Source organism: Glandiceps talaboti, chromosome 20 (genome assembly GCF_964340395.1).
Source record: "Glandiceps talaboti chromosome 20, keGlaTala1.1, whole genome shotgun sequence".
NCBI classification, from domain to species: Eukaryota; Metazoa; Hemichordata; class Enteropneusta; family Spengelidae; genus Glandiceps; species Glandiceps talaboti.
In genome coordinates, this window is record NC_135568.1 from 12,900,957 (window position 1) to 12,973,045 (window position 72,089).

At 36.2% G+C, this 72,089-nt stretch overlaps 1 protein-coding gene across 2 annotated transcripts; it reads right to left on the bottom strand.

Moving 5' to 3' along the window:
- Positions 1–19,534: 19,534 nt before the first annotated feature.
- Positions 19,535–49,581, bottom strand: LOC144450848 (DNA topoisomerase 2-alpha-like). 2 transcript variants are annotated; one of them, XM_078141589.1, is made up of 31 exons: positions 49,224–49,581; positions 47,449–47,643; positions 46,898–47,000; positions 46,469–46,532; positions 45,372–45,517; positions 44,748–44,845; positions 42,486–42,698; positions 41,407–41,580; positions 40,534–40,635; positions 39,625–39,762; positions 38,734–39,030; positions 37,643–37,879; positions 36,657–36,759; positions 36,202–36,404; positions 35,670–35,784; positions 35,139–35,260; positions 34,481–34,629; positions 33,386–33,617; positions 32,491–32,690; positions 31,618–31,753; positions 30,738–30,933; positions 29,759–30,003; positions 29,002–29,085; positions 27,664–27,855; positions 27,379–27,511; positions 26,048–26,239; positions 24,806–25,075; positions 22,097–22,294; positions 21,240–21,350; positions 20,460–20,599; positions 19,535–19,839 (listed from the first exon to the last, which is right to left on the bottom strand). In XM_078141589.1, exons 1-31 carry the CDS (start codon positions 49,293–49,295, stop codon positions 19,555–19,557), a joined length of 5,145 nt encoding a protein of 1,714 aa, XP_077997715.1. In that variant the 5' UTR covers positions 49,296–49,581; the 3' UTR covers positions 19,535–19,554. The 2 variants fall into 2 exon arrangements, with proteins under 2 accessions (XP_077997715.1, XP_077997716.1); XM_078141590.1 differs by lacking the exon at positions 49,224–49,581 and adding an exon at positions 48,896–48,981.
- Between the last annotated feature and the right edge of the window lie 22,508 nt (positions 49,582–72,089).

The window sequence follows — 72,089 nt, forward strand, 5'->3', positions numbered from 1 at the left end:
AGAGACATGTTAATTTCTTATGTCCATTTCGATCATTCTTATTATTTATAAATATTTATATTTTTAAATATGGAGCCAAAAATAAAATTGGATTAGGAATGCATACAAAAGAGATGGGACATTCTACTATATTTTGCTATCTGCTATCTGATGTTTGAAGTTTCGTAAGGGAAGGAGGTGAATTGGAGATGTTTCTAAGATATGTCACAGACAATTAGAGTAAATGAATCAAGGTAAACTTATTTTAAGAAAGAGGAGAACGAGCTGATGAATTATTGCATGCTTGTGTATCTGGAAAAAAAACTTATTACGGGGTGAAAAGAATGAATCATCAAGTTCATGTGTAGGGTAAGGGGCTAGAATGTCATTTTTAGGCAAAAAGTTTGATATCACGTCGCAGTTCTTATCATTTATTCATATTATGTAAATTCTCTATTGTTCTCAACTTCCTATCATTAATCTTATTGGACAAAAGTTAATAGTATGTAAATTGTAGATTGATATAAACAAACGATTTTGCTTCGTTCTCCCCCTCACACTGCTTAGTCCCGAGACTCGCCAGTCTTGGTGTTACAAATCGTTATTGTCCTAATAGCTCTTGGTGTGGTGGGGGTGGGGGTGGGGGTGAGGATGGGGTGGGGTGGGGAGAGGGGGGGGGGGCTTCTTGAGATAGTAACTCTAAGACAAGTCTTCGGGCCATGTACTGATCCAATGTTGGAAGTTATGTAGTCAGGACTAGTAGTGATATCAGGCAGTTTGATGGTTTATGATTTTAACATATGCATCATGTGCAAATGACATTGTTTACATCTCTGCTAATGTTGGCAACCTGGTGTAATTATATCTCGTTTATGTTCGAAATTTGTTTGAAGTTTCCCCGCATTGTACATCTGTTGGCCGACAATTGTGTTCTATGTGTCCGGTGTCTGTACGTGTATTAACATGTTTCCTATCGCAGTCTGTTTGTCAGTTTACGACAGCTGTCCATCTTTTGTTATTATTGAAGAGATCAAAGGAAAATTACTGACCACATCGCCGATGCAACAGATGCATTTTGCTATTGTTCACTTTTTTTTTCATTCAAGTTGTTTAATTTGATGTCACTCTGTTACTGTTGCAAGGTGTTTTATCAAAAGGGCCACTTGTGTATGTAGGATAGCCGACGATAATACCAAAATAGAAAGTCACGAGACAAAAAAGACGATTACCCTTAAATCTAGAGTCCACAATTTAGAAGAAAAAAAATGATTTTTATAATTATGTATCACGGGATTCAGTGACTTCCTCTCGATGTTGGTGTAGAGAGTTTGAGATGGTAACACCAAGACATGTCTCTGGGTATAGTCTAGTTCCAATCTGGTAGAGTATTGCGTATTAAAAACTTCATTACTTTGCGTAATACTGTACCAGCTTGGAACTAGACTAGTCTCTGGGTCACGTGATTACTAGTTGTAAATGAAATGAAGATAACTTTCCATGTCTGTCTGTCTGTCTGTCTGTCTGTCTGTCTGTCTGTCTGTCTGTCTGTCTGTCTGTCTGTTTGTTTGTTTGGGGTATACGAAATGAACATTACTTTTTAGTTTATGAAATACTAGATATTACTTTTTTATGCATTTATTGTTTTTGTTTACGAAATAATCCGTTCTTTTCATGGTTTTCTTTACGAAATAAACATTACTTTCTGTCTTTTGATTTACAAATAAAAAAATCAACACCAGAACATGTAGAATGCATCAATTTGCTTGTAATAACGTAGACCTACCGATACTGTTTTCGATTTTATAAAAGTGCGAAAAAGTAAGAAATTAAAAACAATCACTGCAATTCACATTTTTGTTGAAGAAAATACTAGCAACGGTTTATCTTTAGCAGTTTGACGGTCTTGAGACGGAGTTTACAAAAAAGAAGAAGCTGTGTTGACAACTTATATTATATCGTCTGGATTGAATAAATTCATTTGTTACAATCACTAAGTAAATAGTTTCAGTAAAGGTCAACATTTCTGACCTTGGGTCTAACATTTCTGTATATGCGTCTTAGACAAACGTGACTGTCGGAACTAAGAATCAACAAACAAATATTACATATGCGGAACAACGAAAAATATGCGCTAACATGACTATTAAAATTTCTGTGTTCTTTACTATCATTCAAAACATATATAAGTTGTTTACTTACATCAAACAGTATCTGATAAGTGTACCGTGGTGTACTTGAGCTATTGCGTAATAGTAATACTTCACAACGCGGATGGGCCCCCCCCCCAACTCGATGATAAACCAGTCACCTGTTGCGTACTGCATTCTACCTAGGCACGTCGCGTTGGACAGACCGATACAATCAGGGACGTGCAACTATGACAGAGACTCTATCACCCGTGGTATCGAATCATCTTTTGAGATTCGATGCAATGGATAGCACTAGACTGGGGTCACTGAGGTCTAGTCTTAAAAAGCGTCATAGATTTGAACGCCAACGACAAAGCTCTGAGTTGTGTGAGGCTCCTCTACCCAAATCACCCACTGTTAACTTGAAATTTGTGATATTTACAGACGAGTACTAGCGAGTCCATGTCGGAATAGAGTCCCGATTTACTCAGTCTGCAAGTAGGACTACCACTAAATGTACTGATAATTAATACTATTATTTATTTCATCTGAAGCATCTTAGCAAATAATATTTCGCCCTTTCCAAATTTTGGTTATTGAGAAATTGGTCGTCTGTTGTCTGAATGGCGGGCAACGTGGTCTCTATCATTAAAGGGAGGTTTTAAATCGTAACGATACCGTATAGGAACTCGAATAGGTCGTCTGTGGCTTAAATTAGCCCAGAATACAGGCCAGTCGTGTGTGGGATCGATTTTTGGCTCTCGTCGATAGCGGAGCGGGGAGAGCCAAAAGTCCGCAAACGCGTACGACTGGTATACCGGCTATCTTTGGCTTAGTTTGGGACGACCTCTATATGGAAAAGACTATTGCAATAGAGTAAGGTCCCCAGAACACAGAATCCTACGCCAATTCTCTGTGCTAGGTCTATCTCTGGCTATATTTCATATTTTTCTTTTATTATACTTTAACGAGTTTGTTACGTAATCATCACACTGGTACTTGTTGGATGGCGGTACTTGTAATGCGATAAATAAGGCAAACATAGCTATGGAATTTATGACCGAAATATGTATGCATTATTTTACAATGTGTGATAATTCCAATTCGTTTGGGTAAAAATATTTTCAAAATACAACAAACAATTATAATAAGTACATATTACCGCGCTATTGTAATATTCACAAGAGTTGGTATTTCAGTGAATACGAGAGATAATGCAGTAACACAAGAGCGCCAGAAACAGGCTAGCCCCCCCCCCCAAAACAAAACAAAACAAAACAACAACAACAAACAAACAAACAAACAAACAAACAAACAAACAAACAAACAAACCACGAATATGTAATTTTCGAAAACATTTAAACAATGTATATAACCTATTTACAGAGATTTGGCTATCAAGCTAAACGATGTCCTGTTCAACCTGATTACTAGTAGTTGAAACGCTAGTCTTTGCCAGTGACCACGACACTATATATATATATATATATATATATATATATATATATATATATATATATATATATATATATATATATATATATATATATATATATATATATATATATATGAAAGAAGACGAGTATGATATTACATTATGGATTTACGCTACGAACCGTTTCACCATAAAGATCTACAGGTGTAACAGGTGATTGGGTCATTCACTGCTGCTTTTATGTCTCTCATATATGTATATATATATATACACACACACACGTATATACTTCCACCTAAACCATGGTATATGGACTCGAGGAGGATGTGAGAAGGAGTCTGAAGGACTCTTCCTTCCTACGGTAAGAATTATTATGAAAACGAAGCCATTTCGAGCCAAATATGACCAAACACCTGAAAATTCACACCCCATCGAAGGACCACACGTTGTGTCGTCATTTACATTTTGTGCCCCCATCGCATCCTAGGTCTGTACTTCAGGTTTATGTCATGTCTAACTTCCGGTAAAAACGGAAATGAAACCCTCTTTAATATTAATCAACAGAAAATACGAGGAAGGAAGCCAAACTGTGAGATGAGATAAAATGTACAGTCATCTTTTGACTTTTGCTTTGTTTGTTTGTTTGTTTGTTGTAGTAAGAGGAAAATACGACTGGAAAAATGATCGGACAACAACACCTTTCAAAACTAATGTGCACGTGTCTACTGGGCTACCTCGCAGATACAAGCATATACTAATGTTGTAGTACTGCGTAGACATAATTTATGAAGGTAGGGTCAGTTATTTACATAAAAGGACAATTTATCAGTTTCTCTTAGTCCAAGTGACACGCAATATTCGTATTAGCAACCATGGTGAAAGTACAAAACGAAAAAGTGACAGCTTTGAACAAAATCGATCGCTTTTTTTTCATCAAAATTTGTAATTCACGATTCAAACGATCTGAGGCACATGATGTAGAAGACAGTAAAACCTAAATGAAATGAAATGAAAGGAATTAAGATCAATAGTAAAGGCAAAGCAAAACTAAATATTTTTAATCAGCTCGATCTTTTTGCGTCTCAACACGAAAACTGACCAAAATCGTCTGCCTGACTTTGTCGTTCCTAAAGAAGATAAAACGAATCATGTTTAATTTCTTTAAAATATATTTTATTGCAGTTGGCCTTGCCATAATGCTTCAATATTAATTGTCGACATTAATACCTGATTTGACTATGATGTAATCTAGTCTAGAGACTTGGCTATCAGGCATGAAAATGTCGTCAGCCAGAAGATATTGTCAAGACAGTTTGTCGAGACGGCAAGTCTCCAGGTAAGGTGTAATCGTAGTTTTAGATATACACAGATGTGGTCTCGACTTGCGAGTTTTTTTCGACAAATGCCGGGATGTCATTTATAATATATTATGCAAAATGGACAACATGTGCAACTCTCAACAATACAGTTATACAATTGCGTATATTTCATTTCTTTCCCGTCTGTTTTCAGTTGATTGTCATTCATCTGGTCGTCGCACAGATGGACTGTGAATTGTCGAACGCGTCTATGCGACACATCTCTACGTTGATGTATTATATATATAGTTGTGACTGAGGCACGTGAAACCGACACGCGACACGTGCATGGAGCTTAGTTCTTTAACGAAAGTGGATAAAATCACCGGAATAATTCAAATACAGACTTATGGAAATTTACCTTTTTTTGACAACTTTTGAAGATGACATCCATTTGTTTGTTATGTCGACTACATATGAAACTAAATTCTGATATCAGAAACTCGAAATAACACATTTTGAAGTTCAAGTTTACAGCAGAACTGTCTGATCCGTAGGATTACCAATTATTATGATTTATTGCAATATTATGCACGACTGCAGAGACTCAGACAAAACAAACAGTTCAATAACCTCACGACAGAATGTTCCCAGAGGGGTAGCAAACGCAAGGAAGATCAGTCGCAAGCAGTTCTTGTGTATTGTTGTCATTTGCATGAATTTCTCGTTTAGGTCTCTTCCTTGCTTTTAACAGGCACTTGGTGAGTATTTATCGCCGTGCACACATACATCGTTCTCACAGCACAGACTCCATAAAATATACTCAAGGCTAATGACAATACTAAAAACGATCAAGGGGCTAACTCGGACATTCACATCGACCGTTAACGTTCAACTTGAAAATGGGAAAGCTGTGTCACGTGATCAAAATTTTTGCGCTGTGCTTTTTAAACGACAAATCGACAAGTTTTTGATATTATGGACTTTATGTACGCATAGAACCGATTTCATTAATTTACTATATTTGTGACGGTACGACCGTAATTGGACCACATCGTATAAAATTTGAGTTCTCGCGATATAAAACTTGATCTGGATAGTGTAACCATTGGTTACCAGTCATTTTAATAACACACGACAGTTCGATCAAAGCTGTTTTTTGAGAGCAGAATGTGTAGCGCGATTTTCCCTCCTTTTTAGAAATTAAGTCCGGACAATTGCTATATATACCGATTAAACAAATAGAACGATAGTATTAAACATCTAAAAATAAAATCGATCAAATTGAAAATAGAATCAAACTTACAAACAAAGAACACGTAACCCGGCCTTAGCCTACACGTAGACTCGAAGGACTAACGCTATCACTCCATTTGCTATCCTGACATTTTTATTTTAAATTTTGCTGTCCTTCCTGAAATTCAAAAAAATCAAAATGTCAGTTTAATAGGATAGCAAAAAAGTGTTGTGGCAGTAGTCGTTCAAGTCTACAGGTAGTCTAACGTAATCTCTTCGTTTTCGTGAAAATCATGAACGATATATTAACCCATGGGATTTCACGGCGGCCATTTTGAATCTAAACCTGACGGAATAATTTTTTTGAAATGAAAAAAAAAATATAATGGAAACAAAAATACTATTAACGAAGTTTTGTTTTCATAACTTTTCCTTTTTTTAATATAAAAAATACCTGATTCAAAAATTAATACAATATTTAGCAAAAAATATGAGAAGATTTGTGTGCACCTTGTCGTCAAAAACCGTCGTATTGTGTTTCACACCCCGAACATGACTTTAATATATCATATATCCTAACATATACATACTAATACAATCAAAGTAATTTTGATCGAATTCTGGTGAAGTACTTTAAATATGGCAAGTGTTTTCGAATTGTTCCCTTCATATTTTCTAAACGAACAACATTGTGAATACCCCCACGGCAACTTACTAAAAGACAACGTACAAAACGCCTAAATACAAAAGGGCTACCCATAAAATGTGAGAGTCCTTCATGTTGAAGGACCTTCGTAGTCACTTTTGTGAATATCTAGGTTATGAGGGCAACATCTTGAATAGTTTTAGAAAATATCGGTCAAATTAAAACTAGAGAATGCAATAACTTGTAGAGACTGTGAAGGTTGCTCGTCCATTAACCGAGAAACTTTGACAGTGCCAGTGATGTTTGGTCCAAATATTCTGGGCCAAACAGCGTACCTTGACAGGCTAGATCTAGCGATAGCAAATGTTCTTTGTTACTCGTTAACACCGTAGGAGAACAATACTGAATTGAAGTAGAGAGAGAGAGAGAGAGAGAGAGAGAGAGAGAGAGAGAGAGAGAGAGAGAGAGAGAGAGAGAGAGAGAGAGAGAGAGAGAGAGAGAGAGAGAGAGAGAGAGAGAGAGAGAGAGAGAGAGAGAGAGAGAGAGAGACAGAGACAGAGAGACAGAGAGAGACAGACAGACAAAGAGAGAGACAGAGAGAGACAGAGAGACAGAGAGACATAGAGAGAGAGAGACAGAGAGAGAGACAGAGAGACAGAGAGAGACAGAGACAGAGACAGAGAGAGAGACAGAGAGACAGAGACAGAGAGAGAGACAGACGGACAGAAAGAGACAGCGAGAGAGACAGAGAGACAGACAAAGACACACACATACATACATACATACATACATACATACATACACACATACACACATACATACATACATACATACATACATACATACATACATACATACATACATACATACATACATACATACATACATACATACAAACATACATACATACATACATACATACATACATACATACATACATACATACATACATACATACACACACACACACACAGGGGTAGTGAATGGATGAGAAAGACCGATGGAGAATCATAGAGACAGTATAGGGAGAACGACAGAGAGTCGAATATAGTGGTAAAGGCGAGTGGGCGGACTCGGAGAGAGGGGTAGAAGAAGGGAGAGGGGTAGGGAAGGAGTGGGGATAGGTCATGAGTCATATTGTATAGTTTGGTCCCTGTGCACTTCGTGTTCTCAACACACTCATTCACATTTCATCTGAGATGCCGACATATTAACCGATCAACTTTATAGTAACTTATATTGTGAAAGAACTGTCAATTCATCCTGTGGCGTCAGTATTATTTTTATAGTTTTTTTTTCTCTTCGCGAAATAACACCATTCTAATTGTTGAAATGTATAAAGTTCGTCAAAATTGAGCGAATCGTTGTAAATGATAATTGTACGTCGTCTGCGCTGCGCTTTGATGAATAACAATTTTAGTTTACTAGATAAAGGAACGTTCTTTGTGAAATCTTGTCCGAGTTGGTCCGACCTTTTAACGACTCCGAGGCCTCTTTTATATATCATACTATCAAATTTTATATACAACTATTATTTAGTTGTTCTCAGTTGCATGCTAGATGTTTACAACCTTCTCTGTGTTGAGGCCGGGGTTGGGTCACATTTTTGCCGTCTGTGTGACCAATGTACGTAGAGGCGCGGCGTTACCAACTCTCGGCGCGATAATCATTACAAGATACTCCGAGGTAGGCCTACTACAGCTGTCATGCGGAAAGTAGTCTGGGTGCCAACGTGGTTTCTTACGAGTGGAGGTGTAAATTGTAACGATGCCGTATAGGAACTAGACTAATTGGAAAGAGACATTATATTTTTCAAATTGTTCATTTGGGATGGTTGAGCAGTCAAGTAAAAAGAACCTTCCCTCAAGCATACAGTTTGGCCTAAAATAGCAGACTCTGATGAGGTCGTCACTGTTTTGGGGAATTTTTTTTTTGAGGATTTTTTTTCTGTTTTTGTTTCAGGGTCAGTCGGGGCATGTGCAATTCTTAAAATTATCGTCTGCTTACAATATATATATGGGGCAATTTTTGGTTTAGAGACACAGTTCCTGGTCGGTCGAAGTATAACTCTCTAGATAACACGCAAATGAAACATCTGTTTTTATATGTCGCAAAACTTGGTGTCAGCTGCTTTAGATTAGAAGCGGTTTCTCAAAATTTTGCCGAATGTTTGCGTCAAGTCGTATCAAATTATCACCAATAAGAGCATTTCCGAAGAAATTCCGCCAAAACGGCAATTATATTATAGTGTCAATAGCCTACTACACATCGTTTGATAATATGATGTCTTATCGATCGGTTATTTCATCGCGTCGATATTCTGAACACGTACTACAGCCTTACACAAAACAAACGAACCTCTTCCATGCCAGACGGTACAAGTAATATGCCAATATACTAAACCAGACACGAATTTAAAGAAAATTACAGCGAAATTGATCATTTAAAAATAAAACTTCTTTCATGAATGCATTAAGAAACATTTCTTTTCTGACAATAGTCTAAAATTAAAGTTTTTCACCAAAATTTTGCAGGATACGGTAAATTTAAATAATATTTTTGGCGGGAACTTGAGGATGGCTGTCGTGAATACAGATTTCTGCAAAACTTTACACACGAATGAATTAAGAAAAGTTACAACTCTATTAATAGTCTAAAAAGAAACCCTTTTGGACCAAAATTTGAAAGAAAACGATAAATTGTTTACATAAATTTGGCGGGAAGGGTGGCTGAAATGAAAAAGGGGTGAACAACTTTTTCTGCAGACGTCGACGTATCGCTATCGGGCAATCTCCGTAGGTCACCTGGAAAGATATAAACTCACAGCAGGGCATAAAATGATAGATTGAGCTAGAACTGAGCGATATCCAAGGGCGTGTTGTGGAAGTGAAAGACATACAGGGCGGAGAAGTGCCCGACAAAACCGCAGACAAAACCACAATATATGACACAAATACGGTGACTTTGTGCACGGTAATAAAATGTTTTCATGTTAAGACATCAAAGGGAATCTGAGAAAGCCGCATTTGAAAGAACATCACTTTCAAAAATATAAATTGCATCTGTGCTTAATGATATGAATCGAACGTGTCGTGTTTATCGAATAGAGTAAGAGTCAATCCAATATGTACGAATAAAATGGCCGTTGTAGGCTACGACTACGGAACATTTTGAATTTTCTCAATGTCGATCACAGCTTATGACAGTGTGAGTGTGTATGTATGTATGTATGTATGTATGTATGTATGTATGTATGTATGTATGTATGTATGTATGTATGTATGTATGTATGTATGTATGTATGTATGTATGTATGTATGTGTGTATGTATGTATGTGTGTATGTGTGTATGTGTGTATGTGTGTATGTGTGTATGTATGTGTGTGTGTATGTATGTGTGTGTGTATGTATGTATGTATGTATGTATGTATGTATGTATGTATGTATGTATGTATGTATGTATGTATGTATGTGTGTATGTATGTGTTTGTGTATGTATTTGCGTGTGTATGTGTATATGCATGTGTGTATGTATGTATGTATGTATGTATGTATGTATGTATGTATGTATGTATGTATGTATGTATGTATGTATGTATGTATGTATGTATGTATGTATGTATGTATGTATGTATGTATGTATGTACGTACGTACGTACGTACGTGTGTATGTGTACGTGTGGGGGGGGGGGCAAATTTCCCTTACAGCCTTGAAAACAATTATTATTATAGGTAAAACTGTTGTTAAGAATTGTACTAGGATGATAACAAAACGACTTTTAATTGAAAGTGACGTAAGCGTTTATAAGAGTTTTCACTTATGTGAAAATACTCACAAAATACTGCCATAAAACTATTCTAGTATTAATAATGTTTATGTCAATGCGTGCCTTCTATGACATACATTACAATTTATGTTCTGGTATTGTTAGAACTATTGGTTGCACTGTACATCTTTTGATAGTATAACCTATTACGTCATCGTTTATGTTATAGGAACTAGACTTACTCAGCTTGTGCCCCTTTAAGTCTAGGTGCGGACACAATTTCGCATTGGTTTTGCCATCAAATGTATTTCAAATATTTTTGTTCAATTTAGACATTATTTTTTACGTGTAATCACGAGCCTCATATGTACGTGTCGGTATGTTTTTTTTATTAGCAATCTTCTAAAACAGACAACACATTCGAATGAACTATTAAGATATACAAACGATGGCACCTTCCAACGATTAAAGTGTCATCTATCGGTATCTGTCTGTCTGTCTGTCTGTCTGTCTGTCTGTCTGTCTGTCTGTCTGTCTGTCTGTCTGTCTGTCTGTCTGTCTGCCTGCCTGCCTGCCTGCCTGCCTGCCTGCCTGCCTGCCTGCCTGCCTGTCTGTCTGTCTGTCTGTCTGTCTGTCTGTCTGTCTGCCTGTCTGTCGATTAGCTATATACCAACCATTATACCAGTACAGTCCATGTGTCAATCAATCTCATCCATGATGTAGACGGTGTATACTCCTCAAAAGTTCATCCCTAACTTGTCTGGGTCGAGCATGCGCGTGATCAATTCTTCGAATTCCCTAAATTTGATATAGTAGATCAGAAAATAATACAATACACGACAAAGAAGCTTATATACAACAAGAACCAACAATAATACCGTTTAATAGTATTACGTCATAGTAAAAAACGAAAGAAATGGACGGAAGAGAGAAGGAAGGGAAGACAGGAGAGATTCGTGATTCTAGTTTGCTATTTTCTAGTCTAGTGCTATCTTTCTTCTTCATCGAATCTCCATCCTTGCATACTAGAGCTGTTATTTCTTCCGCGACACTGCGAAGCGACGCCACCTTGGACGGTGCCGTAAAAGAGGGTGTGGTTTACGACGATGCGAATCTCAAGACCCAGATCTCTGTAGTACTAGTAGGTAATTATTCGATACCACGTTGGTATCCAGACTAGGGGTTTTGTAACACTTACAAGACACAAAATTTCAAACTGCAGTGATATTACAGATTAACAATACTCTTTTTGGAGAATTTGGGTGTCTTTTCTGTCACCACGTGTAACCAGATGTAACCAGGTGTAACTAGATGTAACCAGGTGTAACAAATTCAGGTAGTTAATAAACCAAACCGATATCCATATCATTCAATATTACAAAAATTCAAGTGTGGTAGACAGTTTCATACTTACCACACAAGACAAATTAATTGATTCGATCAAGAAACAATAATCGTTCTCAAGGTGCAACATCTACTTATTACAAGCGATTACGGGATCTTACATGGGCGTGTGAGAAATGGCGAGAACTTGCAAGGACGCCAAGCAGTCAGTGAGCAATGCGGTCCATTTGATCGAACTGTGGACAAAGTTAACGATGTGATATCTCACAGGAAGAAGAATGTAAATGGTGGGAATTAGTACGAATACTTGAAGAGAGTCGGAAAACGTTTTGCTCGGAATGATTCTTCTTCTAGGAGCATACCTTTGTGCGGAATTCGTGTGTGGCTTCAGCGACAAATATTATGTTTGTAGCAATTGCAAAATGGTAGACAAGTTGGTAATGAAATTTTAGCTGAAAATATCAGATCAGCTGCTATCGGCTGTTTTTTTTTTTACCTCAAGGTGTTACAAATACGAGAAGAACGCGCTTTCGAGTTGACAAGGCCAAAATCTCTCTATGAATCGGTACCATTGGTATACGTAGTAGCATATACAGATTACTTGTTATAGTTTGTGTAACTACTGATTCCTTTATCAATGACTTTTAACCCAGACTGTATCTCATAGCGTCAGATAATAATAATTAACAGCTTTAATGTTTCGATTCCTGCAAAGGTGTTTTCTTAAGTGACTCTTCTCTTAGTAATAGTCTAGTTCCGGACCGTATTCCGTACTACGTTATCTTCATAATAGTATGAAGCTAATGTAGTACGGAATACGGTCCGTCCGTCTGTCTGTCTGTCTGTCTGTCTGTCTGTCTGTCTGTCTGTCTGTCTGTCTGTCTGTCTGTCTGTCTGTCTGTCTGTCTGTCTGTCCGTCCGTCCGTCCGTCCGTCCGTCCATCCGTCCGTGCGTGCGAGAGTTTATCCATGCGCGCGCGCGCGTGTGTATATCAATAAAAGTATATACATAACGACATACACTTATTCCATTTTTATAAGAATAATATATTTTATGGCCATTGCATATACCTATATGGACAATGAGCATTCTATTTCTTTATATCTGTACTCGTTGTCATCGCATAAATATCGTACGACACCGATGTCGCAGTATTACATTGTACAACATTCGAGAAACTGACCCACTTTCACTTTTCTCTGGTATGAGTCGCCTGTTCATGTTCTCCACTGATATATAAGTTAGGTGCATATAAACGACTCCCTTGGTAGGATGGTGAGTTTTTATTACCTCTATTGTCTAGTGCTGGAACCGTGTCAATTTCAACACATTTAAGGTATTTCCTGGTAACGTAAAGGGGCAAGGATAGGACAACATGCATTGATACTAGGGTCCGATTTTACCCAGCTGAAATTTAAACCAACAATTGAGAAAACCACGACCTAAAATATCTCGGTGCTGTTCAGTCAGTATTTCCATTGTCTGTATCGTCGGTACCGGTGTTGGTGACCACATAAACTTGGTTTTGATGACTATGAGTAGTGCAGTGAAATAATACTGGTTTAATTTGATCGGGGCATGACGTTATTTTACGACTTTTCCCGAGTAACACTTTACATGAAGATACGCAGTCCTTTATTTGAAAACATATATAGGTTTCCATGGCCCAACGCTCACCTGAAGACTTCGCTACTGTCTGGCTCAGATAAATACCTTGTGGTCGACAGAAAAAGACTGTCAAGCCAGATAGCAAAGTCTCTGGACTCGGGCTAAACCAAAATATGCATGATGTGCCTACGACACATACAATAGTTTTGGAATCTTGTTACGATTACTTCAAAAACGCAACGTTATTATTGTGAATAATATCGACCCTTTTGTGCTTTATTGCCAAAATGAACCAGAACAGCCATTGATACTTTTTTCAATATATTATTTAAAAAAATCGGTTTATTTCCGAAATCATAATTCGATCGAACTTTGATAACATCTCAGAAATGCTGGAATGAGGGAGTATTCTTTAATTGATGATCTGTGTCGATACGTTCTGAGCGCGAGGGCACAGAAAGAAGAACGAAAGAACGAAAGAAAGAAAGAAAGAAAGAAAGGAAGGAAGGAAGGAAGGAAACAAATCACGCAAACCCCTTCGTAGACACTGATCAAATTTTGCCAATTTTAAATTTAAATCTAAATATTGTATTGGTGAAAAATACATAAGCCCGTACTAGTCCATTGCACATCCTCGTTTTCAGAATAAATCTCCATCGGGAAAATTCACAATTTACTGGGGTCATAACAAAGTGTACATAACTCTTATGAGCGTTGTAGTCATGATTTCGTATTTATTCCTTCCAGAATAAATTCGGGATAAATTTTCGCAATGACAATTTATTTTCATTTGCACATGCGCACTATATAATTTTTGTGTTAACGTCATACTATTAAACTTGACCAGAAAATGGCATTACGGGTAATGTTACGCGGTTGTCAAGGCAACCATGACCATGTAGACTTCGGAATTCTTTCGATATTAGTACACCAATAACATCACGGAGCAACGCAGCCTCGTTCCAAACGCTATTATCATATCAGCCTGAGCAACGCAGCCTCGTTCCAAACGTTATTATCATGTCAGCCTGAGCGATGAGGGTCGTTCCACACGTTGCTTTGCAAATTTGAAAGTGATGAGGGCTTACACGACTTGGAAATATTACAGCACAAAATATAATCATAAGAGAAATGATTTTTGAAAGTTGTCGAAGATGTGAACACTTGTATTTTCCCCCGTGTATTTCACCAACCATATATTAAAATGTCCTTGGTGGACCGACACATTCTTTTATTTTTATACACCAAACTGTTACCTCATAAAAACCTGCTATAAAAGTTGACCCATCGTTAAACCTACCGTCTATCGGTACCGCATTGTTTGGTGATCCTCAGAAAGGGTTTTCACACATGGACGTGAAATTCAAGAAAGCGGATTTACCCTCTGTGTTTGTGCGACGGATACCTTCCGACAAACGCAGATTGGTTGAATAGTGTCCGAGGAGATTATTGTTTCGAGAATAATGCATAATTTGCATATTGCGTTAATTTTGGATAATACTAAAAGTTCCTATTTTTTTCGAGGCCATGGGGCACTCGTAAGCGAAAGTGACTCGGTCCTTATATATAACGTTCAGTTTGACGTACACCCGCGATCGCGACGAGCGTTTCTAAATGTCGATCAAATCACGCATTGCCTGTGCACCGATTATTATGTTTGTTTTGTTTTCTTGGTTTAAGACGCGGGTAGAGCAACTTTAAGAGTCCATTTCGCAAACTTTATTAGCCGCCCTTTCCGTCGTAGCAAGATATATGAATGGAGCTTTTTGTTATGTATGTATAAATAGTCAGATCATTCCGTTTTCATGACTTTCTCGAAGCTTTGACCTTGACCTTTCCGTCGGTTTGACCTTGCGAATAATGACACGATTGGGACATGGCCCAACCAATAAGTAATCAGGCCTTTTAAGAAACCGCCTTTTGTTTTACGCCGCTTTTCTAACAATACCGTTATTACGACCCCAATGGGAAATTCTCAACCGCCAATATTTCACAACATTTTGTTTTATGTGCTATGCATTTGAAAGAAATGTGCGTTTATTGTGTTCTGAGAGGTCAATTTCAATCCTGCATTTGGAATATACAAAAATCTACTCTCAGGTAATAAAAGTGAGCTTCTTCCGATAGTAAAACACGTGACCTTATAAATGACGTCATGGAACTCGCGGCAGATGGAAAGGTCATCCAGAGTTCAATGAAGTGCGTTTGTCTATATACAGTATCGGTGAACTTTTATGTAAATATGATTTCACAAGACAATAGTCGACAACTGAAATATTTTGTTTGCAATATAAAAAAACATTAAAATTAGTAATTTGATATTTGTAATAAATTTTACAACTTTAGGAAGGAATTTTAGATATTTTGAAAGTGTATGCGTGTCATTTTTTCGCAAGGAAATTTTGCCTTTTTTTTATTGTTCAAAAAAGCGCAAGTAATTACTAGTAATAGTAGAGTGATCGTGATAAGCATACAAAATGTAACTACCGCGGCCTGCTTGCTTGCAGATGGAGTCATTACGAGTCCTGATTATTAGAGAGACGTGACAATACCGTAAAAAACACAGTCCCTGTAGTAACATTTAAAACAGACGTTCCGAGAAAAGTATTTTTTCTTTATTATTAATGTATATAAGGACAGCACTTATAACAATATCAGTAGTATTAATAGAAATGTATCGTTTTTTAAAAATTATACAATACCATCTTCCTCTTGCCAAATTTTTGAAAACACTTGTAAAGATATTAATGTGTTAGTGTTAGAGAAAAAAAATTGTTTTGTTGTTGTTTACCATACAGTATTCACTGACGATACAGTTGTGTAATGAAGTTATTATCATTATTACTTATATCATAACACATCGACTCAAAGTTCAGATTTCAATAACTCTATCAATATCAGTGCTATCAATATGTTACAATTATAAATTAGTCAGCTGAATTCTTGTCCCTATCGACCCAAAGATATCAAAGATAACATACACGTGTCACATTTTAGTAATGATTTAACGGTCAAATCGACTGCGATGGCCTTTAGTTCCGGGCTTCAGTAGTATAAACATGTCAAGTGCTAATAGCGATGACTATATCATGCCTCTTTTTACGAAAACAGATGTATACATCAGTAATTCAAGCAATTTTCTGGGTACGAAAGGTGCTGAAAGAAACGGAGAACAAGCTCACTAGCTGCGATATACCATGTTGACCAAGTAGCTAAAACTGAAGAACGATGGCTTGTATAGGGCGCCCTCATCGGTCATATGGACGAGGTGGGAGGATGACATCATCCATGCTTATACAAGCAAAGGGTACACCTAGTCAGTTTCAATGTATCAGTGCTAGAGTATAAATCAAGTTACTTTATTTGGGTGACAATTTTTTTGTTTCTCATTGCATTTCCATAGCATATGTCAGTCGGGTGATTTAAAAAATAAAAGAGCATCTTCTTTTAAGCGAATTCCCGGTAACAAGCCCTTTCTCAGCTTCCCCTACTTGAATAACTTCTGTCATGGAAGAAATACTGTTCATGAACAAGTGTTGCCACCGTCATGACTGCAGATGATGTCGACACTTGCTTATTCTTGCCAGAGATGGCGCTGTTCCACAAATTATTAAGGGTGGCTAAATATTTTTTTAAAAACTTTTTATGTCGGAGCCGGTTGGGTAATGACAATGTGAAACAGAAAACCATAGAGTCATTATTATTTTCAACATGCAAAAGCGGTGAAAGCCAAGACAAAACGAATAATTTTGTTGAAACTCTGTTTATTTGAATATTCTGGTCAAAGTGAATTGATAGAGGTCTTTCACACTAATAATAATAGCAATACATGTACAAGTATTGTACTAGTGTTATTCTATAAAATATTCAAATGTCAATGTAGTAGAGACAACTTGTAATGTGGAAGAATTAGGAATGCTTGAGATGACAGCTATAGAGTGTGGTGCAAAGGTAGGTGTATGTGAATGTCTGAGAGTGTGACAGAAAAGATGTGAAAAACACTGGTATGGCAAAGCAAACATGTGAAATGAGAGAGAGAGAGAGAGAGAGAGAGAGAGAGAGAGAGAGAGAGAGAGAGAGAGAGAGAGAGAGAGAGAGAGAGATTAACAGCACTGATGGCATAGCAAAGGCGAGAGTTAGAGTGAGTACCATACATGTAGAGAGAAAGAGAGAGAATGAATGAATGAATTTAAGCATGCATAATATATCTATCCATACACACTTTCTATTCGTACAATCTAGTCTATCACTCTATCATCATGACTTGTTATTCAATAATACAGATTATTTCAACATCAAAATGACGTCAAGGTCAAGTCCATGGCTAATGTACTCATTTCTCTAAATCAAATCAAAACTAAACTATTTCTAACCCACAACGTGGCAAGACTATCTTCTACTCTTCAAATACCGCTCTATCCAAAATGGTAGAAAAAAAATTTCAAATAATAAAAGTACAACTTGTATAACACGTAAGTAGAGCGACCAAATTTTTTCTTTCAAAATCATTTTTACAAGCAGTATTATGTACGTGTCATTGGCAGTGTAACAAAATTACTTCGTGTTTCACAACGCTCTCCAGCTTAACGATAGAAAACAAAGTTGATGAAAAAAAAACTGTCAAAAACTAGAATCATGAATGATCGAGAAAAAATATTTCAAAGTTTCTAGATTACTTGACAAGTTTGCAAAATAGAAATAAAAAAACCAAAAAAGCGAGGAGACAATAAATATACACTTAAGAATTTTCCGGGAAAAGTCACTTGATAGCCATAATTGAACTCATATTGGGAAGTGGTTGGTGGCTTTGAAATCAACATGAGCGTTTTAAAGAAACGATCTGTTTCCAGCAAGAAATGATGCATTCCACAGTACAATATTCTGTTCATATCTATTCAATAAGAACATTTTTCATTTTGAAAAATTTGAGAAGTTTTTGGAGACACTAACTTGTTGTTGTAACATTAATGTTCATAGTTAAAGTTATACAATAATGAAGCCACCAGATAAACATTTTACAGGAGTAAATCTCTAATCTACTAACGAGACAAGACTTACAAGGGCGCTACAACCATGTCCCCCTTATTATCAACTGATGGCTTTGCAATAAAACCTGTTCTGATTGTATCAGCCACATTATGTTCATGAAAATATCAACTCGAGTTTCATTTTTACGTAAAAAGGGTATACCAATAGAAAGTGCTCTTTATGGGAATGACTAGTCATTTAATATATATATTGCTTAGACATTTCAACACTAGATGGCGCTATTTGAAAGGAATGTCTAGTTCAACACTAGAGGGAGCTGTTCAGGTGGAAAATGTCCTTGCTCCATTAGCTGAGCTCTTTTGTGTATAAATTATAATACTCTTTTTTTCCATAAATTCATTTAAAGTGTAGTTTCAGTCAGCAAAATACCCAACAATTTACTAGTCGTTTCTACATTTTGAAGATTTTTTTTTAGTATAGAACTTCAAAGACAGAACAATACTCAATCATTAAATTCTCACATTGGTTAAAATGAAGTAAGCGTTCAATGTAAAAATCTTCAAAATTTGCTTTGCTCTGACACATCAAGTAAACAATACGTAGTTTAAAAAGCCTTAGTATCAGTTTGTGACTTTTTACAACGAATCCATCGGTGCACAAGAGAGAATGGGTTGATGTTAAGACACCAACGTTCACAATCAAGGTCAAACATGTACTCTTTTAAGGAATAGAAACTTTGAGGAAATGAAACAACTCGGGGGCAGAATTGATCAAAACTGAGAAACTGAAGACGACAAGTAACATTGAGCCTAGTGATGTTAGAATACAGGTTTTGTACACCAAGATTGTTACATAATTCAACTAATGTTATCATGTACGTACACAGCTGGACGCAGTGTACTTCTGGTGTGCATGGTACTTTACACAGAGATCCATGAACCGTTGGCCTCTCCTCCAAATGTACAATTATTCCTGTAATGTGAACCTGACATGAGCTTAAAAATATGACATTAGTTGATGAGGTAATAACCTCAATTGGGTTTAACCTCTCCCTCCCCACACCCAAAACCTCCCCACCTCCCACACCCCAATACCTCCCCACCTCCACACCCAATACTCGAGATTAAAAGTCACTATCAGAACTATCTCCAAAGTTATATTTGACAGGGGCTCTAGAACGACCAGCACGTTCCCTTGGTATTGCACCAAAGCTGTCATCAATTTTGAAACTATTATCAGAAGCATCTTCAGAATCACTCCACTTATTCTTGGATTTGGTCTTGGGTTTAGGTTTGGCTTTAGTCTTGCTGGGTTTAGGTTTGGATGTGAAGCCATCAGAATCATCTTCTGAATCACTCCATTTAGTCTTGGCTTTGGGTTTCGGCTTTGGGTTTGCCTTGGGTTTAGCCTGAAATACAAAATTACAAAAGAGCTGAGATTTCGAGTGAATGTGTTAAGGTAGGTGTTTGGTGACTAAAACTAAAATTAAAGTTCTTCAATTCTCTCAAAACTTTGCCATATGAAAGCTTGTTCCTGGACCATTTGAAGTAATAAAAGAAATTTGGGGGTTCGCCATCTTGTTTTCAAAGAAATCGCCAATTTAATTTTCACACAGAGTTAACACAGTATTTGGCGGCCATATTGGATTCTAAAATGACTAACTTTTGATATCATTTTGACTTCTATTTCAAAAGTTTGTATGGTAACCCCTGATTTTATTTCTTGATTTGAACTGAGAATAGGTTGGAGTTTTCATTGAACAAAGAAACAGCAAAAGTTAAGATTTAAATTCTGAGGTGCATTTTAAGTTATGGTGTACAACACGAGTTTGTTGAATAAATGAAATAAAATAAAATAAATATAAAAAATTGAGACCATATACATCTATCTATTCAAGAAGTATTTTTGTAACTTGTAATTGTCGTTTTGTTCATGCATCTGATGATCTGTCACCTTTTTTCTCTCCATGACGTACAGCAGTGATCTCTATTTGAAAAGCAAAATGAACAAAACAAAATATTACGATACCTTTGCTGGTTTCTTGGTTTCTTTTATTGGAAGGTAATCATCGGTATCGGAATCAAATGATGGCTGCCTCCTTTCAGGAATAGCTTCTAGATCCGAGTCTGAGTCAGAAAATCTTGGTATGGCTGCTGCTGCTTTTGGAGCTGCTTGTATGAAAAATACAAACGGGGTAAGACAAACAACAAACTTTGTTCTGTAGGAGCCAAGATGTCTATTTTATGAGTCTGCTAGTAATTGTGTGCCTACTAACACAGCAATTTTGACATTTAGGGGATATCGCACTGAATAGTAGGGTGATTACACAACAAAATTATACCTTGCAGTGTGCTATCTATAAAAGACTGCAAGGATGACTCCTACTTTGCATACTGAAAAAATGGTAATTTGCATACGATCAGCCTATTCGATGCATTTCGTCAACATTGAAACATACTGACATCTTTTATTTCAATACATACACACACATGGACATTGGAATCAACAGTTTCTTCTTCATGTGGAAGCATTATTATAAAATTGTCATTCAAAGATTACTATAAGTCAAAGGTGGGAGAAGACTTTTAAAAGCACGGTAGAAACCTGCCAGGCATGGTGGTCAAGATGGCAAGGACCACTATTTGCACAATGCCTTTCTATATTAAAGGAGAATACTGCCTTCATCCAAAGTTTTTTTCAATACAACACATGGAATCATGCATATAGAATATAGCTACTTGATGGCAGTTATTTGGATGAAGTGTGTCTGTCTAAAGGACAGCCAATTAATTAGGTGATAGAACTTACCTTTCTTTTTAGGTTTAACAGTATCAGAATCGGAGTCATCCTTCTTACGTTTAGCTGTCGTCTTTGTTTTAGATATCGCTACCACTATACTTGGTTGGCTACTTTTACTACCTGTAGACAACAGTAGTAAAGAGAGAGAGAGAGAGACAATAGAGAGTGTGAGCAATAGATGTACAATGAGTAACACTGAAGTAAAGCACTTTCTCTGTGATACACTGTCTATAGCATTCATATTACAATGAGTAACACTGAAGTAAAGTACTTTCTCTGTGATACACTTGTTTATAGCATTCATATTACAACTAGTAACACTGAAGTAAAGCACTTTCTCTATGTGATACACTTGTTTACAGCATTCATATTACAACTAGTAACACTGAAGTAAAGCACTTTCTTTATGTGCTACACTTGTTTATAGCATTCATATTACAATGAGTAACACTGAAGTAAAGCACTTTCTCTGTGATACACTTGTTTATAGCATTCATATTACAACTAGTAACACTGAAGTAAAGCACTTTCTCTGTGATACACTTGTTTATAGCATTCATTTTTACAACCAGTAACACTGAAGTAAAGCACTTTATGTGATGCACTTGTTTATAGCATTCATTTTACAATTAGTAACACTGAAGTAAAGCACTTTCTCTATGTGCTACACATGTTTATAGCATTCATATTATAACTAGTAACACTGAAGTAAAGCACTTTCTCTATGTGATACACTTGTTTATAGCATTCATTTTACAACCAGTAACACTGAAGTAAAGCACTTTATGTGCTACACTTGTTTATAGAGACATCAGGTCAGATCAAAAGCATGTATTAAATTTATCAGGGTACAAAAACTAACAAACCTTTCTTGCTTGCACCACCACCAACTGCTGTTGGTTTCTTCCCAAGCGTCTTTTTCTTTGGTTCTTTCTTAGTTTCTTTGGTCTTGGGTTTTGGTTTAGCTTTCACTGGAGAATAGCTATCATCACTGTCCATGGTAGCTTTAGATTTAGCTTTGACAGGAGAATAGCTGTCATCACTATCCGAAGTAATTGCATTCACTGTTGATAAACAAGTATGTAGATACATTAACTAAAGGTGTATTTCATTGACTAGGTTTGTAACTTGAGATCTGTGATGTGACTGTAACTATTGATGGCGCTATTACTAGTAAAGGTGTATTTCATTGACTAGGTTTGTAACTTGAGGTCTGTGATGTGACTGTAACTATTGATGGCGCTATTACTAGTAAAGGTGTATTTCATTGACTAGGTTTGTAACTTGAGGTCTGTGATGCGACTGTAACTATAGATGGCGCTATTACTAGTAAAGGTGTATTTCATTGACTAGGTTTGTAACTTGAGATCTGTGATGCGACCTATTGATAGCGCTATTACTAGTAAAGGTGTATTTCATTTACTGGGTTTGTAACTTGAGATCTGTGATGTGACTGTAACTATTGATGGCGCTATTACTAGTAAAGGTGTATTTCATTGACTAGATTTGTAACTTGAGATCTGTGATGTGACCTATAGATGGCGCTATTACTAGTAAAGGTGTATTTCATTGACTAGGTTTGTAACTTGAGGTCTGTGATGCGACCTATAGATGGCGCTATTACTAGTAAAGGTGTATTTCATTGACTAGGTTTGTAACTTGAGATCTGTGATGCGACCTATTGATAGCGCTATTACTAGTAAAGGTGTATTTCATTGACTAGGTTTGTAACTTGAGGTCTGTGATGTGACTGTAACTATAGATAGCGCTATTACTAGTAAAGGTGTATTTCATTGACTAGGTTTGTAACTTGAGGTCTGTGATGCGACCTATAGATGGCGCTATTACTAGTAAAGGTGTATTTCATTGACTAGGTTTGTAACTTGAGGTCTGTGATGCGACTAACTATTGATGGCGCTATTACTAGTAAAGGTGTATTTCATTGACTAGATTTGTAACTTGAGGTCTGTGATGTGACCTATTGATAGCGCTATTACTAGTAAAGGTGTATTTCATTGACTAGGTTTGTAACTTGAGATCTGTGATGTGACCTATTGATAGCGCTATTACTAGTAAAGGTGTATTTCATTGACTAGGTTTGTAACTTGAGATCTGTGATGTGACCTATTGATAGCGCTATTACTAGTAAAGGTGTATTTCATTGACTAGATTTGTAACTTGAGGTCTGTGATGCGACCTATAGATGGCGCTATTACTAGTAAAGGTGTATTTCATTGACTAGGTTTGTAACTTGAGGTCTGTGATGCGACTGTAAGTATTGATAGCGCTATTACTAGTAAAGGTGTATTTCATTGACTAGGTTTGTAACTTGAGGTCTGTGATGCGACCTATAGATGGCACTATTACTAGTAAAGGTGTATTTCATTGACTAGGTTTGTAACTTGAGGTCTGTGATGTGACTGTAACTATTGATAGCGCTATTACTAGTAAAGGTGTATTTCATTTACTGGGTTTGTAACTTGAGATCTGTGATGTGACTGTAACTATTGATAGCGCTATTACTAGTAAAGGTGTATTTCATTGACTAGGTTTGTAACTTGAGGTCTGTGATGTGACTGTAACTATTGATAGCGCTATTACTAGTAAAGGTGTATTTCATTGACTAGGTTTGTAACTTGAGATCTGTGATGTGACCTATTGATGGCGCTATTACTAGTAAAGGTGTATTTCATTGACGATTTGTAACTTGAGGTCTGTGATGTGACCTATAGATGGCGCTATTACTAGTAAAGGTGTATTTCATTTACTGGGTTTGTAACTTGAGATCTGTGATGTGACTGTAACTATTGATAGCGCTATTACTAGTAAAGGTGTATTTCATTGACTAGGTTTGTAACTTGAGGTCTGTGATGTGACCTATTGATAGCGCTATTACTAGTAAAGGTGTATTTCATTGACTAGGTTTGTAACTTGAGGTCTGTGATGTGACCTATTGATAGCGCTATTACTAGTAAAGGTGTATTTCATTGACTAGGTTTGTAACTTGAGATCTGTGATGTGACCTATTGATGGCACTATTACTAGTAAAGGTGTATTTCATTGACTAGGTTTGTAACTTGAGATCTGTGATGTGACCTATTGATGGCGCTATTACTAGTAAAGGTGTATTTCATTGACTAGGTTTGTAACTTGAGATCTGTGATGCGACTGTAAGTATTGATGGCGCTATTACTAGTAAAGGTGTATTTCATTGACTAGGTTTGTAACTTGAGGTCTGTGATGTGACCTATAGATGGCACTATTACTAGTAAAGGTGTATTTCATTGACTAGGTTTGTAACTTGAGGTCTGTGATGTGACCTATTGATAGCGCTATTACTAGTAAAGGTGTATTTCATTGACTAGATTTGTAACTTGAGGTCTGTGATGTGACCTATAGATGGCACTATTACTAGTAAAGGTGTATTTCATTGACTAGGTTTGTAACTTGAGGTCTGTGATGTGACCTATAGATGGCACTATTACTAGTAAAGGTGTATTTCATTGACTAGGTTTGTAACTTGAGGTCTGTGATGCGACCTATAGATGGCGCTATTACTAGTAAAGGTGTATTACCTTGACTTGGTTTTGTACTTGAGGTTTGTGATGGAATTGGTACAACATCAGAGTCCGAATCGCTGTCTATTGCTCTACGTGCTGGAGCACTGGTTTTGTTTGACGGCTTCACACCAAAATCACTGTCGTCGTCATTGTCATCATCATCAAAGTCTTTCTTGGATGGAACATTAAATGAATCATCCTCATCATCCTCAATGATATCATTGTCTCTACTTCTCTTAACTTCCTCATTTTCTTCATCACTGTAGGTATATTTCACCTGGTTTGCTACAAAAACACCACAAAAAGAATATCTTAAGTTTGTTTCCAAGAGAAATAAAATACTGCAAATGGCAATGTGCCTATTGAAATCCAATATCTGACATAATGATGTTGGTTGTTGGTTTTTATATAGTGCTTTCCCACTCTATGCTCAAAGTGCTTTACAATTATTACCCCTGGCATGGATCTATAGTGGCACAACGGCCCATTTATACTTCCTCAACTCCCTGGGGAGCATACAAACCATTGCAGCCTTTATAAGCACATAGCATTAAAGCATTCACACTGCAACCTCTATCCTACAAGGTCCCCAATTGGGTGGACTAAGGCAAAGTTGTGGTTCAAATCTTGCCCAAGGACTTTAGCCACTCAGAAACAAATGGCAGCGACAGGGCTCGAACCTGCCACCTGCAGATTCCAAGCCGGCCACTCTAACCATTCGCCCATTATGACTCCACAAACATGCACATACAGCGAGAGAAACACTGCAAACATGAAAACACCCCTACAGGATAATATTTTCCAAACATTTTGTGTCAAAAAAGAAGCCATTTAGCGAATTTTATAAAACTGAATCTATTAGGCCTAATAAAAAAAATTGTGTGGTTCCGATTTCGCTCAATTTTAGAATAGGTGGGGTAGGTAGATTTTTTATTATTTTTTTTTCATATGTGAGTTTCTAGTTCAGGTAGTTAGTTATCTTTTCCTTATGGTCTCTGTGTTATTGGTTTCTTCGCATCAGATGTACTGCCATTACAGTTTGGAAGAACAGTTTTATATTGTCTTTTTAAGTCGATGTCAGTTTCCACATCCACTTCACAATTTTTGCAATTTTAGTTTAAAAATTCCCAAATTCGTAAAAAAAAGTTAGGGCAGGCAATGAAAAACTAGATGGGGATGGGTAACCGGAATCAAACAATTTTAGGCCTCACAAAAATTGTACAAATTTTTCATTACAGATAGACTGGCATTGCTTACCAGTTTTCCTGCGTGGAATCCGTTCTCGAGGCGCAACTTCAAAGTCCATATCTGACCCAGGATCGGAATCGACATCCATGGCATCTGATTCTGAATCTGATGACCATGGATTCCTTTTAGGTTTACCCTTAGCAGGCTTCTTGGCAGCAGGCTTGAAGTTCAAGGTGCCTTGTTTCTTGGATTTTGCTTTACCTACATAAGATGAACATACACATAAGAGTCAAGATTACAGCAGAGTGTGTGACAGATGATGGCATTGTCTTTGCTAGAGTGTGGTTGTCAAACGACAGACACTGGCTTTGTGAAGCTGGAGACAAGGTAAATTTGACTACAAATGAATTTTAAGATAATAAAAGTTTAAATGAAAGCCCAGTCAGACTTATTTCTACCTTTAGTACACTTGTATGTGATTACTTTAATTACTGGACTTTTCCTTTAATCACTACATCAACATACCATATATGTAATAATTTGTTTGTTTTCTTGCGTTAGCTAAGTTGTTTTGCAATCAACAGATTACTAAAACATTACAAGACCTTGAACTTCAAGCCCGGACCAAAATAATCCAGACGTTTACAGTATCATAATATTTTGCAAATTTTATTCCTTTCATTGTGTCATCACCATCACCAAAACCTTATCATACGGAATTTCTTTCAAGAAACCATTCAAAAAATATACATGCATAATTTCTGCACGTAATAATTTGTAAATGTTGAAAGAATTTTGTAAATGATATCAAATGAATACATACATTTGTAAATTACATACATTTGTAAATCCGGAAAACTATCGCACAACACAGTCGCAAAGTAATTTTTTTGTTCAGAATTCACACTGTAAAACCCAAACGTTGACTGTGGGGAAGACTACATCTTTGTTAATTGAAATTGGCAAGCATACCGCATTTAAAACTTCAAAAAACAAGTTTATTAATTATGGAGGTCTCATGAATTTCCTGATAATCCTGTAATACCTTTTGTATGGTAAATTGAAAATCTGGGGAGTTGTAAATGTTGAGGTGGCTGTCCTCTGTTGTACGCAACTTGCTGTGGTTGAAAAACTAACTTTGCCAACAATACAAGGGACTGCTAACGTCACCGTAGTTGTGTGTAAAACTCGGTATGCTGGCATCACAGAGGCTAGAAAACCACATGAGTTTGAAACATATCTTGACTTATGACATTGTCCTACAATGTAAGACTGTCCACTGGAGTTGTTAATATGTTTAGGCACCAAATACTGCCCTCTGTGTTCACTGATTGTTGACAGATAGGGGTAACTTGTACTAAATGATCTCCTAGGGGGTATCATTATTGTTGAGTGCATACCGGTGAAATCAGTTTTGATTCCTTTCTTGCTAAGTCTCTCTGCCAGACTTAGTGGTTCATTGCTATCATCATCTTTACTACCAAACAGATCTGATACAACATCATCGCCATCAACCTCCATCTTCACATCTTTCTGCATGTCAAAAAAGGAAGAAAAAAGTCAAATTCATTCTTTACTCTTGTAGATGCCATATAAACATAATAAAATTTTGAGCTTGCCATAGGTATGAGTCAATATGAAGAGCGCCCCCACACATCTTTGTGAGTGAATTACTTTGTTTTTACCTTTCCTGCTCTTCCTCGTTTTCCTCCTTCTTTCTTTTTCAATGCAATATCAACTTTAGGAACAACTCTCCTTCCCATTGGTGATGGCTTGGTTTCTTCATGTACCACCTTTTTACGCCCTTTTTTGCTTTTATTTTTTTCGAGGGCAGCAATACCCATGACTTCATCAAGCCTTTCCTGGGTTTCAACTTCCTATACGGGATAAGAACATACTTTGTCTCAATGTGCTTGTCATTGCAGTGTGTCTCTAACTGTTCTACAAATATCATTACAACATACACAAGCCAAGTTGTTGTCTTTGAACAACAAATATGGATTATATACCCCTGTCATTCTATGTAATGACAACCCGTGTCTACATCATTGGTTCTGTGGTGCTCCAATAGGGAACTTGCAATCCAGACTGAGTATGCTCAGATGCAAAGGACTACGGGATTATCTGTGGTTATCGTAATATGTAATCTGGAGCTACCGATAAAATTAACCTCCCACAATTGTCAGGGTAACTACGAATTGATCATTGTTGCAAACAATGTAACAGTATTGTTTACAATACCAACTCATTAGTATTTATTATCACATTTCCCATGATGCAACATTCAACATGGCGGGTTTGCAAGTTCCCTATCGTGAATTAAATTGTCGAAAAATTGTTTTTCCTGATTTTTCCATATATTATGCTTGACTAGGCATAATTATATTATTCCCAAATATTTTTCTTCATTCAGCCAGAAAGTACTTGTTACCTAAAGGTTCATCTTCACTTGTCTAGCCATGGTATCCTGTCACAAGGGGGTGATATAAATCCTCAGTCACAGGCCAGTCATGAGCAATAAAATAACACGTGATGTGGGACTGTTTGACAAGACTCAGTGTAAATTGAGAGACTCTCAGAGTAGCTTATAGGCTGATTCGGGTGGGTCAAATACACTGAGAATGTTCACTAGGTTTTTACTGTTTTATTGGGCGGAACTAACTATACATGTGACAACACCCACTTAGAAATATTACAGTATTTTCACAGAATTATACATAGATTACAGACTCATGGTTTACCCACTTGTGCACAACATGACGCAACATCTCATATCATCACACCCAGATATTTCAAATGAATGTGAATGAAGTGGCAGCTGACCGTTCTGATCGAGGTTACCACATTTCGGTAATTCCAAAAAAATACACCCACCCTCCAAAACCCCCCACAAAATAACAGATTGTTATTAAGTTTCAAACTACACATAACTAACATAAATCTGAGGAAATATGACTGCATCTTGTCCTAGTTTAGAAGTATATTTTTGCATCCTGATGCTAATATCGTTGCTGTTCACTTACCTCAAGCTTAGCAGCAAATGCATCAAGATCATCTCTCCATAAATCATTGGGTGTTTTCATACGAAGCTCTTCAAGTTCTATACCCTGTTATCACGAAGTCACAGTGAATGAAAGTGTAACTGAGCAAATTGATTGATACAGTTGAATTGACATGGTACCATAAAAAATGCAAGTTATAGTGAATTTACGAATGTATTTGACTAATTGGTATGGGAACAGATGCTGACTGTTTCTTAAAAAGCCTATTCAATTCAAAGTATTTCATCTGTAACAGTAAAGAATGTTGCATGACTTGACAAAAATCTTACTTTAGTACAATTTCCATCACACCAGATGATACAATGTAGCAATGTTACTAAGATTTCTGTTGTGCCAGACGATAAAATGTAGCAAAGTTAGTAAGAGTTCTAGCATGCCAGACAATACAATGTAGCAAACTTAGTAAGATTTTTGTCATGCGAGATTATACAATGTAGCAATGTTAGTAAGATTGCTGTTGTGCCAGATGATAAAATGTAGCAAAGTTAGTAAAATTTCTGTCATGCCAGACAACAAAATGTAGCAAAGTTAGAAAGATTTGTCAAGCCAGATGATACAATGTAGCAAAGCTAGTCAGATTTCTGTCATGCCAGACAACAAACTGTAGCAAAGTTAGTAAGATTTCTGTTGAGCCAGACGATAAAATGTAGCAAGGTCAGAAATATTTCTGTCCAGTCACTGGATGATCTGCTGATATTATTAATGATTCAAACTATACCTTGGCATCCCTATGCTTAATGAGTTCATCTTTCTTTTCTCTGGACAGACTCATCAGTGGCATGTTGAGAAGGTAACCAAAGTCAGGTCCAGCACCAGAAGCTACGGAGTACAGACTGGACGTCTCATCGTCTTCATCAATGTCATCTCTGCCTTCTTGTTGAGACTCTTTCCATGCCTTGACAGGGTCTGAGTCATATCCACGTTGTACCAACACGGATATCACATCCTTCTTCTTCTTGTTCTCTGGTGAAACGTAAAATAGTCATTTTATGGAGGTCTGAGTTTTAATGTTACCATAGAAACCATTCAAAACTTGGCATGTGTAGAGTATATAAATAAAGGAAACACTAACATTATGATGTATTTAGATGTTTTTCCCCAATACTTTTCTTTGTTCAGCCAAGATAAATACAAGTGACCTAAGGGGTCTTTGTCTCTACGAGTCGACAGACAAGTAATTTTGAATGTTTTGACCCATATCTTGAACACAGCGGAACCAGTGACGTAGACATGCGTTGTAATGACAGAATGACCTGGGTATATATTCCATATTTTTGTTCTAAATGGCTCCTGCATGGTATATTGATGGTTATTTTAAAGAAACCCATATATTATGTTTATGGTTTTTTTTAGGGGGGGGGGGGGGTGCTTACATGTAAGTTTAACTGCATATCAAAGGGCTATGTTAATTTACTATCAAGTCAATGTGTATTTTTTCAGCAGAAGCTGCTTTCCTCGATGTCTGAACAATATGAAAAATATCCCTGATTTACACTTCTACAGAATACAAGGGACAAAGCTCTAAAGAAACAGTACTATGAGGTGATACCCCCAGTTTGAACGAGGGTGCTGTATTCTCAATTTCCTGTTTGCAGTCTTCAATGGCCTCTTGTGTCTATCTTTGTGTTAAATAGATCGTGCCACATTAATGAAAGACCAAAGCAACTACATTTCTCCTGTAATAAATAACAGCTTACCTATGACAATAGTGCCTTCAATCTTTTCTAGGATGAATCTAGCCTGGTTATCGAGTTTGTTAGATTCTGCAGCCAGTATGCCTTCTAAGTATTCCTTACGAATCCTGTACCTTTCCAATCTTACATCAAAGAATTCACGGAGGATATCTAGCACACTGTCGTATTTACGTATACAACCATTGGCATCAAATAACACCTGTTATATATTAAAAATACAGAAAATACATGAATTCACAGAGGATATCTAGCACACTGTCATATTTACGTACAGCCATTGACATCAAATAACACCTGTTATATAAAGATAACACAGATAAGGAGCCATCAATACTAAAACTGACACATACAAATGTAGCTAACACAATTCCTTCGCTATGGCCAACTGAAATTAGATGTTACTCCTTCCTACTACCGAAACAAAGGAATTGGTTTTGTCATGTATCAAGTTTTATAATCAAGTCATAAAGTTAAAATGTATTTTTTCATAACCTATGGAATGTTTTGCCATGTGTCAGTTTTTACAATGAACATTGAACTAAAGCACTTTCTCTATGTGCTACACTTGTACATTATGTATAGCATTCATATCAAGTGTAAAACTATACTGTTTCATTTGCTAACATAACGAGTAACATTGAAATAAAGCACTTTCTCTATGTGCTACACTTGTATAGCATTCATATCAAGTGTAAAAGTATACTGTTTCAAGATTGGTTTAATTATAAGCTTAGCGTGTGGCTTTTCTAATGTGGTGACTTAGCTAATGAAACAGTATACTTGTACACTTGATATTGATGCTATAAATGATTGTGGTACATGCAAAAATGCTTTACTTTGGTGTTATAGGTTGTAATTTGAAGAATTGTGTGGTTTTACTTACACTATTAGTCTGTGAAATTGTAGTTTGTAATTTGAACACTTTATGCAGTCCTTGTTCCTCAGCTTTGAACAGTTTATCTTCACTCATCTTGATCACAAATCTGACCGTTGAATCTGTATGGTACTCTTTATAATCTCTGTTTTATTGAAGAAAACAAAAAAAGTTACTATAAATCTACCAGAGCATTGTGGTTAGTAATATTTATAACACATTGTATTCATATAACCTTCAGTGACTGGCTTAGATCATATCATGTAATATTGACCCATAGTATAAACCTCAATTTACATATAGGGACACTAGTTGCATTCTACTTTCCCTAGGGATATATTCATTTAGCACAGCATTTTATTTGGGATTTTACCCCCTAGGCGGATCTTAAAATAACCATATGATTTCTTAGTTGATATTATGACTTCACATAAATGTGTTGTTTGCAGGTGCACATGAGAAGGTGTTTATCTCCATGAAGTAAAATGCTATTACTGATACCAACAATTCCTAGGTTGTAGTGCATCTCAAATTTGCACAGGGTAGGACTTTACAAAATCTCAATTCCAGATGTCCTATGTTGTACAATGAGTAACACACTACAGTAAAACACTTTATCTATGTGCTACATGTTTATAGCATTCATATCAAGTGTAAAAAGTAGTTTTGATTGGTTTATTTACAGGCCTTGTAATATAGTATATCATCTTTCTAATGTGTCAATTAGCAAAAGAAACTATACTTTTAATGCTATAAAAGATTGTGGTACATACAGAAACTGCTTTACTTTGGTGTTATGGGTTGTACTTGATATCGATGCTATAAATAATTGTGGTACATACATATACTGTTTTACTTTGGTGTTATGGGTTGTAAACTTACGTGATCATTGGTTGGACCTTCTCTGAACCATGTAGCATTGGTTCAAGGACAGACTCTTTATACGTCTGTGTCCAGGAACGGATTGGTAATTCATTGATTTCTATGGTGTTATTATCAATGATGGCCACCTCACCATTACAAACATATCGGTTCTCTTCTAATTCTTCTATTGATCCTTTATAACTCTTATAAGACGGAAGCTGGAATGACAAATTATTTATTAATAGCTTAGAAGTTCTTGTATTGTGGACATTCTTAGACTAACAATAACAGACGCACACAACAATACGCACAGCAGTCTCCTTTACCCAATCACATTCAAAAGTGATAAAGCATTGCAATTCTTTTACAGTACCACAGAAACAGGCTTCTGCTGACAAAAAATCACACATAAACTTGATGATTTTAATGCCTCCAATTGTTTACTTTTCAACTGATAATCAGCATGGTAACTTTTCAACTTCTACATCCCCAATGTGAACGGCACCTTCACCATTTTTGTTTTGCATTTGAAGTTGTCTTTGTATGTGTACAAAGCATCGTGTCTAATGACTGAAACACCAAGGCATCTTCATTTTTCCTGTAAGCTTTGCTATTTTTTTTACAGTGCAGTTAGAGACAGGCTATTGCTGAAAATATTGCACACGGACTTGATGATTTTTATGGGTTCAATTGTTTCCTTTGCAACTAATAAAGCAACATGATTATCTGTGTCTACATTTCAACTGTCTGCCACACCTCTATAACTACTCATTTTTGCAGTTAAAGTTATCTGATTGTGTGTAACAAATGCCATGCCCATAAATGAAATGCCAAGCTCACTTCAAATTCCTGGTAAAATAAAATTTCAAAATCAAATTTTCACATGTATATTTGATAGGATTTACATACTAACCATTGGTAAGGGTTCTTCCCCTTCAATCATTCTTCTGACATTGGCCAAAACTTCTCTGACGTCATAATTAGCAATTTTTGTACTCCATCCAGTACCAATACCGTCAGCTCCATTGATCAGCACCATAGGAATTATAGGGCAGTACCATTCTGGTTCTATTTGTTGGTTGTCATCGTACAGGTAGGTGAGTCTAGGGTCGTCATGTTGGGGGAATAACAACCTGGCCAGTGGACTGTAGGAGAAGCAGAACACACAGGTTATAAAAGGTCAAAAGGGTACAATTCATGGTCATCATATTGACAACAGTAAACCACCTGTGGAGTTTTATTTCTATAAAGTTATTACTCTGGTAATTGAGCCTTCAGTTTACTAAGATAGACACAAACTAAAACTATTGTCGAAAAATGTTGATACCATAGTGATAAGCTATTGAATGGACATTGGTTTAATTATAATCTCAGTAGGGAGACCTCATAGAGTTTTATTGACGGATTTCCAAGAACATGCTGTGTACCATTTTGGGACTTCCAAATGCTTACACTATTTTGATCACAGGGTGATTACAGGGGAACTGCTATCACCCACTTGCGTAATCTACCACATCAAGAACAATACATTTAGTTTGGGCCTATCTTAGTAAACTCAAAGGATCGATTGCTAGATTCATATTAGAAGGACATTATGAAGTTTTCTGTGATGTCTGGTAAAGCAACACACCACCTCTGGGGATTTCATGCTGTAAACCTGAATATTTTTGCTACAGACTTATTTCACTAAAACATAAATGCAAAAATTTAGTAGTGACTTAAGTGCCTTCTTGTACATGAACACAATGTACCAGTCAGATAATTAGACAGACGCAAGCAACAACTGTACCCGTTCTGACCCTTGTTCCTGCATAGCTTACTTTTTTCTGCTGGAACTTTCAGGTCCACTTGGATGTGTGCTATATCCCAATTTCAATATTATGCAAATTATCTTGACCACTGAGATCTCTGGATTCCACTATCAACACTTGACAATATAATTTTGAATATTGAATTGACACCCTGCTTATATACACCATATTGTATTATACACTATACATTAACTTACCTAAGCATAGTAAAGATATATCTGGGGCTGGCAGCATCTTTACCTCCATGAAGTCTGGTACCAAACTGACCAATGGGTTGCAACAGATTCAAGTTATTGCTTCCGATAAAATTCTGTGCTAAGTTAATGATTGTACCCATTAAAGATTGCTGTAAAGAAAACAAAAATGAATTATCAATATATTATTATTAAACATAGAAATTCAAAACTAAGAGCTATTTACTTTCAAATAAAATGCTCCAAATGCATGATTGATGACTTCCATGAGACAATCTGTGGTCCTTGCAAAGACTTCCACTGAACACAGAATGAGAGACAAGTTTCAACTCGGTATTTTGCAGTAATTGCGCATAATGTATGTGATGTAAAATTATGGAATGACTATCCAGACCCCAAGTTTATGTAAATGTCTTTATTTCCCAAAGTGGTATTCCTTTTTAATTGTAACTGAAGGACCAATGTATTTCCCAAGGTATAAATTCACACACACGTATAGCACAGGAGACTGTTTGCGAGTGCCTTTGATGCAATGATGGTATGAGGAACGTACTGTACTGTAACTGAACCAGCTAACTGTGCAATGAATGACTTACCTCACCATGATGGTATGCTAAACGTTCTACCACTGAACCAGCTAACTGTGCAATGAATGACTTACCTCACCGTGATGGTATGCTGAACGTTCTGCCACTGAACCAGCTAACTGTGCAACTTTCACTTCTCGTTTATCATTTCTCTTGAAGCATGTAAATAAAACTTTGCGCTGACCAGGCTTTAGACCTTCAATAAGAATGGCAAACACATCAAATTAAAAAGTGCATTCACAGCAAAAAAAATGTTATATGAGATGTAAAACATACTGTGACGCTTAATCAAAACTCTGGTTTCGCATTATAAAGTTGATGAGGGCTGTGAGGGAGGCTAAGAGCCTCCCCTTGGTTTTGGTGTTCTCGGGAGGTTCACTTCAGTTCCTGACCAAAAGAAGGTTCAGGATAAAGAAATATATGCAAGTTTGACAAGACCCCCCCCCCCCCCCCCCGATGTTCTGAAACCTGAGCCCAACAACAACGCTGAATACACATATCTGCTCTTAAAGTCAAACATTTAAAAAAAAAAAAGATTCCCAAAACACTGGCTAGATATATTTAAAAAGTAAAGAACCGACAGCATAATAACATAACTGACTTACCGTCTACCATAGAAGGGATAGATCTTTCATTGTCAGCATTGGAGAAGAGAACCAACTCTTTGTTGACAAAGTCATTGTAACTGATGTACCTGGTGTCCTTGTTATACAGGTATAACTGTAAACAAATAAAATTTACATCAACATTCCTCACTGCTATGACACAATTAATCTCATTTTAGTTACTCATGGGTGAAAAAATTCATCTGTCATGCATTTAAATTATGGAAGTTATATATACAGCATATATCACAGCTGTGTCTACAGTATGTGTAAAAGTGTACAGTGTGCACATTATGTTTGAAACAATTGCTAACTTTTGCCATGAAACACTGCAAAATGAAGATTTTCCATAGGAGGCAATAGCACTGAAGTATCACTGCCCTTACTATTTGTACAAAAGGTGCTTGCAAACAGCACCCCAAGTGTCCAAATTATACAATCTTTTGTCTTTTCAATACCTGGAATATGGTAGTTGCAATAGTTCCTGTGAGTTTCAAATTGTTTAGTTTGCTATTCATAAAATCAAACTTACATCTGAGAGGCCATCTTCTCTCCTCCTCTTACGTTCATGTAACCAATCTGTCAGCCATTCTTTACGTTCTTCTACTTTCTTTTTGCTGAAGGCAAGGGTAATCGCAGCATCATCACTGGGTCCAGCATACTTAAATGGTATTCTGTGACGTGTCATGTCACAGAAATATTCCTTGGCCTCTTTGTTGGTGCTCGTTCCCAAACCTACCAGGAGGGAAAAACAGAGAGAAAAAGAAAACAGAGAAACGTGGTTATTGATATGATTTATCAAGAAAACTATGATGTTCTGCTGGTATATTTGCAATAGGAGTGACCTAAGGGGGCTTTGTCACTACGAGTCGTTCGACAAGTAGTGACAAAAACCTTAGGTAGAACGACAAGGTATAAAATACACATTTTTTGTTCAACTTGGCTCGGGCATGGTATATTAAAGTCGTAATAAAAATTGAAAAACACCTTTGTAGTACTTGATCTTCCATGTTTGATAGTTGGTTGTTTTCTTCCATTCTTCAAATTCTGGTAAACTGTAGAAAGAGTGGGATACACCACCCTTGCTGACCTGTTAATAGAATGCATTTCATCACAATACAACTCGTAACACTGAAGTAAACCACTTTCTCTATGTGCTACATTCTCGTTTAAGCATTCATATCAAGTGTAAAAGTATACGGTTTCATTTGCTAATACTGTAATAAACCTACATGTAATACATTAGTTTAGTATTTAGTAATTGATGCATGCAGACCACCTATTTTAGTTTTTGGTGGTCTATAGCAAAATGTTGGTAGTCCATATGTTAATCACTATTAATGTTAGATTCATTTTATCGATGGTTTTTTCCATAAACTTTTCCTGCATGTGTATATATTTTCTATCACAATCTCAAAAATTTCTGAACTAACATTTCCTGCAGCAATTGTTTTTCTTCTGTAAATTACAGTGTAATATAAAATCAGAATCAACAATTCTTCATAGTGCTTCAACCTACCTATTTTGTCATGTTTTAGAAACACTTAACTCGTCCAAATGGACCACTGAAAACATTGAAAATTAAATCAGTGGTCCAAAATTGAAATGTAGTGGTCACTGCACCAAAGACAACTGCTAAATTCAAACCCTGAGACATGATTTGATAAACTTTTGACTGAGAGCTGTCAGTTTTGTTCACTATGATAGAGGGCGCTGTTTATTTGATCACATAAACTGACATCATTTCGGAGAACACCTTCATACATCTTAGAAAACAAATACATGTATCTTCCTTTGTTCCTGTTATGTAATTCGTATCAATGTTAGTTGTCCAGGAGTTTCTAGAGTACCAAAAAGATATACTGACACAAAATAAGCCATTTTTGAGTGTAACTTCTTCCTATCTTGTCCAGGGGTGTCTAGAATACCACAAGAACTCATAATAAACCATTTTGAGTGTAATTTCTTCCTACCTTGACAATTGGAGTGATGAACTCTTCCATGAACCTCTGTTTAAGTAAACTTGGCCAGTTATGGTGGATAAAGTTAATGAGTAATCCTTTGATATGAGATCCGTCCTGATCTTGATCTGTCATTATCATTAGTTTGCCGTATCTCAGTGATTTCAGAGCATCGTCCGAGTCGTAAGATTTCTTGTACTGCAGACCCATTATCTTGATTACATTATTAATCTCAGCATTCTCCATAATCTGTCGAGAAGAGCACAGACAATAAATTGACTCTGTACACCATTTTTGTTTGTGGTGATAAAGACTAGTTCAATGCTTTTGTTGTGGGCTCAAAAAAATTGTGTGGTTCCAATTCCGCTCAATTTTAGAATAGGTGGGGTAGAGAGAATTTTTTTTTTCATTTTTAAGTGTCTAGTTCAGGTAGTTATGTTTTCCATTGTTTCCATATGGTCTCTGTGTTATTGGTTTCTTCCCACCAGATGTACAGCCATTACAGATTGGAAGAAGTTTTATATTGCATGCTTAAATAGATAATTTTCAAAATTTTAGGTTTTTTTTTGAATACGTAAAAAAAGGTTTAGGGTGATGAAAAACTAGGTGGGGGTAAGGCAACTAGAACAAAACAATTTTTTTGCAGGCCTTATAAGATATGGAAATCAAATCAATGCAAGGTTTCTCACATTTCCCCCCCTGTTACAATGGTTTCCAATCCTTTTGGTTTGGTGATATGTCCCTTGCATGAAAGACCACACCACCAATTATATTGAAAGATATAGAGCCCAACAACGTAGCTGAAGAAACATTTCTGTTCTTGAAGTCAAACATTTTTTAAAAATAGTTCCCAATTTCCTCAAACATTTGTCAATATCTGAAGTACCCACTCTGGCACTAAGACATTATTAGGTTCTTTTATCACCATACATGATAATCAAAAATATTATACAAATTTTGTAAATATACAACTGTGCATTTGAATGATGCCGTGATCAATTGCGTGCCTCATTTACATCCCGGTTTGCGATATTTCCAGTATTCCACAGTACAAAAGTATGGTGTACACGCACCGATGTATATTATAGTTTACAGTAGCTTACCTGTTTGTGTGTTGCTTCCCTTACATTCAGCATTTTACCACGTAATGGGAACACACCATACCTGTCTCTTCCAACCACAGACAGGCCGCTGACAGCCAACGTCTTGGCTGAGTCTCCCTCAGTCAGAATCAAAGTGCATTCACGTGATCCCTTAGTTCCAGCATCATTGGCATCATCTAGTTTAGGAATCCCCCTAAGTTTAGAGTGTTTAGTACTGTGGCATTTCTTGTTGAGGAGAGTCTGTGCTTTGATCTTCATCCAGTTTGTGATGCTCTCAACTATTCCGCAACTTAGTGTCTGAAGGAAAGTTAATTTTTAGTATTCCCCCTTTTTTTCACGATGCAAAAAATGGTGTGATACTGTGGTTATTACCTGTATTATGATGTACAATGTATCTTTGCATAAAAGACCTATAGTGTGGTCATTACATGATGGCAGAGTTTGGCTGGAAGTAGTGTGAACCAGAATGGTTCAGTACAAATACTTTGAAAATCATCCTTTCCAAATATTTCTGGATAAAAGTTGACAATATGCCTGGTTAACTCAAATAGTTACTGCTTCTTCCATTTTCAACTAGTTAAGTTTTAGGAAACAGTGAAGTTTGTTTACATCCATTCTATTGACTGCCTCTTAAGTTATACTACCATGTGTTTGACATATATGATGAAAAATTTAACTCCATTTCACTGAATCTGGAGAGCCATCTTGAAACTGATTCAAAAATGACAAAAAAAGTGGGTAACCAGAATATAGGCTAATGAAATTAATTTTGGTATCTCAATGTCATCAATTAAATTTCCAAAAGGGACACAATTTCTTCCTGGCATCTAACCAGAGATTCTACAAGTAGTCTTTGGTTCTTCCTCTGTAAGAAAACTACTGCGTACTCACCTGTTTGACAAACTTGTCACTGAGTTTACAAGTAGATCCAAACTTCTTGACTTGTAAAGTCATATTCTCTTTGGTTTGTGAATCAAAAGATGGATTCTCTATCAAACAGTTGACAAAAATCCATAAATGACTCTTAATCTGAAAACAAACGAAGCAATGACAAAAATCTTACTCTATTTCTTTATTTTAGGAAAACCCTTCTACAAATCTATGCAACCTCTCTATCCAATAAGGTCCACAATGACACAGCTGGGTTGACTGGGGGTGGTCGTGGTTCAAATCTTGCTCAAGGACTAGCCATTCGGAAATAAATGGTAGCACTGAGGCTCGAACCTAAAACCTGCAGACTCCAAGCCAGCCATTCTAACCATCATGACTCTACAATATCACAAAACAAAACTACATGGCTGTTCCCACAGGAAGTTTTCTACATGATAGCCGACTGAATTATGTAATGATGACATGTTTTACCTGTTAATTGATAGTTTATCTTACACCTGGAATGATCTGACATTGACTATCACTGAATTGTAACATGATTTACCTGTAAATATACCATGGCATGCACATGCCAAGTTGAACAAGAAAGATGGAATATACACTCTGGTTGTTCCACATGGACTATGTCATGACAATGTGTGTCTACATCACTAGTTCTGCTCTGTTCAAAATATGAGTCAAAACGTTCAAATTGCCATTACTGTCCCCGATTTGCCTTTGATACTTACTGTCGCTAGTATAATTATATTTTTTACTCCAATATTTTTCTTCATTCAGCTGTGAACTAAGGTTTGTCACTGTGAGTCCAGTAACTCGTAGCGACAAAGGCCCCTTAGGTTACTCGCATTTCCCTTGGCTGAATGAAGAAAATTATTAGGGAATAACATCTAAATACATAGTTTATCTTACCTGGAATGGTCTGATATTAACTCCTCCTTTGTTCTTCTTCTTGACAGTTTCCATCAACTTGTCTACAATTTGGTCAACAACGTAATCTACATGTCTTCCACCCTGCAGCAAACAGTAAAATAATGTACATTACAACAAGTAACACTGATGTTAAGCACTTTCTGTATGTGCCACATTCATTTATAGCATTCATATCAAGTGTAAAAGTATACTGTTTCAATTGGTTTATTTACAAGCCTAGCATGTGGCCTTTCTAATGTGGTCAATATAGCAAATGAAACAGTATACTTTTACACTTGATATGGATTGCTATAAACGATTGTGGTACTTTCAGAAAACGCTTTACTTTGGTGTTATGGGTTGTAATTCATAAAGAATTTTATTTTTTGTTTTCCTGATTATTTGGCTACAATACTAAGAATTTGAAAGGGATGCTATGATGGGATGCCATGACACTAGCATGACACTGACATACTGGGTGCTGGCAGTAATGATACTTGAATAGTGTACATCTAGCTGTTATTGTTATTGCATATTGCAATATTGTGTGTGTGTGTGTGTACTAAATTGATATAGATAGTTGTCAATACCTTTGTGGTTGCTATGCTGAGTCACTGTGTGTGTGTGTGTGTGTGTGTGTGTGTGTGTGTGTGTGTGTACTAAATTGATATAGATAGTTGTCAATACCTTTGTGGTTGCTATGCTGAGTCACTGTGTGTGTGTGTGTACTAAATTGATATAGATAGTTGTCAATACCTTTGTGGTCGCTATGCTGTGTGTGTGTGTGTGTGTGTGTGTGTGTGTGTGTGTGTGTGTGTGTGTGTGTGTGTGTGCGTGCGTGCGTACTAAATTGATATAGATAGTTGCCAATACCTTTGTGGTTGCTATGCTGTTAACAAAGCTGACTTGTTGAAATCCCTGTTCACTGAGAGTGAGACATACATGCCATCTGTCACTAACCACTTCTTGGATGACCTTGAGGTTGGTACCCTGTTCGTCTGTCTTGTCTTTGACATACAAATCAACGTAGTCTCTGAATCCATTCACCTGAAGACAACAGGATTGTTACCGTCAACTAAATTTTCACTAATATCTCATGCATATAATTGTACTATCTCTTGAATTAGTTCATTCGTAGGGATGATTGCAGTGTCGCACAAGCTCAACAAACGAACATCATTCCTTTAGGTCAAACCCCTTCCCCCTAAACGAACGTTCACAAGTGCGACACCAAACGTTTATATATGATGTAAACTATGATGAAAACTGTAGCGGTCACACCACTACAATCAATGCAATGTAAAAACATGATTGTAAACACATTAAAATACTACCAGAAACCCAGCACCATATCTTACATTAGAAGTATATTTATCAACATCTCATTAGTAAATGCAAAAGCTGTTATCAATCGCCATGATGCCAGACCCCCTTCCCTTAAACAAACAAAGTTTGCTTATTGAGCTTTTGTGACATTGTGCAATCGTCCCTTAGAAAGTTCAAAAACCATTAACAATATATCAACACACAAGCAACAGTTCTGGGTTTTAGTTAGTTTTTTGTTTACAAATCTCTTGATTTCGTTAGTTTTTGGAAAGTCACATTAACAATATGTCAACACGCATAGAATACTAAATTATCGTTTCTTTTTGGGGGGATTTCGTTTGTATTTGTTTATAAAGTGTACAAGCGAACAATATTTAAAATTTATAGGTCTGTCAGTGCATTGCTAGGCAAATAGAACAGGGGAAGAAAACTCAAATATCCCTCTAAGAATATTTTTAAAAAGCTGTTACAAAAAAATAATTATGGATGTCATGATACCCACATCCTCACTGTTCAGTGTTACCAGACTGAGAACAACAACAACAACAACAACAACAACAACAACAACAACAACAACAAATAGCATAAAAAAATAGCATGATATCAACATGAAAAAAATAACTTACATGTAATCTCTTGCCATTGAGATACACCTTGACTCCCTTTGAAGCTCCCGCTATATCGTAAGCACGCCTGGTTAGCAATGCTACCGTATCCCGGTCTAATGTTTCCATTTTGAACTTTGCAAGATCAGGTTGGAAAGTAATCTCAGTGAAATCCTTTCCTGAGAAGTCCTTGATGTTGGGGTCTCCCTTCTTTGCCATGTTATCCTTCCAGACCTGACAATGACAGAAAATAACCGATGCCTTAAAAACTTTGGGAAGTCGATTGTGAAGGAAAGAAGTTAACAGCGAATGTACATATTTTGGTGCACAACATTTTGGTCAAATGATACTGTTTTTATACACAGACCCTAATATATATTTTCAGTACATTGATCAACAAATTCAACTCTGACAGAATTTGATTTTAACTATCAATGCTGATTCAATTTTTGGTACCTGAAATAGATTATTACTGCCTAGGCACATCATAAAAATAATGAACACTCAGTTTCTTGGTTGACACTATAACTTCCGCTTCACACACATTACTATAAGTGCGCTTGAAATAAGTCAACCTTCTTGTTCTATTTTGACCCTCTAGCACAAGGTCAAAGCTATTGCAGGTAGAGAATTGACCGGTATTTAGTGATCACTGTACTCAACTTTGATGTCAATATGTTCATGTATGTATGTATGTATGTATGTATGTATGTATGTATGTCAGGGTTCGTACACTTAAAGCAAAACAAAATTCCAGGACTTTCCAGGGGTTTTTCGTCAGTTTTCCAGGGGTATTCATTTTGATTTTGGCAATTTTCCAGGGGTGTTGACACTAAAGTATATTTTTTGAATGACCTCTGATGTGGATGAGAAAAATCAACAACAGTTCCCATATGTCACAAAACATTTTAAAGACAATCGACACTATGCAAGATATTGGTTTCAAAACCACGTTTACACACTAAGATTAACGGAGAAACCTCTGTCCTACCCCCTAAGTAACCGTTTCGTCAAGCTGGTGCATTGATCGTGTAAGACTGAGTCGCAGCATTCGTCCGTTATATCCAGAAAAATAAATCAAAAACTAAAGTTTGTCCTCGTTATTGTATGGTTTGATGTTACTAGATTTTTAAGTCACCTAAAATAATTTTTTTCTTTAAAATTCGTCATTTACGTAACGAAATTTCGAGCTATGAATAACTGAATACATTCATCGCTTGCGTCTTGATGTTTATGTACGGATGCCACGAGTTGCGGAACATCGCGATTTCTCAACTCAACTTGACCATTGACGAATGTTACTGTACCGACAACATAAAACAATAGTTTATTCTTTTAGAACATGTAACACAAATACCCATTTATCGACGACATAAAAGTCACAACCGTACTTCCATAACCCGGAAATTCAACTGCACTTCCCTAGGCCTTAGCCCTAGTATTGCCATGCCTGAGCTTGTAGAAATAGTACGTCGACTCGTGCGCCGAACTTGTAACAATTTCTAATCGAGGTTGATGATGCTTTGATACTTGCTACAGTGTTACAATAATCTTGTTAACAGACCTACTGTACATGTTACCCCCGGCCGGGACTGTTACAATATCATGTCCCTGAAATGACGACTGGGAGATGTATGGGAGTAGCAATATACGCAAGATCGAAAGAAACACCGCGGTGCCCATTCAACTAATCATAGGCATGGTCTGTGGGGCAAAGTGTCTCGTAGAACGATCGCTTGACTGTCTGGGTTCAATCGGCGTGAATTTTGATTCATCACCCAGCGTGGCGAAAGACTTTGTAAATATTTTCGCGATTTCACATTTACGAGATTCAGAATCATATGAGCACAGACATGATGAGCACAGACATGACGATCGTCAATATTAACCGATCGATTGAACATGATCATTTTCCAGGGTTTTCCAGGGGTAGGGATCATTTTCCAGGGTTTTCCAGGGAGGGTTTGAAATTCCAGGGTTTTCCAGGACCGTGCGAACCCTGGTATGTATGTATGTATGTATGTATGTATGTATGTATGTATGTACATACATTTGTATGTATGTACATACATTTGTATGTATGTACATACATTTGTATGTATGTATGTATGTATGTATGTATGTATGTATGTATGTATGTATGTATGTATGTATGTATGTATGTATGTACGTACGTACGTACGTACGTACGTATGCATGTATGCATATACATCTATATATAACAAGAATATATGCAGCTTGGATACTACAAAATTTTTACATGATACAACTTCATCAACTCACCTGTTTGAATTGTTTCCCATACTCTGCTGAAGCAGTAGCCACTGTAAACTTTTTACTGAAGATATTACACAACTTAGCACCATAGCCATTACGACCACCTGAAATGAAAAATATGTATGTGAAGTGAACATGTGTATCACAGTCACACACACATGGCAGGTATGTGCAGACATAATTATAATAGTATACAGCAAGGCAGGACACACAGCACAGGACAGTGTCCATCTATTTAAAGATGATACAAATCACATTTATGCTGGGGAGTCTAACACTATTTCAATCCTTAACCTAACCCCCTAACTTGTATACAAATGTGCATCATTTGTATTCAGTCAACTGTTCTACATTTTCCCAGCCAGATTGTCCTATTCCCTTCCAACAGACAACACTTACTAACTTACTAAATTTTAGGAGAGAGCAATTGTGGTTCAAATCGTGCCAAAGGACTTTAGCATCCTTCAGAAACAAATGCAAGCAGCCAGGCTTAAACCAGCAACTTGCAGATTCTGAGCTGACTCTTAGTGTTCAACTGTTGTGATCAAGTCAGAGTAATGCCTGACTAGTAAATGTAATACTTGTAATTACTATATATTGTTGGGAATAAATTATTATTACGTTAGTTACCTGTAACTTTGCGTTCTTCATCGTTGTAGTTACTGGATGTCAACAGATGTCCGAAGATTAAAGTAGGGACGTATATTTTCTCCACTTGATGTATAATGACTGGAATACCTTTGCCATTGTTCCAGACACTGATCATGTTATTCTCACTGTAAAAAAAAGGTATATGCACAAACATTTTGAGTTATTGCTTGTTTTTGATCGATGCAAACAATCTCCTGATTCATGTCAATCCCATATTTACTGAAAGGTAGATGTCTTTCATTCAAGCTTGTACCTTGGTCCATACACAATTTCTTTGTAGGCTGTGATGAGATTGGTTATTACAACTAGCAACACTGAAGTAAAGCACTTTCTCTATGTTCTACACTTGTTTATAGCATTCATATTACAACTAGCAACACTGAAGTAAAGCACTTTCTCTATGTGCTACACTTGTTATAGCATTCATATTACAACTAGCAACACTGAAGTAAAGCACTTTCTCTATGTGCTACACTTATTCCTAGCATTCATATCAAGTGTGAAAGTACACTGTTTCAATTAGTTTATTTACAAGTTTGGCATGTGGCCTTTCTAATGTGGTCAATTAGCAAATGAAGCAGTATACTTTTACACTTGATATGGATGATATAAATGATTGTGATACATACAGAAAAAACTTTACTTTGGTGTTATGGTTTGTACTTGATATGGATGCTATAAATGATTGTGGTAGTACATACAGAAAATGCTTACTTTAGTGTTATGGCTTGTAATTTGAACATTCTGTGGTTGTACTTACTCTGTTAGTCTGTGAAATTGTCATTTGTACTATGTTTGCTTGACTGCCACCCAACTATTACAGCATTTTGTATCATATGTTTCTTTGATATTCATTTTGTTATCTGGTGAAATAAATTTCACTCATTCATTCACTCAACTGAAAGATGTCAGCATTCTCTATTCAAGGAAGTGCATAAATTGTCATGGACGTAACTGCAAAAAATCTTGGGATGAAGTCAGTGCCATGGTACAAACTAGGAATGGGACTTTGCAGAGTAAAATTTATTTCATATACTCACTACAAATTAACAAATAGAAGATTGCATTGAACTTACGGATCAATAGTAATTTTGATACAGTCCATCTTGGGATCTCTTTGTTTATTATCAGCTGCATTCACTGAAAATTGAAATAACATTGATATGGTCGACATGAGAATTACATAAACAAGAATATTAATATACAGAACTGTTAATTGTAATGTTACTGAAAAATCGCCCCTCCCCCCTCCCCAAAGGGTTACAGGTAAGAATGGCTTCATAAACAAACTACACAGCTTGTTGACTGGTTCTTCTTACAGTTCAAAACAAGCTAGATCATGATGGAAGTATTTCCACAAAACCTCCAGACTTAATGATGATTATTGATGTGATAATATTAGCTGTGTCTGACAACTGCCATCATGCATCTCATCAGAAAAAAAAAAAAACTGGTAGAAACACTGACAAAAATCAACTTAGCAAACACTTCAAGTTCACACTTACCTAAAATTTCATCAAAAATCTTGTACAATCCAGGAACAAATGTAATTTCTCTGTGTACAAGTCCTCCATTTTCACCTGCATCTTTGTCATACACCCACATAGTCTGAAAAAATCAATATGGTATGGTGCCACTTTGTGGTAGTACATGTATATAGTAAACTGTCTTATGTCAAGAGCCTATTCCTGAGAGTTGAGAGACTCGGTAACTTCAGTACTTGTTACAGACCAGGAAGGGAGAAATCTGGTGGCTCCTTTTTATTATACTATATATATATATATAACATATGATTTTCATTTGTGATCAGGTAGGCACTCACAAACATAGTTTTGTTTCTTCATGTATTCTACCGTGTTTCTCAGTGTCATTCATTTCAAGAAAATCTGTCTTAATACTTCAGAGTTCTGTTCCAGAGGTCTTTAAACCTCGTCAAAACACTCATAACTACATAACACTTTTTACTGAACAACTGGTGGAAGCAATTTCTTTCAGAGAGAAAGTCAAGAAAAACTTGGATACTTGAAAAGTGATAACACAGCATTTTGTTTCTTACCTGAGTAACAGGTTCTACTGAACCAATGTATGTATCTGGACGCAGTAAAATATGCTCCAGTTGGGTTTTCTTCTGATAGATCCTTTCAACCGACATCCTTTTGCCTTTTTTTGGCTTCTGTACATCTTTGCCATGTTCAGCTGCAGCCTTTGCTTCTTTGGCCTCAGCTTTTTTGTTCATGTTATCAAACAGGGTCTAAAATTAGTTTTTTTGAGAAAAAAAAGTGTCAACATTCTGAGATGGTTTTGACAGATGACATGCTACATCATGTATACACAAAGTTATGGAACTACATAATTATGTAAGTACAAAGGCAATGAGTTTGTGCTGAGAGGACTGTACTAGTACTAGCTGCAATAATAGTAGCCTTGATTTGTTCTTGCTATAACATTATTTTTTCCAATTGTATTTTTTTTCTGAACATTTTTTGTTCACGCTTCATTTTCTATCAAGGTTTGCAAAAACTGTAGTTAACTATGGTACAAGTTGACGTCATCTCATTAGCAATCTTGAATTATGTTCATTGTCAGAATTATAAGTGATACCATCATGCATGACAGTATATAAGTAATAGATAGTCAACGAGTTCAGGAAGGTTATGAGCCACATGCAAATTGAGTGCTGAGCATAATATAGGTCATGCCCCTAAGAAAGAGTGGGTTTATATAGCAACATATAACCAACCAAAATCAAGACATCTGATTGGCCAAGTCAGTCTAGCCTTAGTATAAATTTTCCTATCTGCTGGCCAACAAATGCTACATAATTGCAATTTCAAAAAAAATTGCAACAAAAACGGTTACAGTATTCAAAAATGTCAAGAAATTATTCTCACGTGGCTTTGTAAACTAAACGATTTGAAAACTTTTCAAAAAAATGCAATAATTGTAGATTGTTTTCATCCATTTACAAAATTCGCAGAAGTCGAACTATATCGCTCAACACAAACAAAGTACAATTAATGAAAACAAACATGTTTGTTTACAATTTACAGGTGCCGAGGTGCTGGTGATCGACCCAGTGCCAAATCACGTGCATGTAAGTTGGTGGAATATTGACCAAGTAACCCATCACTGCAGAGTGAATCCCTTCCGAGAGAAAACATATGCCAAATCCTTGTTTGTAACTGTACGTACAAAAAGTTACAAATTTTTGAGTTACAAACAAGGACTTGCAGACTTGGTCAATGTTGTTTCACTGTTTGCACATGGAGTTTTCAAATATGAAGATATGATAAAATTGTTTTATAAATTAAAAATCCCAAATAAATACCCAATCCTTATACAAATGGCCATTTCAAACACATTTGACAGTGTTACTTTCCAAAATTTCAAAAGGCGAGGAACAGTTAACCTTTGAAATTCAAATTCCTGAAAATGGCGAAGTCAGAGATGCAGTGATGAGATTCCCGACTGACGATGGTAAACAAAAATACGAACAATGTTACCTTCAACGGGGTCGTCATCTTGCATTTGACGAAATATCCTTCAATTTGAACGTTTTAAATGAACACCCGTTGCACTTTAAAATCCAGTCGCGGTTAAAACCTGGACTTCAAAGTTAGAGGACTTCACGGGAAGATACTGGAAAAATTACGAAGTCACCCGCCTTTAATTTGACCAATAAAATAGCTGAATTTCAGTCACGTGGCTAGTTTACATAATCCCGGAGCCGCGATTTTACAAAGCGATTTCACGAGACTATTGTTAAGGTCATAGGGCAATATTTCGAAACAAAAGCATAGAAAATTAAATTGATAATTACGCCATACTTACCACCCATGTGAGTTTACTGCCATCCGACGATTTACCAGATTTATCGCCCTGTCCGAATACCTCATCATCCATGTTTTTCACCAATTTGATCGCTCTATATCGGGTTGGAATCGATCGAATGTCTGATAAACTCAACGCCACTGATTCGACTTTAACTACATGCAGCGCAGTACTGTGTACGTAGGTAACGTTACCGGTGTCACACACGATGTTTCCGTTGATTTCTCGCTATTCCACTGGGGATCACGGCAAGTGTTACTAAACGTAATCGGTGTACTGATATGCAAGGTCATCAACTAGTGCATGGTCTGAACAAAAAACTGAAAGGACTTCCGATAATTTTACAATATCAGCATATTTCGTTGACATCCGGAAACAAAAGGCTACCGCATGTACGGTTGGTGTGTGCGTATTTGTAGTACAAAATTCGTCAAACCAGTGGTCACTCCAAGCGGCTACGTAACTATAAGTTCCCATGAGTTATACATTATATTTAAATTTATGTCATATACATAACACATCCTGATGTTAATTTACTAAAACATATTTTTTCAATAGTGAATGTACGAGAATATTTTCGAATCGGCAACTGAATTTATAAAAGCTGAGGGTTTTCATGATTATTAATCGGACATGTCGTAACTTTTTAACATACTCGTTCGTGAATGACAAGTACTGTTTGAAGTATGTATTTAATTCTGACAGACCTTTATATTGGTTCACAAATACATGCATAATGACCTCCGGGGAAATCGCTCCACTAAATAAAACTGAAAGTGATGAGAATGGGATAAACCGTTTTGTTGTTAGTATGTAGTATTAGTGAGAAACTTCCATTTCACATGTGTGGGGCATAAGCAGTGGTGTACGTGTATGAACGGGGATTTTATTATCTCGCCAAACTGTTCTGGTGACCATCCCAAGGAAATGCATGAATAGAATAGTCGTGGCTCTCAGAACTTCAGAGGAGTTACTACCAAAGTGTATATATACAGAGCATCTTTCCAATTGTGGTTCCAGTCGATTGACTGCGTCGTATATTAATTAATTGTGATCGAATAACTCCAAGGTTCTGGATGGAGTCAGATAAACGTGTACAGAGTAAACATATTTCTTTATTCATGATTCTCTTTACAGTAGTAAAGAGAGACAGTGTGAGAAATAGATGTACAGGGGGTAACACTGAAGTAAAACACTTTCTCTATGTGCTACACTTGTTTATAGCATTCATATCAGGTGTACATGAAATAAAAAAAATGTATTTATGTAAAACGTGAGTTGTCATGTGAATGTCATAGAATGCTTATGATTGTTTATTGCGTATTTGATTTGATATGACATTTTGCACAGTCGAGTGCAGTTTGTTGTGTCATCAGCGAGATGTTACTTAGTGGTATGATAAACCTGAAATGATGACAAATGTTACGGTAAATTAAACCTCACTTGGAATACACGCAGACAGAGACACACAGGCACATACACACCGGCTTACAGTGCCCCCCCCCCATTAGTTTCAATTGTATGTAAATAATTTCCTATAGAGGGCGCTCTTAAAACTGCAGACCGAGGAAGAAATACATGACGTAGTATAATATGATAAAGTAATTTAATACGTAATACACGATGACGATCACGAAGAAATTATGACCATTTCACTAAGACTAAATTTGTGAAGTATAATTGTTCCAACAAAAGAATAGATATAAATTTCTGCTGCTGTTGATGTTGGTAAACATGATTTTGAATTGGCATTGACATTGGCATTGGTATTGACTACTTCGTCTACAAAACACCGATAGTGAGCGAACAACTGTGAAACAACGTTAACGTGATCTGATATTTGCGGATTTAGGATTTTAAATACCGTGACTGTACTCGTAGAAAGAAATGGCATGATAAGATTTATGGACATGTTATGAGGAAATGGCAGTCTGTATAGTTTAAATCGATTTCTTTCAAATAAATTGTTCTATCAACACGTTGTGTTCTCTTTGTAAGATACGAGAATATGATAAGCTTGTGAGCCTAAATAAATAAACATAACACAGTACCATGACAACCATAAGCCGCATTGATACGTGCGTGTTTGGAGATAACAAATATTGCAACGGGAAATTAGGCCAACAGGTCAATTCTTTTTATAGAATAGCTCACGGGGTGGGTGGGGGGGGGGGTACACTCATCGAGCTATTCATTAGTGTCTCTGTGACCACATAATTACAATTGTAGACATGATCATATCTGTGTGGATAATCCTGAGGTCTTCAGTAGTTTTTGTCCTTATTGTCCGATGTCAAAATATGAAAAAAAGTTTTCAGTATACATAATTATAGATACGGTCTTTATACACGTCTGGACTCTTCATATCCACGACCAGGATTTTCCCACGTTCATCGTGATCGTGATCGTGTATAGTTACCAGAGAAAAGGACCCAAAGTCAATTGTGTAATGAACATACAGTTTGCTTATTTACCTTCTCCAAATGAGCATAAGGTTTCAATACCTATTTATATATTCAATACGTACTCTCTGTTAATCACTGTCTACCACTTTTGGTTTAGTCAGCTGCATAGGTTGGGTCATTTCCAAAAGATATATGAAATGTTTTCAGCCGGCCAACTTCACAGCTGAGAACTCTCTGGGTGACGAATACTAAATGCTATCACATTCATTTTCATCATTATTTAAAAAAAAAAATATTTTTCAAATTTTACCTTCGATTATCAAGAAAGCTTACCTTTATTTTATAAGAGCTTTATAGATCACATTCACGTTTACAACAACAACAACAACAACAACAACAACAACAACAACAACAACAACAACAACAACAGCAGCAGCAACAACAATGACAACACCACCACCACAACGACCACCAACATGTTTTTCAATATTATCCTGTTTCGGTGTCCAAAATAAAGTCATTTTCAAATCACGGAAATGGTGTCGTACGCTCGTACAGCCGGTTAGATTTACAATTACAATTACAAAGTAAATACTTATCTAAACCTTGCGATATCTGTTTATGTGGAAGTACATGTTATCATTTATTGTAGCTTCAACTGATAAAGTTTGTAATCGAATAATATGCCATAATAACCATGCTATTATGTATATGTGAAATCCGATTTCAACCAAACCTGGCACAAAGGTAACATGCTATGTGAGACATATGCACATCACTGTGTTTTGCGGCTGGATCAGATATGGCCGAATGGCGGCTATATTTGTTGTTTTTGTGTTTATCCTTCTATCTCTAGCATGCACCAAGTGATTTCAACCAAACCTGGTACAAAGGTTACATGTTGTGTGAGACATATGCAAACCACTTTGTTTGTGACTGAATCATATAACTTTGTAGGTGTAATACGCAGTGACTCATTCAAGTGCCTACACCAACTTTGCATTTGAATGTGCAAATATTGGCAAATTAAAATAACTAAATAACAGAGTGCACATGTTCAAAGTAGCTTAGTAGCCATGTCAAATATTTGAGACCGGTATTTCAATACAACGGATACCATTCAAAAATATCGCATTTTGGAATTAAGGGAACAAAATATAACAATTCGGCATTGTAGGCCATAGGTCAGAAATAGACTTGTGATTACGATTCTGCGCAAACATGATGTCGATGTCAGCAAAATTGAAATGATTGGCAAAAGAACAGAGTCAGCTAGATTGCGTCATTTTCAAAACAAAAGAAGAGGATTGATGAAATATTTTCAGACGGCCAACTTCACACATGAGTACTCTCCGCGGGAAGAATATTAAGCTTAACATGTTATCATACAGGTTTTCATCATTATTTAAACATCTGATTTGTATATATTTGTTTATATATGATTATTATATTGTACAACCAGATTTAAACTGAATTTTGAAACAATTATATGAAAGTTGTAAGAATTCGACATCCAACGAATTTCCAATCAAACTAAATTGCATATATGTGTGCATCATTTTGAATGTATGTATGTATGTATGTATGTATGTATGTATGTATGTATGTATGTATGTATGTATGTATGTATGTATGTATGTATGTATGTATGTATGTGTATGTGTGTGTGTGTGTATGTATGTATGTATGTATGTATGTGTGTGTGTGTATGTGTGCGTGTGCGTACGTGCGTACGCGCGCATGTATGCATGCATGCAAGCATGTATGTATGTATGTATGTATGTATGTATGTATGTATGTATGTATGTATGTATGTATGTATGTGTGTGTGTGTGTGTATGTATGTATGTATGTATGTATGTATGTATGTGTGCGTGTGTGTATGTGTGCGTACGTGCGTACGCGCGCATGTATGCATGCATGCAAGCATGTATGTATGTATGTATGTATGTATGTATGTATGTATGTATGTATGTATGTATGTATGTATATTTATTTGATTGATTTTGGTCACTGAACCTTTAGGGCACAATGACCTATCTGTGTAATTACATATAGTTATGGAAACTCAGCTTTCAAAGATAATAAATGGCGTTATCAGATTTTTCAGTTAAAAACAAAATTTTGATTGATATGATATTGTTTGCCAAAGATTGGTGACAATGTAGAAAAATAACGTACAGTGAAAGTTGGTCGTGTATTGCACTATGAAGTTACAAATGAAAGGAGATTCGATCATGATGGTTGAGAGTGCATCAGAGTTGAGGTACACTCATTTGAAGATGACGAAACATGAAGAAAAAAATTAAGTGTTGTACATAAAAATTATTGTTTAAAGTTAATTTGAGCATATTTTACCAGTTATGAATATGAGTTCACGATTTCAGATATGGGAAAGAAGTACATCGGGGATGGCAGTGCAATGGTATATGTAATCACCACAACATAATGTGCATAAAAATTACAAAGAGTACATGGTAGGCCAAAAATTGATAATCTTGCTTACAAAATAGTCAAAAGCATGTCCTACCTGTTATAAAATTTATGTAAGCTGTTGGTTTTTCTGATTTGGAACATGTAATGGCAGTGGCTTGGTGACTGTAAAAAAGTGGACACAGACACTTATGTTATGTTATTTAAATATTAGTAATTTCTAATATTCAGAATGTGAGATGGCGTAGGTAGGGGTGTACAGCATTTCTAGCAAAGTACCTGTCCGTACAGTACACGTTTGTTACATGCAGACTCGAAAATGGTGATACAGACACACACACACACATACATACACACACAGACACACCAATTTCAACCCCTAATACATCTCCTTCCTTACGGAAGGAAAAATATCTCCGATTGTTACCATGTAGGCTTACCTTTATTTTGAAGGAACTTTATAGAGTATATTTTATGTCAAATCAACAACAACAACAACAACAACAACAACAACAACAACAACAACAACAACAACAACGACGACGACGACGACATTTTTAAAATCATTTTCATTATCGTCATTCGAGGTCCAAAATTATTTTAACTAACGGAAATGGGGCCGTACACTCTTATAGTTTGATTTAGTAAGTAAATACTTGACTAAACCTTGCAATATCTGTTATGTCTAAGTACATGTTTACCTTTATCATTTACACGTACCTCGAACTGATAAAGTTTGTAATGTTGAGTACCATAGTTGTGTCGTTAAAGGTGATTCAAAATGCTCACATTCACTATTGGTATTTTGCTAGACGACATGTTTGTAAAATGTATACTGGTTTTAAAACTTTAAAAAAGCGTCTGCAAACACCTTAAAATGACCTTTTTTTCAGTCAGTTCCCTTCGGATTTACTTCGAAAGTTTTCGGGTATTTCCGGTCCCACCTAGACCACGGGATTATATGACGTCATAAGGGTACTGGTTAGCACGTAGCCTATGACGAGCGTAGTCAGCAGGTGAATAAAACTCAACAGCGTTGTGAAAAAATACATTGCTGGTTGTTGTAATAGACATCAGTAAACAAAAACTACAGTGTACATGTCTTATTAACCAACATTTACCGATATTTACTCACACTTTCTGACTAATTACCAGTGTCTGTGGGTATAAATGCAACAATACTGTGTCCCCATATTATGGCAAAATAAATCAAAACGGCTAGACTAGATACAAACTGTCAAAGGTCAGATATCGAACTATCTTGCAACTTTAAAACGGGAAGTGGATAAAATAGGCATGTCATGCTATTCTGTATGTGTGACAATTTCGGCAACACAATGGCTGCGATGTACTTCGTTCTATTGACGGCTCTTTTCAGTCAAGCTGTTATAAGTCAAGGTAAGTAGAATGCAAAACTAGTCAGCCTTCTTGATTGAAATATGTTTGAAATTATGGTTTCAATCACAACCACGGCGAACACCCGCTTTAACGAGTCCGTGCTTGTTTGTGATAAACATTTGACATGTGATTAGTCTTTTTTCTTTAACCTATTACTAGTAGTGCAGTGGTGATGTATAATATAAAAAGAAAAACCATTGATAGTGTTGAGTACTTTTCAGAGAGAGAGAGAGAGAGTGAGAGAGAGAGAGAGAAAGAGAGAGAGAGAGACAGACAGACAGACAGGAGGGGAGGGGAAGAGTGGGATATAGGGAGGGAGGGACAGACATACAGAAACAGTCAGGTGCCATGGGTAAAGGCAGAGAGACAGAAAAACAGTCAGAGGCAGGAACAAAGGCAGTAGATGACAGAAAGAAGTAGACATACATATTCCAAATGTATTTGTATTTGTATTTGTATTTGTGTGCGTGTGTGTGTGTGTGTGTGCGCGCGCGTGCGCGAGCTAACGAGACATTGAAGGAATGAGAGAATGTGATATGTAGGTTGATATGATATAATATATTTATAGGGACAGAAGGTTGTACTCACAAAGAAATACACTACAGACAGGCAAATCGACGATGATGTCATCTAGATCTGAAGCATTCTATTAGTTTCCAATCAATGATCATGTGTCATATACATGCAGGTAAATATGATTGACAGATCGACTGATTTGACATTTCCAGTTGGCTAACTAATGATATGAAAATAATGTCCGAAATCATATGGCTGGACGCGATCACAGTGTATGCAATAAAAGCATGTAAATCCGATCTTACGTTTTTCAGCAACGTTATGTGACTGTGGTTGCAATATACAACAACCAAGAGGAGAGATAGAGTCACCAGGATACCCTAATTCCTATCCAAAGAATACAAATTGCATTTGGAATGTCTCTACCCCGGAGGACACCATCATCAGGAGTAATTTCACAGAATTTAATCTCCGAAATGATGAAGATCAAATAACAATTACGGACCCCTTTACTCAAACATCGGTGTCTTTCACTAAACAAACAAAGCTATACGTCATAGAAATGTCTTCCAATGTAATGATTGTTACATTTGAATCAACTGGGGATGGTATCAGTATTTCAACATACAGGTTCGTCTTAACATTCATGGGTACGTATGTGCTAATTTTCTCAAATGTTTGGAAATCGTCTATGGATTGCTATATTATATATAGGAATATAATTGAATTGTGTTAGAATAGTTTGAGTTTGTACAACGAAAATAATGTAGGAATAATCACATTAGTTTATAAGGAATGTAAACATTGACGATGTACTGCCTTTCGCTTTGAATTCAACTATCTCAAACTCAATTTTAAACATCAAAAACACTGATTTCAATAACATTTGCATTCACAGTTTTACACAACCCCTTTCGCATGGATTGCAGTTTGATTATACATCATGTTTTGTTTTGCTCTCTATATAGATGCCAGTAGGATATAAAATACGGTGTTCTATGACAGGCTAAACAATTGAAATGTAACATTTCCATTTAAGAAATACTGCGACAAAAACATGTTCGATTGTATTTGAACTTGTGCTCTCTATACTTGTACCAGTATGGAAATGCTCATTCGCACTTGGCACACATAGTATATTTATATAAGAAGAAATAGGATTGTGTGGAGAACCAGTCTATATTGTCAACCCACCTGTTGCTTCTTGTCTTATAGCTTTCCATGGTGATTGTCGCGGAGATAGAATTATTAAAGGCGAAAAGGGAGTAATCCTCTCGCCAAATGTTCCTGGCCCATATCCAGAAGGAGAGTATTTTTGCTATTGGAATGTTTATGGTCCAAGTGGAAGTTTCATTCAGAGCAGATTTGAACGGTTTAACTTGAAAAGCAGTGATGATTACGTTAATATCACCGACGTCGATGCTAAAATCACAACCCACTGCATTGATATTCATTGTCAAATACCTGATACAACATCGCATAGGATGGACGTTTATTTTTATTATGGTGGCAACGTCAACGGAGACCATTTAAACCCACATGTATTTGCTTTACACTGGGAAGGTAAGCACATTCTTATTTTCATTGTCACTTTTATAGTGGCCATATGGATGAGGATTTGGTATCTATTTTGGAATTTTAGTTCGTAAAATAATTTTATCATGACTTTGTAACTCAATAAATTGAAAATGATTGATATATGTGTACAATGTTTGTTATTGTATGTACAATAACTTTTTACGCATTTTTTAGCTTTTTGCTCTGAGGTGAGATAGACTTGGTGAATGTTGTTTCCCATGGATTTTTTCAATTAGGAAACCGTGATAAAATTGTTTTATAAATTAAAACAATCCAAAATAAATACCCAATCCGCATTCGTATGGCCACTTTAAACTTTTTAACTTTGTAGCATTTGTATCATTAATTTTTAGTTAAAACGTGCATTTATCATATAGAAGACGTTTTATTAAATATAGGTGAATAGTTGGTCTGTTTTATTGTAGTTTGCGACTTTGTTGTTTCGTTTGTAGGTGTACGATGAGCAACACGTTGATGGGGCATGTGGTATCCTGAGATATGATCTGAATTTATAACAGTCCAATTAATAAAAAAAAAAGGTCTATTCTCTCACTTATTACTATAACTAGCGAAATGTTGAAAATGGGGCGTATAATACAGCGGAGAGCACAATGCTTAGTACGTGCATCGGGCAAATAAAAACTTGAACAATTAGATTAATGTTGTCTACTTCGGTATGGATATTGATGTAATTCATTGACTGTGTTGGATATATTGCTATAGCTTCCCCCCTTGTATATGTATTTAGGAAATAAAGTTTCAAACAGCTAGCAGAGAAAGTTGACCCGGATATGGACATGATCAGTCTTTATTAAGAGACATGGGAAATTATACGCGCGGTTGGTCATGGGTTGTGATTTTCACTGACATTAGACAAGATAAAGAAAATTTATAGAAGCTGCAATAGCTGTATTAGGTCGGGGATTTTTTAACAGTTGTATTGCATGTACAACGTTCACGTTCAAGTTCAGTTTAATCCAGTATAGGCCTCAGTCCATCGTATAGATTAATATATACTTTAACGATACAAACATTGGAAAACATACAAATATTACAAAAGTGAACTAGTTACAACATTGGTAACGCTGGTAGAATTTCGCGTTTTGGAACGCTTTTACTAGATACTAAGACAGTTTTTATCCTACGACTCGGTCATTTTATAACAAAAAACTGAACTAAATATTATAGGTTTTGCTGTGTTCAACATTGCTTCATTACAGTAAGCAGAATTGAGTATTCATGGTTGACCAATGAATATTCATGACTCCTAAGTGCTTATTCCCTTCAGTGTAACATATCTCATGAATAGTAATTATTTAACCACGAATAATCATTTTTGGTGACTCCCTTGAGGCAATGTGGCCCACAGCAAATATATCCTATAATGGCACAAGACTAACTTAATCGCAAGTAGTAGGTGATGTGAAATCATGAAATGACTCTCGGAAAGCCATTTATATTACTTTATTTCCTGGAGTGGCCTCCCCTTTAAGTATGGAAATCAATGAATAGGTTTTGCATAATATTTGAACCACACGGAAATAAATAAGTAAAGTCAGACTTATTGATTGCTGCCATCAACTTGCCTCATAGTTACATCAATACATTTATCTTAAAATGGATTGTGGTAACTCTATATGAAGTAATTTTCTGAATGTTCTTCGCACAAACTCTGCGTGATATCCCCCAAAATGCCCAAACACATGAAAGTGCAGTGGGGTACTTTATAAGATTTCAAAGTTGAATAAGTTACTGAGGTGCTTGATGACCGAAGATTATATTTAAGTTGATAGCAGTAATCAATACGATACAAATATATTACAGGCAGAAATAAATTTGATTTTTCCTTTGATTGGATGTATGTATTACACGTAAAGTATACTTCAGAATTAATATATGTGTTATGCCTTTATATATCTGTATAGAATGGTAATGGCAGCTAACATGAAACGTAAAAAAGTTAGTGTGATACAAACTATGTCATTAAGTTCATTGATTTTTTTTACAGCACATCTTAAAGGTTCCAAAGAAGAAATGTCAGGCCAAAATGGAACTATTTTATCGCCATTCTACCCCTATCCATATCCAAGTGACATTTGCTATCGGTGGTTTGTAAGTGTTGAAGACGATTACGTGGTAAAAATTATCTTTGAAGAATTTATGTTGAGAATAAATGACTATGTTCAGGTCAGTGAATCTGATCATGAAGATAACGTATCATCACTTGGAACTTATTATTGGAACTGTACTTGTGGTTTGCCTGATGTACCATATTCATCGAGGAACGAAGTTGTTGTTTATCTGTCATCTAGCTTTGATTCAGATACTGTTAATGGGTCATTCAAGGCATATTTTTATGGTAACTAGCAATATTTCATATATATATATATATATATATATATATATATATATATATATATATATATATATATATATATATATATATATATATATATATCTGTGTGTGTGTGTGTGTGTGTGTGTGTGTGTGTGTGCATTCGTGCGTTTGTCTGTCTGTGTTTGTACGTGCGTGCAGGTTGGCAGACAGTCACATATTTTGTCTAAAGGCAAAGGCAAGCAAGTCCTCTATAAGACTTCCGTGCAATATGAATATTCCTCTAGGGAAAATAGACTAGTGCCTCCTGTATGCAAATTGTGGTCACCATTGATCATTGTAACACACCTAATCCATTTCACATGTTGTGATTTGTCAATACATGGGCACGTGGTATGTAGAACGTCTGCACTGTTCAACGTAAGTGACGTTTACTGCTCAAATATTTATCACTAGAATTGACAAAAGGATGACATCACGTGCGCATACATACATTTTTTCACAGAAGACAGCGCATTAAAGTGGCACAAGCTGAGGCTTTTTTTCGCTTATTTGGTGGAAATACTTCGATAAAACTATTCCAATGTAATGTTCATGAGGATGCATGCGTTCTATGACATTACAATTTGTGTTCTGTTGATATCATAGTAGGGAGTTCCTGTACATTTTTTGATACACATATAATAAATTATGTCATCAGATTGTTTATAAATTAGGTTGCAAGTGATGGATAAGTATACACAGGAAAGTAGAATGCTGTGAGTACCTTTAAATATGCAGAAAAAATTACATTCCTAAAAACATATAATCTCAGCTTGTGCCCCTTTAATATGGCGTCATGGTAACCCTATGGTTTACATGTACTGTATACTTTTAGGCATGGCATACATTGTGGGAAATGATGTGGTGTGATACAAAACAAGATGACTGGTCATGCTCTTGCAATATCATACGTCAGTTTCCATCGGGTCTGGGAGTTGCCCAAATACAGACTGTTTCCCTTGGGTTTCGCCCTCTGGAAACAATCTGTGTTGGGGTGACCAGCAGTCCCTTGAGGAAACAGACAGGGATGTTGCTCTCATGATCAGTCAAAATGTGTATAATAATCCATACCAAGCATATCACTGAAAGCGATATGAAATCGATGTGTTATAATAGAAATTAGCACGTTTTTTGTTATGGATCCTTCTCAATTTCTAGATATTGTTCATTTTTATAATAATATGATGACAGGTACAGAAACTGACGATGTGATCAGCTTCAATGGCATTCTCTTATCATATATTAAAGCTGTAGCTAAATGTTACTACTATGAACATGTTGAAAACGGTGTTACTTATCCCACTGGAAAGTGTATCTTTTTACCTGGCGAGGGAATATATCTGAAATGTGACCATGGTTACTACCCAACGACTAATAGTGCAAACAGTACATGCCAAGAAGATGGGAAATGGGAAGATAGCCTTGCAAAATGTCAAAGTAAGGAATTATATGACAAATTGTAATTATAATTTGAAGCTTAGCCTACTCAATCGATTTTCACCTTCACCACCAGACACCAAACTATACACGGAGTAATTGATGGAAAATTTTCATATTCTTATTACTTATATTCTTATATACGGCGGTTGGGGGTGGGGGTTGGTTGGGGTGGGGTGGGGTTCGGGGTGGGTGGACAGGATGGTGATATGTTCCAGCATTTTAATCGTGTTGTATTTCTTTAAAAAAATGATAACGTTTGTGATATCAAATTAATGTTTATTTGATAATCATAGCATTTTATGTATTTGCAAAATATTAGAATGTGAATACCATAACTATCTCTTGGTGATCATGTTTTTTGTAGTTGTGGTATGTGGTGACCCTGGTCAGCCAGATAATGGTAAGGCAGAGGGTGATGATTTCAGCTATGGTTGTGACGTCACATTCCACTGTAATGACGGTTATGAGCTGAATGAACCACAGACAATTACGTGTCAATCAGATGGTCAATGGAGTGATGAAGTACCAGTCTGTTCACGTGAGTTAGTAGTGCTGCTGTAGACGAGTGTCATTAGAGTAACTGTAGTTGAGGATTTCTGAAAATACATTAGTCGCACGTACGTTTGTGCGGACTAAAAATACCTCTAGGTTCACAAACTATATACGTAACTTAGTAATCCGCATGGTTTCAAAATTACAGGTGTTAGCTTTAAACTCAGTTATGCATCGTTATCACTATGCGTTTCTGGTTTTGAAGGAAATATTTTACCTCGCAGTACTTAATAAGTTCATCTATTCCTCATCTCTTTTTAATTCTTATTTGGGCACCAAAACACGGCTAACGTTCAACAACCAAAATACCGGCTGAATATTTGTGTATCAAAACAATGGGCACTGTGTTACATTAAGTACCTATTGTACTCCGAATTTTCAGTTGTAGACTGTGGTGACCCAGGTGATGTTGATAATGCCGAGAAAAGTGGTGACTCATATACTTTTAACAGTACAGTGTGCTATGATTGCCACGAAGGATATGAATTGTTGGATGGCAACGTCGACGTTATTATACTATGTCAATCTAATGGTGAATGGAGTGCGCAACCAGAGTGTATAGGTAATCAGCAATCTTGTAATAGTTTATCTTAACGTCAAGATCATCAATAAAGAATCAGAGAGTAGAAGTGCATTTAGTGAATAATATATCATGAAAACGATAAACAGTTGCTGTCCACGGTAAAACATAAATAAACCACTAAGGAACACACAGAACTAAAATTCTTTGAGGAAGAAAGGTAAATATTAATAGTATCAGAATAACTAAGATAAGGATAAACCGGTGTATATTGATATGTGTCATTTGTTATCTTTCAGAAATATCTGGGATCAGTTCCTCTATATGTGAGTATGATTTGTGTTGCATTATCCTTATAAGTATTCCCAATAAAATGCAACAGCTCCGTCATTCTACCACTTACTATGACTTCAGCTACTGCTGCGAATGTCGCTCTTACTAGTGCAGTAATTCCGTTTACAAGAACAACAACAATAACAACAACAAAACAACAACAACAACAACAACAAGAACAAGAACAAGAACATGAACAACAACAACAACAACAAAACAGCAAGAACAAAAATGACAACAATGACTTGAATCATTACAGTTATTTCCATGAGAGCGACTGCTAATACAGCTGTTGCTAGTTTATTAAAATTAATACCCCTCTTCAATACACAATCTTCATCATGTATTTTCCAGACATCATTGTTATCATTGGTTGTTTAATACTGATGGTTCTTGCTGTGGTTAGCGTTATTGTATATTTCGTCATGTGCAGAAGGTATGTAATATAATGAATCCAAATAACAATATTAACTAGTACTCTTGAATAGTTAAGATCCTGTAGCTGCGATTGGTATTGACATCACACACCCCCTGCTCCACAAAAGTATGGAAAGAAAGAGCAAATTCTGCCAGCTAGATACAAATTAAATAGCAAGTAGTAATCATTGAAGTTTGAGAATACATTGCGTTTCACTGATGTTTTGCATAAAATGTGTGTTCAGAAAAAAGAAAGAACTATAGGTTCACCAGTGTAAACGTTATATATATAACATGTTGTCTTTCACAGATCTGCAGTTTACTACGCTAAATTAATTATCTCTGTATGTTTCATTGTTGTATATCATGAGAAGAAGAGAGAAGACAAGGCAAACTAATAAAACAAGTGATGGACATGACATAACAGACTGGACAGTAGAGAGAAATGATAACATGGACCTCAGTAATTCCAAGAATATCACAAGCACCACGCCTATATATGTAACTATCAACCCTGCATTTGAAGGGATTTCTGATCGACCTGTTGCTGTCGTAGGACCAAAGAGGGATCAGTACAATAATCCAGCATATGATTTAACTATAGAAGGGAACAAACAGGTATGCGGGCAGACTAGAGGAGACACCATTGTGAATGATATTAGTGAAGATGAAGATAGCGAAAATGACAATAAAGTCCAGGAAAGTAACATAGATGTCCAGCATTTGTATGCGGCCGTACAGAAAAAACCTCCTGGTCGCCAGGCAAACAAGCAAGTAAACGAGCAAATGGTCAAAGCAGATGTTGTTTCCGGATCAGCAAATCCACAGCATGACTCGAGTGGCTTACGAAAGAATGTCGACCAGCCAAACAAGGACACTGACAGTGCAGTGGTCATTAACGACGTGTATGAGCCAGGAGACAACTTTGACAATGACAGCGAGCAGGGTAACATGAGAGGACATGGAGCATGGAACAAGAGACACACTCCATCGCGAGATTATGAATTGCTTGGTCATGCAGCTGGGCCTGCAACCCTGACGTCCGACGGATCTTACAGTACAGATCGCGTCATTGACCCAAATCATACAACACTATATTTTAAGCCAATTGGGTTCACTGATGATATTGTGTATGAACCAGCTGATGAAATTGACGTGTCAAGTGAATCTAAGAAGAGTGAAGATGATGACGTACACTACTATACAATTGAACCAAAGAATGATGATGTAGGATTTATAGATAATATCACTCATGATAGTGGTGACAGCCAGTAGATGTAAGGAAGATAAGATTTAAAATTCGATACTGAAATTTAAAACAAAGGAGTACTACTCAGGATATATAATATTTTTTTATCATAAAATAACCAAAGATATATTCACTAAAGTGGGTCAATTACTTATAAAAGGTTTGCTAATTAGTGGTCAATTTTATCTGTAGTGTAGTTGCAAGTTTAAAAGGAGAGCGAATGCACATACTGTATTTGACTCCATCTCTATGTTCAAACTGTACTAGTTGTAACTGGAATATCATTTTTCGATTGGGCAACCACAATATATTCACTGACATTTGTTAAAATACCAATAATTAGATACTGTACGTGTTAAACAGTGCCATTTCAATGGTGGACATTATCCATAAGCAGCTCAACAACTGTCATAGGACACCGTGATCGCTGTTGAGGGCGTTGATTTTTGATTTGTCGTGTATACAACTACAAAATTACGTTTACCTACAGGTGTTGAAATGCTGTTCATGGTGTATGATATTACGAGTAAATTTCTATTATTTGGCTCTGTAAATTTTGAGGGTTTGCTCTTTAAGCATTCAGCTTTTATTTACATGTCATGATCAGTGTAATAATCTTCACTTATATTACCTATAATAGACTATAAGGCATTTTCACCAAGACAATATAATGAAGTGTTTGGCGCTAATGAATAAGAGAACCTTTATTTATCTCAATTTAGAGGGTTATGTAGTGAAGGTAGTCTTCAAAGAGTTTCATTTAAAACAAAATGAGTATGTCGAAATCAATGACTAAGGGGGTAGAAACTCAAGTATGGGCAGGTATTATTGTAACGATATATATGTGATGGCGTTATAGCACAACTGTATTTGGCTGTTGCTACATGTATTAGCATGGTCTTGTTACCAGGCACAAGCATATTTTACAATGGTCTAAATAAAACTTGGCTTATATTTCCAAAATTGCATATGCTAGAGTGTCATGTGATGCCACAGATCAGGTAGACTGGTACGGGGTTGGGTTTCTTGGGTGGAGAAGGTGTAGAAGTCATTCACCATCACTTCACATGCCAGAGACACTGTATGCCTCAATTATGCAGAAATATTGCACAGGCGTTTCCTAATGGCGACTCAGTTGGAGTAAAGAACCATAACAAACACACAATGCGCCCTCACAGCTCAAATATTGAATTCTTTCTGTTGGATACATAGTGATGTTTTTGGTAATTGATGGAGCAGTTTTATTAAAGGAGGGTAGCCGAGGTTGACAAATTTCGACTGAATTTTATTCAAAACAGCATTTAATAATGTTGTTCCACAAATTGGAGGCAGAAATTACACTGTAATACTTCGGCCGGTAGGATTTTAATAGATGGCTGTGGGATAATTTCACCTAATGGCCAATTTGCACTACTGATATTGATATAATTGAAACGCGATACCAATAATTGTCTTGTTTATGTTGAGACATTAAACCATTTACGACAGGTTGTACTGAAAACAAAAGTGCCCGTTTCATCCACCCGAAATAAAACATCTAAACAGTGCTGGAAGTTCAACCAGACCATCAACATACTATGTATTTGTGGGGCCAAAGGGGAATTTAAAATATATGAGATCCACCCTGTGTTCGTCTGAAGACATGAAAACTTGTTCGTATAGCGGATATCAGCCACGTAAAGCTTAGTCCTGCTTGCAGACGGTGCATGCGTTTCGCTCATTTCGGAGACGGAAGGGAAAACTCACTCCATCAGCAAGCAGGACTGGGTATGCTATGTCGTATGATGGGTTTACCTTCATTGACAAAGGCACGTAAGGCCATGCATTGGGATAGAAGTATCCGGTCAGTCCTACCTGTATTAATGCGTACACAAGAGAGATAAAGATCAGTATCTGAAAAGAAAGAAGATGAACCAAAATGTTATTTCGCTAGTAATACTCTGTGTGTCTCTCTGTCTGTTCGTCCGCCCGTCTGTCTGTCTGTCTGTCTGTCTGAATGCATGTTTTTTGTCATTCCATGTATATCTCTGTCCGTCCGTCTCCCTCCCGCCCTACCCTCCCTCTGTCTGTCTGTCTGTCTGTCTGTCTGTCTGTCTGTCTGTCTGTCTGTCTGCCTGCCTGCCTGCCTGCCTGCCTGCCTGCCTGCCTGCCTGCCTGCCTGTCTGTCTGTCTGTCTGTCTGTCTGTCTGTCTGTCTGTCTGTCTGTCTGTCTGTCTGTCTGTCTCTCTCTCTCTCTCTCTCTCTCTCTCTCTCTCTCTCTCTCTCTCTCTCTCTCTCTCTCTCAATCTACTGATTTGCCTACCTTATAGAACCAATCGATATAAAGTTGTTGCTTGAGTATAAAATGTAGAATAGCAAGAATCTGTAAAGAGAATGGACGAAGTTTGGTATAAGCTATTTTCCGACGGTATACACTGGGTCTTCTTGATATATTGTTTGGTGAATGGGGATGCACAGTAATGTACTTTAAAGTAATGTAATATTGTGTTGTGCTGTGTTGCCGCGTTCCGTTGCACCGTTTTCAAATTGTCATGATTTGATAATTTGTGATGTCATGTACTGTGAGTTGTATATTGTCATGATTTGATGATTTGTGATGTCATGCACTGTGAGTTGTATATTGCCATAGTCATAACGCAAAATATGTTGCCGAGATGTTATTTTTCATAGTGTGCCCAAATATTTTTTTCATAGAATTGTTTCATCAAGCTTTTTACATGTACACATGATACGATAACGTATGAGAGATGAAATCTGCAATAAAAAGTTATTTTTCTCCACGTTCTCTTAATATATATATATATATATATATATATATATATATATATATATATATATATATATACAAATTACACAAGAAACTTTTACTTACTGTTATTATACATGACAACATAAACATCAATATAGAAACTCCAAGAAATGTACTGTATGTATCAAAATAATTTCCCGTGATATACCAGAATCCCCTGTAAGATACCAACAATATTTGTAAGTAGTATTACTTAATTTGAACAACTGCAGTCACCACAGTTTGATATCCAATTGAAACTCTTGAAATCGAGTGGCTAGGCTCGATTAGTTTTCTCAAAACTATTTTCTTAGACTAGTCTCTCGCTAGTCTAGTTCCTAATGGACGGTCTGTACTATGTTATCTTCATACTATTCAGTCTATTTAATCCCGATACTCTCTCACAGAATGCTGTGCTCTCCCCTACGGCGTTCATATAAACATGATGACATCGTCACGTCCCCAAGTGATTTTAGTTTATATAGACTGGAGGTGGAGTTCTGGTTGGACATTTGCATATCAAAGTCAAAACTGAAACAGCTGTACCAAATAAATAGTAATGAGCGATGACGACAGCCTGTCAATTTGTGATGGATTACTACTGACATGCGCCGTTTGCGCTTTGCCCACCATGGGGTTGAACCACAATTACATGCCTTGAGTAACGGGATCTAAAAGGATTGTTCTACGTGTAGGTTATACTTATACAATAATGGTAATATGTATATGTACACACACACACACACACACACACACACACACACACACACACACTGTATATGTATGCTATGGGTAAATACGCAATATACAGATAATTTACATCATAATGGCCATAAAAGAGAGGTAACAATAATATAATGCACATACCAGTTCAATCTAAGACTATCATTTTCCACCACTATCCATAAATACATTACCATCAAATTGAGTAGCGTGGCAACAACCAGTATTGCAACTGTTAACCATTCTACCTGTAATATGAGGAACACTAACAAATTATTCACGAGCCCTTGAACAAACATTCTCTGAGTGGCATCTTAGTAATATTTCAATGACTCTACAATTTTCATTGTATACAACAATGGTGTGAACACGGTTACGCTTGTCTATTAATAGTCACTATCCATCGATTACAGAAAATGCTACTCGTTTCTGAACCCTCATATCTGACTACTTTCTAAGGAGAACGTTTTTATTCTAAATATGGTAGTGTAATTTTATAGAAGTTTCAATACTTAAAGGGGCACAGGCTGAGTTGTCAAACGTTTTACTTGGGTGAAAATACTTCTAGTAAATTATAAATCGATGCATACCTTGCATGACATTGCAATCCCCATTTGGCATACAACGTGCGATTGCGTAGTATATATTTCCTTGACATACAGGGGATACATGGTTTACAATAAATTACGTCATCGGATCGTTGTTAAGGTATATTTTGATACCAATTTTCGTTCAGTGAATTGCGAGTGATGGTTAATAAGCATACATTAGTAAGGAGAATACTGCGAATACCCTTTACAGCAAAACAAAGATGACCAAGAACGTACAAACTCAGCTTGCATTCTTCGATATCAAAAGGGACACCAACAATATAACGTTTCACCCACCAGTTTTGTCTTCAGCGTCGATCGGGAGGAGGACTTCCAGCGACATCCCAAACACCTGTTGCTATGACAACACAACACTTTCCACTCATGTTTCACGGTATTCCTCCAATTAACTAAGCAAAGTTACTCTTACATCAGCCTACATTGTGTGAGGAAGGAATATACTATTTCAAACGAAGATTCAGTGCATTATAAATTCCTTTCTAACGTTCACATTTAAATAGAGAATAAATCACCACTATAATTCATATCTATGGGAATAAATAATTATAGTTAATGTTTCGTGACTTTTCCCTCGGCAATATATCTACTACCACGGAAAGCAAGCTATCAGCAAACTAACAGTTAGACATTTGTTGTTGCATGTGGTACATGTAGGTTACACAAGATGGTAATAGCAGTGGCTTGGTTATGTAGATATAATCACCACGTAATACAGATAGTGTAAACACTGCACGTGGTGATCACTTGATAAAACGAACCTCGATGTCTGAGGTGCCACTCTACTAGTGCTATTACATCAACGTCTATTGACAGCCTCCAACCGTATGCGTGGTGCAATTATATATAAAGGTTATGTCAGCCGCGTGCTATCGGCTAGTTGACGGTTTGGCTGTACATTATTGTAAACTGACAATAAAGACACATAATATGGCTTATGTACAGAACTAGTCAATACTGAGAAGTAGAGCTGTATTTACACAAAATACACAAGTTATGGTACGGCGCCGCTACTCAGAGTTTCACGCTTGAATGCGATCTTCAGACGACTGACGGAAATTCAAGACATCTATATATATATATATATATATATATATATATATATATATATATATATATATATATATATATATATATATATATATATATATATAAATAAAATTATATAACTCGGTGAGTATCAATCTGCTAAGACAGTGCTCTATACCGCAGTGGCAGAGCGTAATAAAACTATATATATATATATATATATATATATATATATATATATATAGTTTAATATATATATAGTAAAACTATTACGCTCTGCCACTGCGGTATAGAGCACTGTCTTAGCAGATTGATACTCACCGAGTTATATATATATATATATATATATATATATATATATATATATATATATATATATATATATATATATATATATATATATATATATATATATATACATATACATATATAGTTTTGGTAGTACTGGATCTCTTTCTTGGTTGTAACTCGGAGTTTCACGCATAGTGCGATCATCAGACAATTCTGAGGCCTACTCTCTCGGTGTGCTGTATATATAGGGTGTAGACAATAGAAATACCATCACTATTTCTGTGTCGGTGGGTAGGTGTTGTATGTGTGGAGGTGTTGGTTGTTATTGTGTGAGTTATTGGGTGCGGACAAGTAAGTGTTGGCGGGTTGTTACATGTTGGGCTTTGATGTTCCGTTAGTTAACGGGTTTAGTTTAGGTGATGTTATGAACTGTGTTTATATTTTTATCCTTTTCTGAAATGATAATTAGTCCTTTATCAAAGGGAAATGAAGAGCGATGTGCCACATTTTTTTAGAAGAATAGATGTTTTAAATACTTTTGTTTGGAAACAAGATGGCCTCTGTAATATATGAAAGTGATTTCAGATTAACAACATTATACAAATGACATTTTAGATACTTTTACATATTTTTACCTCACTGCCTCATTTCTATGGTCGGACTTGTGATACAATATTTCCAAATAATGATATCATGTATACTTCCATGTATTCTAGGCATTTTAGCAGCCTACTTTTATTTCAAAAGTGTTTACTGTTGTGTTGATTTCATGATGTAAAATATTGTTCAAACACTGAATTAGTGATGATTTGTTTCTTTTGTACACCAAATTTTGACTGTTTTTGTTCTTTAAGCTTTCAGCTTTATCTCCATTCCATAATCAGTGTAAGAATCTTCATTTATATCACCTTTAATAGACTAAAAGGCATTATAACCAAGATCATTAAAATGAAGTGTTTGGCTCTGAATAATAACACAACCTTTGTTTACCTCAGTGTAGTTTATTGTTGTGGGATGGAAGGATGGGGTGGGGGCAAAGATCTAGAATAAGAAACTTACAATACTTCTAGGAATACAACCCAGAGTTATACAGGAGAGCTATACATAACTATAACTATTGAATTTGTTAGATCGTTTGCCAGGACTGATAGAAATTCAATGATCAAAAGTGCAACTTGTTGTGCATTATAACCTTTGTAATTAGCAAACTGACTAACTCACTAACTGAATAGCTGGCTGACTGACTGACTGACTGACTCATCTTCCATTCGCATGGAGTTTTGAATTCTTTATTCATCAGCATGCCATCAGTTCATTTCCAATCTAGTACTTGAAACAACTCCCAGAATAAACAATATAATTCAATGCGAAGGAATGCATGAATAATTATGTAAATGTATAAATTTGTATATATATATTGGCATGTTCCATTTATTGAGAAGAGGTATGCACTGTTGTTTTCGTATTCCAAAAAATCGTAATGAAATAAAAAATTGCCAATAACTCAAATGTATCTTAGAGAGGTTTTGATAAAATGACAAAAAACCATCCAAACAGATCAATAGTCCAACATATTTTAGTGTGTTATCATTATACCGTAGTATTCTATGAACTAATTAAATCAAAGATGGACATCATTTTTTTTCACCTCGTCAAAATGGTACAACCCAGTATGTATAGCAATATCACTTATGCTATCTGAACGCAAGGACGAAGCTTCGTACTTGGGAGTGAGGAACGACAATATTTAACAATCTTTATGGAGTATCGTAAAAATGTGCCAATACTACTGCATTTTATTTTATCAGCTAATTCTGGTCGTGAGAATATCTGGAGGTGGGTAGGAGTGGTTACCTTTACCATTTTTTATTCCTAGATATCTTTCTGTACCTTCTCCTTTTCTTGTATATTGATTTTGTCAGGTCACATGACTTGGTCTGTTTGTGTTGTCGTCACCAAATATAATATTATTCTGAAACTGGAGACATATTCTTTTCTTATTTTTTAATATCTGATGAATAATTGATAATTGATTGAAAATTAATATTTATATATGTTATTTTTATTATTGCATAATGTGAAGATGAATTAGTCATAGCCATCAATGGGGATTGTGGAGAATACATGTATGTGAGAGAGAGAGAGAGAGAGAGAGAGAGAGAGAGAGAGAGAGAGAGAGAGAGAGAGAGAGAGAGAGAGAGAGAGAGAG

Excerpts from the sequence above, each read along its gene's own strand:
- LOC144450848 (XM_078141589.1), bottom strand. The coding sequence starts at position 49,295 with ATGGATGATGAGGTATTCGGACAGGGCGATAAATCTGGTAAATCGTCG. Across the intron at positions 20,600-21,239 it reads TGTTAAACCTAAAAAGAAAG|CTCCAAAAGCAGCAGCAGCC; the intron begins GTAAGTTCTATC and ends TCATACAAGCAG. Across the intron at positions 19,840-20,459 it reads AAACCAAGAAACCAGCAAAG|GCTAAACCCAAGGCAAACCC; the intron begins GTATCGTAATAT and ends TTTGTATTTCAG.